This window comes from Anas platyrhynchos, chromosome 3, assembly GCF_047663525.1.
Source record: "Anas platyrhynchos isolate ZD024472 breed Pekin duck chromosome 3, IASCAAS_PekinDuck_T2T, whole genome shotgun sequence".
NCBI classification, from domain to species: domain Eukaryota; kingdom Metazoa; phylum Chordata; class Aves; order Anseriformes; family Anatidae; genus Anas; species Anas platyrhynchos.
In genome coordinates this window covers 114,216,367-114,288,455 of record NC_092589.1, presented here as the reverse complement: position 1 = coordinate 114,288,455, position 72,089 = coordinate 114,216,367, and the positions used below count along the sequence as shown (strand labels likewise).

The following is a 72,089-nucleotide window of genomic DNA, read 5'->3' as shown; positions in this document are numbered from 1 at the left end:
TTGGAGAATTGCTTAGGAAACTGTGAGCACGTCAAGGACTCTGCAACTGTACAGAGAAAGGGGATCCAATGTCCTGCTTGCCTTGTGGCACTGTGATGTTACTGGTACAGGTGCAGCCTGAAAGTCATCTGAAGGACATCTGAAGGACACTTAGATACCTTGAGGAGATCACTTGCTTTGAGTTGGTTTCACTCTTTTTCCTATGGAACTTTAGGTATTTCTCTAAGGTGTCTAATCAACCTATGCTCCCTCTGTAGCCAGAGAGACAAAGAGAGAACAATCCAGCTTGACATTCTGGAGAGCTACAGATGTCTGCCTCCTTCTACTAACTTATGGGGGCTCAGAGAGACAGAGCTCCAAATGTAGACAACACAGTTATGTCGGGTGGGATGAGCCTAGATCTGTGCAAATAAAGATTGAGATTGTCTCAGGAATCTCTTAGGCTTGTTTGGTGAGGTATGAATTTGTACGGAGGCCAAGGAAGAGGCTTGCAAAGCTTGATTTCTACACCATGAGGTGGTCAGGCAGATTGACATATTTTGGCTGTTGTGCTGAGTTTGTTTCTGGGGAGTATTCTGAGACCTTATAAAATATGTGCTTATATGAAATGAAAGCTGTTGTGGTCTTGAGTTATTACTGTATGGAGGTCTGCCATCTCCATACCAACAATAGCTAGAAAAGATGCCCTTGCACAGTAAAGAGAGCAATGTCTAATTAGCAGGGAATAAAACCATGGCATCAGCACATCATACAAATGTTATGGTTGCAAACTGCCAAGAAGCTTGTCATCAAATAATTTTTCTGTAACCCCTTCTGCAGAAAACTCCTCTTTGCCTTTGGCACTAGCTGTACGATGCTGGCAGATTTTATTACTTCTGGAACAGCAGAATGGGCAGTTTGTGTCCAAGCAAACTTGTCAGCAGCCCAGATGAAGGCAGGATGTGCCCATATATCTCCTCTCGGCTTCCTGGGCTTTCATGAACTGTGTAGAACAGAAAATGAAATGTTTCACCATTCTCAGTATTGGTCCCTCTCTCTCTCTCTTTTTTTTTTTTTTTTTCTCTTTTAGCACAGGTGATTGAGAGATCTTTTTCAATTGCTTTTGACAAACAGGTTTGTTTGTCGGGGCATAACTTGCTTTTTCTCCAGTGTCTATTCACTGGGAGAAGGGCTTTCAGTGATGCCTGCCCATTTCCCCTTCAGTGATTCTTGTTACATGGCAGGAAACCCGATTGCAGCCATGCTGTGGATCACAGCAATTCCTCCATTACCCCCCTATTTTAGCCTGAAAAAGAAAAAAAAAAAAACAAAAAACAAACAAACAAACAAAAAAAACACCAAAAAAAAAGAAAACCACAAACAAGCAACAAGAGAAAACAAACAAACAAACAAAAAGGAAACAAACGAAAACAAAACACAAAAACTTTCATGTTGGTTAGTTGGTCCTGAGCTTGCCTTAACAAGAGACAAACCTCATGGGATTCACAAGTTTTTGTTCAGAGGAAGCAAAAGTTTTAAGTTCTTGGGCTAAAAGGGAGAAGCACATATACTATAAAATACAGGTATAGAAGTTACTTAAGGCAAGGATTCTGTTTTGACTATTGTTCGGGCTTGTTAGCTGGGGAACTTGTAATTTACCCTACACACACCATCCCTCGGAGAAGAACCTTGGGGGCATGTTGCAACCTTCACAGACACAGACTTGAATTCCTTCTTGAAGAGGCAACTATTCAAAGTGATCTAGCTGCAAACCTTGTTATTGTAGTTAGAAGTTTTATCACTGCTCTTGGAGTACCCTAACACATCTCAAAAATTCTTCCCATCTGCTTCTTATTTTCTATTAATGAAGAGGAACTACATTGTACTATAGCCTTGTTTGTAAGTATTCAGCTTCCATAAGAGTGTTAACCAAATTGCTTTAGGCTTATTTGAGAACAGATTTGGAACAAATTAGGAATCCTGATAGGAAAACTTTCGATTCTCTTTCTTTGAGGTAACCAACCAAATTGTAGTAATTATATTTACTTCTGTTTTCTATCTTTCTCAACCCCAGTTCTCCTGTTGCCTGGTGATTTGAAGATTGTGGTGTAAGTGGACATTGGTGCTGTCAGGGAACAAACTCTGGATCTGGTAGAGTAAGTGCAGGTGCTCTACCATTTGATCTATTGGCAGGAAGGGGATCATTTGCTAATCATTTGCTTCATCATTTGATAATAATTTGTTTGTTTGTTTGTTTGTTTGCTTTGTTTTGTTTTGCTTTCAAGGGTCTAAAAATGTGCTTTGATTCTGGCTGAATTAAATATTTAATGAAAATGTATTTTTTTTCCATCAGGATTTTGTCAAGAAATGGAAGGAGAGCTAGATGTAAGTCTTTCAGATTGATACTCCCCATCTTAAAACAGAATTTTACAAATCTATCAAGAAATTCTCCTATAGAAAATCCTTCACATGATTTAGAGGACTCTAAAAAGAACCTTGCCATTTCTATAATGCCTTAATAAACACTGACTTTCACATCAGTTTTAGAGATCTTAATATATGTAGTCCTAGACTGACATCTTGAAGGCTTAGCTTATTCACATTCATTTTTCAGCCCATAATTAATTTAAATGGGAAACAACCAGCCTGATGTTCCTTCAGCTCCAACTCCTAGATGTTTTTTCTGCGAGATTGTACATGGTAAACCCTAGTATTTCTCATTTGCTTTTCAAAGACACCAAGTCTAAGTTAGGCACCTGGGTTTCCTCTTGAGACAAAACAAATGATTAATTGAATCTTAAAATAGGTGGATGGATAGTCCTGTGGGGACACCCACCCCACATCACAAACTATTGAGAGAGTCTAGAAATCTAATTTTCAAACTGATAACTTTTGGTGCAATAATATGGAGATTTTAGGCACTCACTACATTAAAAAAGCAATTGAAAATGAATGTAGATTTCCAAACTGACTGACATCTAAGTTATTTTTCCATCTATGTCAAGGGCATTTTTAAAAATCCCTCTACAAGCCTGTCTGCACGTGTAAACATCTAACCATTTTTCACTTTTCCCTTTGAAACTTTTGTAATTTGATTTATGCTCAACTTCACAAATATCACCCTACCAGTTTTCCTGAGAACTATTTTAAACCGAAGGCTGTAAAACTACTGACAATCTATATACTGAGAAAGATGAGTGCACCAAGCTATAGTCCATTTTTTAATATTTATACATCTTTCCAACTGCTGAGTTCTTTCCTGAAAACTTATAATTCATTTCAGGTTCCATGTAATGAAATATTATGATTAGGGGTCCATACTGAAAAGTTCACCATGATAGAAGCAAAAGAAAAAGTTGAACATTGTAGACATTTACACTGCTACATCTTAAGCAGAAAAGGATTAAGAATAAAGCCTTGAGTTTTCAGAAATACTAGTCAATAATTTTTATATTAAATCTTAATTGGACTTTTGGACCTTTATAAACAATTTTTTGAGCGCTCTGCTTTTCACTTTAAAAGGACCTTTGAGTTTAATGTTGTTTCTCTAACTCAGAAAACCTGCTATATCTCTCTTTTACATCAGTGTAGCTTAACTGTGTTTAAGCCAATGGCATTCTGAATTCCAGTGTAAGTATTGGGGAAATAAGGCTGATGGCATCAATGTGGAATGTGGTTAACTGAGAAATATTGACTGAGAAATATACACAGCCGTAGAACTGTGATTCCCTTGGGGAATCCCTCAAGAACATGAATAATTTCTCATGGTAGCAATACTTCTATCACAAATTCTGGCATATATGTTTTCTATCATGTTTGCCAAGGTAGGACAATTACTGCAGAATGCCAATTAATTATGGCATTTTCATAGGAAATGTACCACGCATCAAATAGAGTCATTTGCCATAAGACATAAAAAGCACATGAAGAGAGACCAGGGATCTGTTATGTATGGCAACATGAAAATAAATACAAAAATCACTAAAATAAATCATTTTATGTTCCCTCTTCACATTAAATTTTATGTTTCTACAACTAAAGGAAAAACATCCATGTGTAAGAGCCTGAAATAGGTATTATTTCCAACTTATTTTTAATGTAAACTCTATTTCATCATAATATCTTGAAGAGGTAAGGAAGCCAAACTGCTCACTACTCCACCTAGCTTGCAATCTTCAAATTGTATATAGACACTGTCGAGTCTTTGTGGTAAATCATGAATTAGAATGCTGCCCACAAAGCAATTCTTCTGGGGCCCTACCTCAAATGCACTCTGTTTTCTAACCAGCTGTTTGCCCAACCCACCAAACACAACATTCTAACCTAGGCCATATCCCCCTAGTTTACTTATGTGAATGTTGTTTGGGAAGGTGTGGAGAACCTTACAAAGTCAATGCATATTGCCTGTATTGCTTTCTCTTTTTAGTTACTGCATCATGAAAGAATATCAGAGTGGTTGGATGTGACTTGTTACAAATAAGTACAAATACATTAGCTGTTATCACCTCATTATTCTTCCAGTGTTTGCAAAGTGACTGCTCAGCTATCTTTTCCTTTATCTTTGTGGCTTTCACTGTTAGGTTGCCTGGTCTATAACTTTTTGGATTTTTTTTTTTCCCCTGCTATTCAAAGATAAGTATTATGTCTGCCCTTCTTCCATCCTCTGGTGCCTGTCCTGGCCTACATAAGTTTTGAGGGAATAATTGCTAAATATTACAAGATCATTTCAGATAGTTCCTTGAACTTTTGCAGAATAAACCTTATCAGTCTCTGCTGGCTTGGAGATATTCATCTTACTTAACAGTCAGTATATGGTTACCCAAAATCACTAGGGGCTTAATTCAGTTGTGTAAATGTTGATGTCCACTGCTACAATATACAAGATATACAAAAACAGGATTTATACCTCTAGAAAATTGAATAGTGTCTTGAAAGAGGATTTTGTTGATTCTGACACCAACAGGAAGAGGAGAGAATTCAAATCTAAATTCAAGTACCTAAATTTAGGTATCAGTGTAGGTATGAACCTGTGAAAAGAAGTATAAATAAACTCCTCATGGTTAGTGGAAACCTTAGCCTCTTCATAGCCAGTGAGATTTAGAAAAATATACAGCACATCTTAAAGCAGACAACTGTACTTGATCAGCTGAAAAGCTCTAGTGACTTAGTGACTATGCTTTGTTTACTAGCGATGAAATCTGGTTTCTGAACATAAGTGTCCATTGATGTTTCAGATATATTTCTGTACCTTTTTTTTTTTTTTTTAATTGTAATATAATTCCACTTTAGGTGAAGCTTATCTTTTGCAATACCAGTTGAACTTATGATGATGTTAGGCAAAGCCTGGTGATAATCATCCAGGTTTTGTTTGCTGTTCTCCAGGAAAAAAAGTTGTCTTTTACTCACCTTGGCACACTTTTTGAAAGCCTTTATTTCCACGATTATCTAGATATTTTGTTATCGTTATGGTTGGTGAAATTCTTATTCCACTGATTCACACTGAGATCAGTGTGATTTGTCAGGATATCCCCAAAGTCATACTGGGCTACTTACTGCTCATCTACAAATACACAATTTTATGGAACTCCAGATTTATACTTTTATCGACTTAAAAAATAAGCTGTAATTTTAGCTATACATTGCTGTGATTGCATTGTGTCATTATATACAGTGATCAGAAAGAAACTGTGTAGTCATTTTCTCTTCTTTTGATCTGCTCTGACTTGCCAGTGATCAGTTTAATGTCCATTTCTCATAGACTGTATCTTTTATAGTCATATATTCTGAAGTTACCCAGCAAATATTCCCCTTTATCAGAACCAGCTGTCATTCATTTTCACTGTATTATCACTTTCTGTCTTAGCTTCTAAATCTTTTATATTTTATTGGAAATAGAGACAAGATAACTAGTAACTGGAACCATCATATATTGAATTATGTTTTGTGCTACTGTTTCTGCTAAAGTTTGGTCCAGATACTGAAGCTTAAATTCTTAAAGCTGTGTTACAAATTACAGTGGGTACCTCTGTATTAGTAGATTAAACTGAAATGAACACAGCAAATTTATTTGTAGTATTTCTGATTGTCAGAGATGTCCCTGGCACAGGTTTGGCTGGGGCCAAGTAGCATTCTCACAGATAGCTCCGAGGGACAGTTTAGGATGTATCATGGGCCAGGAACCATTCCCAGCCAGCAATTTGGATATGGCTGCTCTATGCTGAAGGCTAAGAGAATTAAAACATATGGATATTGTCAGTTACTACCAGCAGGCTTCCAGGCCAAAGAACAAACAGTGGCACAGTTTTGATAACTAGCATGGGTACAGATATTGCTTCCAGTGGTTATTAGGTGCATCACTGTGTACAAGAATGGGAACCTAAGCTACAAATTATCTTTCTTCTTTGTTACTTATAGTTTCTACATAGAATAAAACAGACCCTATTTACTTCCTTGGTCTTTCACACAAACATCTGGAGTGCAGTTCATCTTGACAAACTTGACTCTGAGCTAGTTGTTTAGATACTCTTTTTATTCCATCAGAGAATAGTTGTTTTAAGGGCACAGTTCATTTCAGTCTAGGAGAGCTTCTAAAACAAGACAGATGAATTATGGCCTAGCAATGCATATTTCATCCCACACATTGCAAAGGGAATCTATGATGAGTAGCTCGTGGAAGCAGTTCAGACTTCTAGACTTCTAGACTTCATGGCTAACGTTATGACAGATGAAGCATACCCTTTATTTATTTCATCTCACTAAAGGTGTGTGTTTCAGGATTTCAACTTAGCCTTCTAATTTTATTTATTTATATATTTATATTACCAAACTTTTGTGCTCTGCAAGGCTTATGGACATCAGAGTACAGAAACCAAGGGACTTAAACTTATTTAAACAAGTCCTGGATCAGTCTGTTGTTTTTGTTTGTTTGTTTGTTTGTTGTTTCTTTTTGTTTGTTTGTTTTTGTTTTGTTTTTGTGATGTTTTATTCTTTGCAATTCCTTCTTAGTCTGTTTCCTTCTTTTTCCTTCTTTTTTTTTTTTTAAAAAAAAAAAAAAGTTCTTTATTTAGTTACTTTATTTCTTCCCTCTTTGTCTAGTTTACACTTTGCATAAGAATGATGTTCATTTTACATCTTATCTATTCTCCTTCAGGGTTTTCACTCTAACTTTTTACTGTCTGAATAATTTTATGTTTCAGAGTGTGCCTAAAATATCTAAACTCTTTCCAAATTATCCTTTCCTGTAGAAGAAGGCCTAAGAGCAATAACATGCTAATAAACTTCTCCTTGGTTTGGTAAATTCAATCACATATCAATAAAAACTAACTCTCAATTCACTCCTTGCCTTTAAGCTCCTGAATGTTTCTTGCTTATTAGTCAACAGAAACTCACAAACAGTCTCAATTCAATTGCTTGTTCAGACTTTCAGAACAAATAATTAGCACAGTTCAGTAATTCCATGTTATTTTTCTTTCCATAATGGGTTGGTAAATGTGTCTTATGAATAAAAAAGCCTCCAATCATTCTTAGAGAACCAATCTCTACTCTGACATTATAGCAGAAACTACATGTGGAGTCCATTCCACACCAGGTGGAACTTTCCAACTTCCACATTGTATATTCCAATATTTATTGTATTGTCATCAAGAGACTTGGATTGTTTTCAGTCCCAAATTCAGAACACGACTGAATTGTTTCTACTCTCTGGCCCTGAAGAACAATTAAGAGGGTGGAATTTTGTGGCCATCTAAAATCACTCATTGAAATAAGGGTCTTCTTCCTGGCATATCCCACTTGGAGGATTAGATTCCTTATCAGGGTTGTCAGGACCGATCCAACTATTTAGAGTGATTTACATAATCTCCATGAATAAATTTAATACTTAGGGGGAGATAAACAAGATGAATATATTCTAGGAAATTGCAATTGCAGAAATAGATCAAGCAAATATATAGTAAGTTACTAAGGACAACAGTGACAATTAAGTAGGTAATGCAGGTAAGCGTAGTTGTTGTGTCATGCTCTGTTTTATGCCATAATAAAAATAAATAAATAAAAATAGGAAGGCAAGAGTTATTTCTTCTGTTTCCAGAAGTCTGGAATTATCCAAAGGCTCATTGGTTTATGGGGACTAGCTGAACATATTTGGATTTCTGTCTCAAGAGCACTTGCAGATACCAATTTTCATGAATGATATTTCTTTGTCCTTTCCATTCATAGCTAGTGTTCCCACCACTACTTGCTTTTTTCTACTGTTGAAACTTTTCAAAACCAATGGGATTGCAGGAAATATTAGTACATTTGGCCTACTGTTTCCTTAATAGCCAATAAAAAAGTTCTTCCTCCACTTTTTTTTTTTTTTTTTTTTTTTTCCTGGATTTTGCCCTTTGGCTTGTATAATTATTGTTCTTACTGCAATATGTTCTTAGGAAAAAAAAAGGATAAGAATAAGCTCTTAGTGCAAGAAGTTCTTAGTACAATATAACAATCTCCCAAGGTGACAGTTTATTTTTAAGTATTGTATAACATATAATAAAAACAGCCTCTTTCTTAACTGAAATGTCTGGAAGTCAAGTTTTCCAATCAATGTTCAGCAAGCATTTTCTGTGAGGTCATCTATAATTGACAGAGACCTGTACACAACAGGAAGAACAAAAAGAATAAAAATAAATGGAAAAGTTTAATTTAGAAAAGTCAGGCTTTGTTTGATTTGTAACCATTGAAAGGAAGAGATGAAAGAATGTTATTTTTTTTCTCCTTCCTATCTTTCCAAAGATGAGATAAGAGATATCAAAGAATTTTTTTTTCTTACTTCTTTTGTAATCATTTGCTTTGCTCTAATCCTGTAGCTCAGCTTGAGCTTAGAGAAAAAATTACAGCTTCTCCTACTGTTAGTGTGCTTTAAAATGAGTTAAAATCATAAAAGGTCACAAATTTACTAGAGGGGTTGGAACTTGAGAGAGGGAGAGGTGACAAAGGATGTCCTACTAACATCAAGGTACAACCTGCTGTATGCATTGTGTCACATAAGGCAGGCAAAGCTTTGATTTTTTTGGCTTTTCCCAGTCTATTGGATCAGATTGCCAACATTTCTTGTAAAAAAAAAAAAATATATATATATATATATATATATATATGCCTTAAATAATCTATTTTTCAGACAAAGTCAGCAAAATATATTGCAAGATTTAATAAAAAATGGGTTTGGAAAACACTTTGTGTTTAAGCATCTTTGTATTTTACTGTTTCTCTAGCAAAACAGATCTAACACTACCGGATGAGAAGGTATAATATAAAAACTAGATCAGGATATCACTCATAACAATTCATTTTTTCTGTCTGATGAGGTTACATTGCTGCATAGAGAAGTGTTCTACATTCAGAAAAAGCTCAATTTACCATGACATATCATTTTTAACAATGGACCATTAACTTTGAAAAGCTATTTGGTAATAAATATATTTTACTAAAATATTGTCCAGAGACATCCATCAGGATTTGAAATGCAATAGTGTATATCCTTTATAGCCTGAAGAATACAATGTGTGTTATCTGAAGAGTTTTAAATGCAGGGAAAGGAAGAAGTTGTCTTCTATGACATTAATCTAAACAAAAATCTAATTGCAAAAATAGCCAAGATTATTCAGCTCCAGCGTTGTGGTAGTGGAATCAGTAGTGATATCAGAAATGCGAAGGTGTAGAGAACAAAAAAAGCCTGAAGCATGAAGAAATAGCTGCCCACTTTCTTTTCTTATGCAAGATATCTAAAGAGATATAGGTGAACACATTAAATATATTTCCACAAAATTAGCCATACACCCACAGCTAATCTCTTTCAGTATGAGAATGCACAGTATTTTTAAGTAACCGTGTCTATAACGAAGAAAAAAAACAGTTCAGAGTATCAGACTCAGTGAGAAAATAAAGTTATTTTCTATCAGTAAGCTCATTTTTGGTTAAAATTTTCAATGGATATCTTAATTTTTGTACAGTTTCCAGTCTTAGGTAACTGGAACTTGTAACCAGTTTCAGTAAACAGTTTCAGATAACTGAAAACTACTAGGCGACTAGCAGTCAAAATGTGCTGCTTTTTTATCTAAAAACAAATGTTTGCTGAAAAGCGTAGTCAGTGGTTTTCTTTTATTTTTGTCAAGCAAGCATTTCAAGGGGGCAGGTTTTGGAGATAGCGGCGCAGGGGGTGCAGGAGGAACCTGTGCTTTTTATTTAGAAATTCTTTAGCTGAGAATTTCTGAGAATTCTTTAGCTGAGAAATTCTTTAGCTGAGAATGATCTTAACAAGTCTTTTTGTGATTAGCTGTGCTTTAGAAAGAAAAAGAATGGAAATATAAATGCAAAGCCCCACAACATGCTCACATAAATCCCATAATAATGCATGACTTTATGTCATGCATTTTTCATCTACAGCCTTGTGGTCTAAGAGTAATCTAGAACCATCTACAAATGGAGATACCTCTGCTTCAGTAATGGATCATAGTCCATAGCCAAGGTGACACTATAGACACCAATGGTGGCTGGGAGTAATTGTCTCTGTCTTCAGCCTCAAAGAAAGGAGTCCAAAATGGTCACCCCTGCTCCCTCTGTGCTCACTGGAGATAGAAAGTAAACCCTCTAGGTACCTAAAATAGATGTCTCTCTGTCTACTGAGAAATACTAAGAAGTGATTTGATGATCATAGAATCATTAAGCTTGGAAAAGACCTCCAAGATCATCTGGTCCAACCATCATCCTATCACTAATGTCACCCATTAAACCATGACCATGTCCAACCTTTCTTTGAACACCCCCAGGGATGGTGACTACACCACCTCTCTGGACAACTTGTTCCAAGGCCTGACTACTTTTTCTCTGAAATTCCCCATGCTCTTCCCTGTAATGACTGGTCCTCTTAAAGAGATTAATCTGTGAGAAGGATCCAAAGCATAATGGTACTGTAGCTGAAGCTCTCCAGGGGAAAAAAAAAATAGATTTTTTTTTCTGAGTAGAAAAAGAGGTCAAAACAATTCTAAATCCAGAGCCACAAAATGAGTCTGCATAATAAACACTAAGGGTATTTTAAAACATCACTACCATTTTTACCCATTCTTATTGTATGTGAAATGTAACATTACCTAAATATGCTGTGCATCATTAAATGTGAACATCATTTTAGATTGTAAGCTGTCATTCAGGAAAACATCTCATTCAGAAAAATACTTAAGCATGTGCTTAAATGATTGAATTAAACACATGTTTAAAGCTGAGCATGAACAGAGATCGAGTTACGTTTGTACTTAAATACTTCTCTGAATTCTCATCTTAATTATACTGTCATAAAGGCAAATGCATCTGCTAAAATCTCTTAAATTATTTTGGAATCATTCCTGTATGAATAAGCTCCATAGGTACAGCTGCATTTTTTTTTTTTTTTACAGCTCCAATTTTTTTAATTTTTTTTCCCCCTCTAGTCATCTGAGAAGTTACACTAAAAATTAGGTTGCCTTGATGGAAGTTAGGATAGAGGTGATTATTTATTTATTTATTTATTTTGGTCACAGCCCTTAGAAAATATAAATATACTCTCAGTAATTCTCTACAGAATTCTTCAAGCATGCTAATGGTGGAAACCAAATGTAAAACATTTATGAGAAACATCCTAGAGGACACCAAATGATTTTCAATCACATTTAAATTGGTTGGGGTTTGATTTGTTTTAAAGACCCCTGAGAATAAAAAGATCAGTATATAGGTTGGTTATTGAGAAATATATATATATATATATATATATATATATATATATATACATATACTTTAAAAAAACAGATTCAATTTAGCTTGCTTATGAAATGCTTATTGCATTCCCTGTTCTTCTTTTGAGCCCATAGGGATTTTTCAACCTCATTAAAATGTGCCATCTGCTAGAGACATCCGTTATAAAATTACAACAACTTAAATTTATGCACCTGCTTTTTTTTTTTTTTTTAGAGAAACATCAATACATTGACATTTAAAGAAAGTATTATACAATTTATATATATATACACAAGATAACAATTTCCCTTGTGATGAGGACTAGGGTCATATGATTACTCCCAACACATTTTCCAGTCCCCAAAAGTGATCTTTTTGCTTGACCCCTCAAAGCATCCAGTATTGGCATTTGCAGAAACATGGCTTTTACAGGATCACAGATGTGTCATGGTATATTTTATTCTGTTTCATTCATATGGTCTTTCAGGAGAGGAAAATAGTACCATATTCACTACAGGGGGTTAAAGAACTTAATCCTGCAATTAACTGGAAGTATTTCTGTTCATGTTATTCAAATAGCTAATCCATAGATATATTCCTTTTGGCACAGACTGGCAACAAAGAAGAAGATTGAAGTGCTAAATCATGGAATATTCCCTAGTGCTGGTGAATGATGCTGGATGCAATTATCACAGAAGTCTACTGCAAAGTTTAGATGAGATTTTGCTGTCATATTTTAGCCTCCCAGGCTCCAGCTTCATTGCTCACAGTTGTATATATGATTCAGTAATTCAGAAATAGAGCAAATAAAGTTTTTGAGACACTGAAGAATGAGAAATCACTCTCAGTTTACCACGTGATAGTATCTCTGTCTCATTGTAAAGGAGATACCCCTTCTCAACCTGTTTTCCCTTCACTTGCCTCTCAAAAATGACATCAGTGAAACTCCACAGAGTTGTTCTTATGGACAGCATAAATCAAGAGAACAATTTTGAATTAAAATGACAATCTAGTAACAAAAAAGAAGAAAAGATCTAAGTACACATCTTCATGTATCACTGTGTAAATAGTGATGAAGAAAGAAAAGATGTAATGATGAAAAATAGCAGGTCAAGCAGGTATTACATGGTTTCAAAGAAAGGCTCATCCAGTTTAGGACATCAATATCCTAATACAAGGGGAGCATACAATCTTTATTCATATAGCTCCTTTGGAATATGGCATTCAAGTTTAGATGCTACCACCTGGTTTCATCCTGCCTAATTTTGGGAAATTAAGAGACACCTTGTAGTGGGTTTACGTGGCAAGGTTTTGGTAGCAGGGGGCCATAGGGGTGGTTTCTGTGAGAAAGATCTAGAAGCCGCCCCATGTTTGGGAAGGGCCCCGTTGTTTTCCAGATCTGAGCCAATAAGCGATGTTGTTTTGCGCCTCTGTGAGAGCATATTTAAGACAGGGAAAAAAACGCTGTGCCACACAGCAGCCGGGAGAGTGAAGGGAGTGAGAAACAGCCTTGCAGGTGCCAAGGTCAGTGTAGAAGGAGGCGGAGAGTTTCTCCAGGCGCCGGAGCAGAAGTCCCCTGCGGCCTGTGGTGAGGACCATGGTGAAGCAGGATGTCCCCCTGCAGCCCATGGAGTACCACGGTGGAGCAGGGTTTCACGCTGCAGCCCGTGGAGGAGACCACGGTGGAGCAGGTGGCCCTGCACCGACGGAGGCTGCCGCCTGTGGAAGACGCCTGCCGGAGCAGATTCCGGGCCGGACCTGTAGCCCATGGAGAGGAGACCACGCAGGAGCAGGTGATCTGGCAGGAGCTGCTGCCCGTAGGGGAGCCAGGTTGGAGCAGTTTTCTCCTGAGGGATGGACCCCGTGGTACGGACCCATATCTGGAGCAGTTCTGGAAGAGCTGCTGCCTGTGGGAAGCCCACGCCGGATCAGTTCGTCAAGGACTGCATCCCGTGGGTGGGACCCCACAGCACAGGGGATGAGAGTGACCAAGAAGGAGCGGCAGAGAAGAAGTGCTGTAGACTGACCATAACCCCCATTCCCCCGTTCCCTTGCGCCGCTCGGGGGGAGGAGGTGGAAGAGGGTGGATGGGGGGGGAGGTGCTTTTGGTTTCTTTCCTTTGTTTCTCACTTCTCTAGCTTGTTAGTAATGAGCAATAAATCTTACTATCTGTCTTCTTATGCTGAGTCTGGTTTGCCTGTTACACTAATTATTGCGTGATTTTCTCGTCCTTATCTCAATCCTTAAGCCCCTTTCACATATTTTCTCCCCATTCCTCTTTGAGGAGGGGGAGTGAGAGAGCGGCTGTGGTGGAGCTCGGCTGCCCACTCGAGCGGAACCACGACACACCTACAGTAGCAGTGAGTTATGCCAGGATTCCTTAGAATTACTGGAAAGAGGAAAGTTATAGAGATCAGAAACAACTGCTGGAGATCCCTTTTTCCCTTTGGCTATAGAGAGTGCCTTGGGCAAGCAAGCTTCTCAGCCAAGTGCCTGGAATTAGGAGAGAGCAGAGTAAGCCTCAGGGTGCATCAGAGGAAGATGTCAAAAAAATGGTATGGCTGCTTCCAGGAAACTAATCATGTAGGTTGAAGAAGGGGATCTAATTCAGAAGCAGTTCCTGACAATTTTCTGTCTTCAAAACCCAGTCAAGGAAGAAGTTTCCGTATCATCATGTGAGAATAACAAGACATGAGGCAAAGGGAATGCAATAGTAAGTATCAGAAGAGTATATACACCATAGAAAGAGCAATATCTGGTCATACCAACTTAACCCTGGTGAATTTGCCTCTCATTTTTGACCTCTGTGCTAATATGGAGCATTTCCTTTAAGAAATGTTTTTTTGTTGTTGTTGTTGTTGCTGTTTTGCTTATGTGTTTTGTTTTGTTTTCCCCTTGAAAAACCAAGTTTCCTCTGGCTGTCTTTAATTACATAACAAAGAGCTTTAGTATGCACTGTAAGGGGTTTCACCACATAGGTGCAGTATAGCCAAGAGACTGAGCAGGGTCACCTTTTTCATTTGTGAAGGATAAGTCTGTGATTACCCCTGCTAGGGCTGCTGTGTGTTCATGTCCTGTTGGCATCTGTGGATCTGAGGTGTTTTTTTTTTTCTAGGTCTGGTCTCTGTGCTTGAGTCCTTTGCAAGGAGCTGTACTGTTTGTGTGTCCATCACAGATATGACCTTCTCTTTTTGTTTCTTGTAGAAAGAAAGTAAAAAAAATAATAATAAAAAAATACCCCAAGCACTGCTACAGGCTGGGAGATAAGTGGTTAGAAAACTGCCTGGCAGAGAAGGACCTGGGAGTATTGGTTTATAGTCAACTGAGTATAAGCCAGCTGTGTGCTCAGGTGGCCAAGAAGGCCAAAAGCATCCTGGTTTGCATAAGAAACAGTGTGACCAGAGGGGTTAGGGAAGTGATTGTCCCCCTGTACTCAGCTCTGGTGAGCACACCTCAAGTACTGTGTTCAGTTTTGGGCCCCTTCCTACAAGAAGGACATTGAGGTGCTCAAGCACGTCCAGAGAAGGGCAACAAGGCTGGTGAGGTGTCTGGAGAACAAGTCCTACGAGGAGCGGCTGTGGGAGCTGGGATTGTTCATCCTGGAGAAAAGGAGGCTCAGGGGCGACCTTATCGCTCTCTACACGTACCTTAAAGGAGGCTGTAGCAAGGCGGGGGTTGGTCTGTTCTCCCACATGCCTGGTGACAGGACTAGGGGGAATGGGCTAAAGTTGCGCCAGGGGATGTTTAGATGGGATATTAGGAAGAACTTTTGTACTGAAAGGGTTGTTAAGCATTGGAATGGGCTGTCCAGGGAAGTGGTTGAGTCACCATCCTTAGAGGTCTTTAAAAGAAGTTTAGATGTAGAGCTTAGGGTTATGATTTAGTGGTTTAGTGGAGGACTTGTAAGCGTTAGGTCAGAGGTTGGACTGGGTGATGTTGGAGGTCTCTTCCAACCTAGGTGATTCTGTGTGTGAAACAGGTGTCTGGCACATTTTTCAGTGAAGCCAAGTACTTTTTAAAGTTTGTATTTGGAAGTGTTTTTGTCTCTTATGGATTATGGGCAATCAGGTATTAGTGTAGTATTAGTATGCCACACATAAGTATAATAAGTATTAGTGTGGCATGAGAGGGTTATCTTATGAACACGAGAGCTACACAGATTAGACTCAGAGAAGACACCATTAGCAATGGTCTGGTAGGTACCTGGTTATTTATCTCATACTCTGCCAGTAGCTACCAGCATTGAGTCAGAAAAGAAATATAGTTAAAAATATTCAGGGAGGACCTCTTCATTCAAATAAGATGTTATTAAAAGCACTAGGTGCTAGAGTTGGTACTCCTTTGCCCTCACTGTTACCTCTGGGTGAGATGTCCAAGCTCAGGACAGTCTTCTCCTTTGCAACAAACGGACAGCAAGAGACCCATGGCCTCCTAGGGCTATATGTCCCCTATATGAGGGACAATTGTCCTTTGGAGCTGCCTACTCCCCACTGAAGCAAGACTGGCTGAGTAGTTCAGGCATATCCTTAGTATGCTATAACAGCTTTTAATGAGATTGATCATTTCATGGTTTTCCTGTTTTCTAGTGTCATTTTAAATGCCTTACAGCACCATAACTAAATATGTGCTGAACACATTATTCAGGAGTTCTTTACTTTTGTCGTATTGAACATCAGTATTAAACACTTTCTTAAACAGAAATGTTTCCTTGAATCATGGCTATACTGACACAAATACTCACTGAAGTTAATAGGCTTTCTCCTGGCTTCCATTGGTATTGAACTATGTTTTTTGTAAACTCTCACGTTGATACTATCTTCTGGCATTTATGTTTAATGTCCAACAAGCTAGAAATTTCAGTGTCTTGGAAACTTGTGTTTCCATAATCCCCCTTCAGCTTTTGCTCAAGTAAATCACCCCTCTGGCTTTGCATGGAAAGCTGTAGAACATCAAGTGTAAATATCTCTTTTGCCTGCCCTTGCCACAATGTATTTTTAAATTTAGGAGTGCACAAATAATCTGGTGCACAGGTGAGATTCTGCTCACTAATTTGAGCAATCTGAAAGTTATGCACCTAGTCTACACTAGTTGTCACAGTCCATCTAAAACCAGTACAGAGAGACAGGAACTTGACCATACCACAGAGTAGGTAAAATAGATAGAATTAATTATTATTATTTTTTTGGGGGTAGCTGCTTGTCACCAGCAACTAAAATAGTCTAGAATATGAATTTAGGCTATGTGCCTGATTTCTGAATAGCTATGGTACACAAGATGAGCTCTTATGTAGGTATCTACCTCTCTCTACTAGGTCCAGAGAGCCGTGGTCTTTCTGCCCTGGATAATAAAGAGCTTGAATTGCTTTTGAGCTTCAATGTCACATTAGTGATTTATATTCATCTTAAGCACAAAGGTAAATCACCTGAATAAAACTCCAAATATATAAACAAAAAGGGGGATTAAAATCAAGCGTAATTGTATTGATTAGATCAAAAGCCAGTATGGTTTTATGTATCTTATTCACAGTGATGGCTTTAAAAACAAACTGCAGACTTCACAATTTTGTTTTATAGCAGAAAGTTTTTCCTCAGCACTGTTGGTGACTCAGCACTCAAATTACCATATTTCAATATATGACCAAATGTAATTAGGACAATATTTTTTTTTAGCTGGTTGTTACTTTTATGTTGTAGCTGAGCCTCCAGAACAAGTAATTTATTTCCAGTGATGAGAATCTGCCCTCTTTTTGGTACTAAACAGCTCATATGTTGTAGCTGTTACTTGAAGCAACAGATATTGGGAGACTGTGGACTGATCTTCAGAGAGCTCTTTCCTGCCAAATTTCTGCATTTCTGCAATGGCAGATGCTTGCATTTTAAGACCTAGTTTATTTCATGAATTTTTGTATTTAATGGCACTTTTTCTGTGCTTGCATAGAGCACATGGGAGTTCTCCAGAAGACCTTAATGATGAAATTAATCTCTCCTAACTTCAATCATGTACAGCTTTGTGTATAATCTCAATTTGTTGTCCTTGGCTCCCTCTCTCATCAACACAGAAACAGGAGAACATGAAGGAGAGATTTCAAAATCTATTTCCAACTCCCACCTCAGGGTGGGAGGAAGCACTCCCTGGACTCTGAGGTTCAGCCTGGACACGTCTTAGCTTGGATGCCTTGTTTTTAAATAGCTAATGTTAGGAATGGTGCATACTTGCACACATCATCTTTACACAGCAAATCAGACTGGCTACTGAATAGGACTTGGGAAATACAGAAAATTGTATAGTTATTTTCTTTCCTTTAGGGAGTTATATCTTGACTCTCTCCTGATAGATACATGGGGTGCAGAAATATCAAGCACACACTGACAGAAAGATAAGTGGTTCAGAAAAGACACCCCTACATGAAGGGGAGAAAAGGGTGGCAGAGGAGGAGTGGAAAGAAATACCATGGAGCACAAAAACTGCAATGTAAAAAGGAGGGAAAACCAGCTGCAGACCTACCACTTTCTGCCTGGTTATTAGACTCAGCTTTGGCTGGCAGTTTTGGGAGCTATATCCTGTCTCAGAGTAATGGTGCACTGGAGCAGTGTAGGAAAGCTACAAGCTACAATGTCCTCCTCACTGCCTCTACTGAAGGCCATGGGACAATAATATGGGACCTCAAGCAGGTTAGGATCCCAATGGTGATGCACAGCTCTGATACAGCTCAGGTCTGCTGCAGGACCTTGGCAGTGTGAGGCTTGAGTACTGCTTTTCACAAGTCACAGACTGTTTGATCTATACCTTGATTTTCAAATTTTCAGTCCAACAGGAAAAACACCTGATAATTTCATCTGCGGAGTCAGCCCAGGCAATTCCATTGCCTTATTAAAAATGGTTTGATGTAAAACCGCTCCTCAATGCTTGTACCAGTTTCTATGTGGATGCAAAATATCATGCAAATTAGGTAATTAACTAGGTTTTGCTTCATTAATAGATAAATCAGTGCAATAAGAGTCTTCCTAAATACTAGCTATGCATTTTTCCAGAAATAGGACATCTAACGCAATTATTTTTATTAGATCTTTTGTATGTGATCACAGAGCATAAAAAGGAATTAGAGATCCATGTTTACAATTATTAAAGAATCCCTCTAGCCTCTTTATTTCATTTGGCTCAAAATAGAAAGCAATGCTGCTATTGTAATTCATTATCAGACACATTTTAATTCATATACCATTTTGTTCCTACCTTCAGTTTGTTCCTATTTATACTGGAGTTAAGGATATGCTGGAAGGACAAAGTCAAGGATGAAAATTATGTTAAAATGCTCAGGTGAGCTATGAATCCATATACTGTATATTAATCTGTATTTTTTGAATATTCTATTTAAAACAAGGATGAGTGAATTGCAGATTTGAGTATAGACCCTTCCATGGAACTGATATTCCTTCTGAAAGAAAACTCACTACTATTTTTAACTCATATATGTTCCATCCACTGCCAAAATATCTGACGACTTCCAAAGTTACCAATTATACATATTTTGTACATTACATTGTACAAAAACTGCTTGTAGAGGGTAATAGTATTTCAATTATGCTATAATTGTTAAGTGGTTTCTGCAAACTTATATTTTAGGCTCAACTGCTTTTTTTATTAGTTCTATGCCAAAAAATTGTGCTTATTAAACACAAAGGAAGAACTCCATCACATAGATGACTGTCAGTTATGTGAAAAATGGGAAAGAAAAGTATCTCAAACTTAACAGCAATATAGCTATGTTATCCTCTCATCATAACTATGGTGTAATTACAGTAGCTGTTTCTGAGAATATATCACTTATGCTTTCTCATCAGAGTAGAAATTGATTGTGTAGGAAGATATTAAAAATATTTTAACTAACACAAAGAAGTAACTTAAGTCATTAAAACTTCACCAGAACAGATAGAAGATTCAGAGTATGTGGTTATTTCTTTTTGGGTGTTTTTTCTTTATTTTTTTCTTCTATCCTGAAACTCATGAGCTCACTTCAATAGCAGAGCTTTTCTATTGAAGGATTCCTTTTCACCTAGCTTATTTCTTCCCACATTTTCTCCACATTATATAAATCTTCCATTCTTGTCCAAGAAGGTGTTATTGGTGGAAGGTGCTCACATTTTCTTGTTTTATTCCAGGCTCACTTCTCAGATCAAAAACCTCATGTTCAGCAATTTTCTAAGGTTAACCTTCTTAGCTACTCATTCAAACATGTTTAAAGGAGAAAATTTGGTTTTAAGTAATCCATTTTTATGTGGTAATTTCGGAGCTTCTGCTTACCTAAAAAATACATTACATTGCAGTGCTAGAGGGCCAAACAGGATAAAGCTTCACCAACAGTCTTGCAAACATGGCTGCTCTTTGCCAGTCCCAGATATAAAATATGGGGCTTTTCACAAAATAACTACACAACTCAGGAGCAGCCTGTAAAACAGCCTGCTGGGCTTTTCTGGCAGTTAGCATCTTTTCTGGTGTAAAGTACATGATAGCTGAACTGTCTGTTAAAAATATTCCAAATCAATAGCACTTTGGTAACTATGCAAGTGCGTAGCTGAGCCTCATCTTGCTTGTGGCTTTGGATGCACTTCTGAGATGCAAAAGTTCTCTTACAGAGTGATGCTGAGGCCTGATATCTTACTTTAAACAAATTTTATTCCTGTAACACAACATTTCTGGTAAGAATGTAATATATTTTCCTACTCACAGGTTTGATAGTATATATTCTTTTAGTGTAAGTCTCCTCAGGACATTGATCTTACATCTCAGTCAAGGTTAATTATGCTGTGACTTCAGCTAGATTCTTCAAGAGAAGGATGCTGATTTCAGCTAGGGTTTACTGTTGTTATTTGCTACTGCTGTTGATACTTTTCTGGTAAAGCTGCCAGCAATTCTGCTGGCACCATGGCTGACATATAGCCTGTTCCCGTATCTCTTCACTGAGCAATAGACATTTTCCTCTTTTTTCCTTTAAGAGGTATTTCTAGTAAGTCTCTGATCTTCCTAAAAGTAGAGAAACTCTTTCTTTAGGACATCACACATTTTTTTTTCTCACTACAAAACCAACAATATATGTATAATATAAATAGTATATTTATATATAAAAATATATATTTCTAGCAGTAAAATACAAGCATGTTCTAGTCAAGCATTCAGAAGTGTGTGCTACAAGGAGATGTCTTGTTTCATGGTGTACTTCTCTGCTTACTCTGGGACCATACCAGTAAGCCCCTCCTGGCCCAAACATCACAGAGCAGGAAGGGCAGAGACAGGTTCTGAAAAGCCACCCAAAGTGGACATCTACAGAGGTCCCTCCTGTCAATGGAGTTTTCTACAGCAAACATTGACTGCCTGTGTCAGGAGAAGAGGGGGTCTGAGGGACAAATAAAAATATGAACTACATGGACCACAGGAAGCATGGAATATTGGAGGCAAAATCAGAATGGCAGAAAAATCTATGATTAGGTGAATGTGAGGAAGTGGTCAAGTGATATGGCAATATTTCAACACCAAATAAAACTGCACATATGGAGGGGGGAAGGGAGGGGGAGGGGAGGAAAAAGCAATAGAACAGTTTTATTTCCATTTTCCTTAAAAATCACTGCCTTCTGTTAACATTTCTAAACACAGATTGTATAAAGAAGAACTTCCTGATTTCCAGAAAGTGCTAGGTACCCAAATGATTTAGTATTGCTTTAGTCTGTAAAGCTGCAAATTAAGTATCCAGAAATGATTTAAGTAATGCAACCTACCAAGGAAAGCCAAAAATGTGTAGCCGTTATGAGATAAAGCTTTAAGAGATCTGTCTCTTCCTTATGTTACCATCTGAGAAACTGGATATGGCCTTTATGCTTTATGAAATTCAGATCACGATTATCAGAAAAGCAGTGAATGTGTTAAGAAGCAAGAGCTACAACCCAGATCAAGAACTTGAATTTTAGCTCTTACCATGACTTCTTACTTCACTGTATTCCATAGCACCAAAATTCTCATCCTTGTCATCTACCATAGCAGTGTGAAAGGAATTACAGTCATGACCAGCTTTACTGAATTGCTGCCAGTTTGTATCGGAAAGACACAAAAAAAAGGTGTCAAAGAACCAAGGAGGTGAAAAACTAATCATGATGTTCATCTGAAGAGACAGAGTACAGCAATTACTAACCACTGAAACTAGCTTTCTTGTCTAGACAAAGGGAAAGATAAGTATTAAAGAGGAATATCATTATCAAGGTACCAGATAAGGGAACTAGATGAAATTAATCTCTTTGCTGAGAGGCAACACATGATTCAAAAGATGTATGAACACTTCACTGGTTCTCTGCTGCAACTCCACCCTAGCCGCAAGGTAGTAAACACTGGATGGATTTATAGAAGAGACATACTAAGAGACATGTGTGGATGGAAGTAACTGGAGAACAGAAGCTAGGGGAAGAGATGTGTTGTCTTGATTTGAGAAAATTCCTTTGATCTCCTACCTAGACAGTCCCACCATTATGTCAGTTCAAGGAAAACTTGATCAAAAGTCAGTGAGTCATATGAATAGTTATAGATTTCCAGAACTTTTGAGGGCATTGGACCTGTTTGAATAAAAAGACATGTAGGCCTATAAGAGTTTTCCAGATGACTCACAGCTGCACCTAAATGACTAAAAACTAGACATGTTCTAGGAAAAACAAACAAACAAACAAACAAAAAGTTTAGAAACCTCTATGTATATCAAATAGGTAAGTGGAGCTCGAACACTTATTAAAATGTCTGTATTGAGCAGAAAGGTTTTAGAAGTGATTTTGGATTTAACATATTCCTTGTAAGGTGATGGTTCTCCAAGAGAACAAAGAAATAGTGCATAGCACACAAAAAGACACAATATACAGTAAACTTGAGTGTAGTGTAAAGCTGCAGACCACTGAAGAAAGCACAAAGGTGTAAAAGCGTGTTATCAAAGACATAAAAACAAGTCTAAAAGGCTCATAGAATTAAGAAGAAATCTTCAGTACAAACATTGTATTTCTTCCAGTGAGCAACTCCAGTTTACTGGTCTATTTTTAGTATTTAAGAAAGGGCTAAACAGTGCCATCCAAACTACTTCTCACCATTGACTAAAGGAGTCTGTGGAGACCAGCTCAGCTATGGATATTGCTTACATTACAGAAATCTACATCTGATCAGGTGAATCAATTCAAAATGCTAATTAGCATCTTACTAATGCTGTTCACTGAACTACTGTCACCTTACTGTTCCTTCTCTAACACATTTTCAATTTAATTCTCCCATGTTAACAACAACAGCACTCTGGGAATTCATGTTCAGTGCGGGATCTGCAGTGATATCATTGTTCTTGTTTTCAGGATGCAGTTCCTCATCTTTCAAATGTGAATAGTTTCTTTGTTTCTAGATGCATAATCTAACACTCATCTGTAATGAAGCACGTGTTGACGAAAAGAAGCCTGCCTGATGTTGTGGGATGCATTCTTATTATTTTTATCTGCTAAACTTTGCATTATCTGAGAGTTTTGCTAGTATTGATTTCTTTTTCACACCAGAACACAGAGAAAGAAATTCCTTTTGGCCTGATAATAATGTCTTCCCAGGAGGAAGAGTGTACAATTGCAAATTAATATTTCATGATTACATTTAATAGAAGCTACCATGATTTAATATAGTACAAATACATGCATGTATCAAAATGTTGTGCAGAAGTAAATCAAATTGCCATTATCTCAATATGCTACAGCAGCATAGTTTCTTTTCATGTGCAAATTTGTAGATTCATTTTTAAAAAATCAAGTGTGTCTGATAAGGTTTATTTTCTGTGATATCAAGGGAACTATTACTGCACCATTTAAAAGCCCATTTTATGGCATAATATTTAATGATTATTCCAGATAAATCTTTGATCTAAGGTGTTAAAACATTTGTTGTCATCCTATTCAATATTAAGATTTTTAGGAGACAATTTATTATTATTATTATTTTACTTAAGTCTTTTATATATTCCTGTAATTCTACAATTTAAAAAGAAAAAGGAATTCCTGGAAGTTTTTGATTTTTCATTTCCTCATACAGTGATTTTTTTTCCAATTTGTTTTATTTTACTCTTTTCAATGGGTGGGAAAAGATGTTTTAGAATGGAAAAAAGCACTTAAACATTATGATAACTGGAAACAGCTATCTTTTAGATATCTTTTTTTTCTTTCTTTCTCAAGGAAAAATATTTCTTAAACTTGGAACAGCTACTTTTTCTACTATCTCTTCTTCTACTGTCTCTACTATCTCTTTTCAAAGGAGTTTTTGAGAAATAACAGTCTAAATTTGCTGACTTTCGGTGAACCTGAATCCTCAGATCTCTGAGGACTCTTTGAAACATAAATCCAAGCGCTTGTGATAAATGATAAAGGAATATTTTTAAATTGTTTGTTGGCCTTGAAGCAATCCATATGTGTAGATAAAGCTCATATAACCCTGAGTACCTTTGTACTAATCCAGATAACAGATAACAAGGGTCAGTTTGGATTTAGTGACTACACAGATTAATCAGGGGCTTCAGAATTCTGCTAAGGTCTTAGAGAGGCTTGAGCAATTACCTTGTGATGTTGCTCCATGATACCTGTGGCTACCTATCTATTCTCAACTAAATTTTGAGTTAGCCATAAATGTTTAAGTTACACGTAAGTTTCTAGATTACAGTGATGGTTTGTCTATTGTTCTGTGTTTTTTGGGGGGAGTAGCCTGGCCTGGCAGAGTCATTCTTAAATTTGTTGTCCTTATGACAGGAGAAATGACCCTTGAGTTCATATCAGATACCCAAATTTTAGAAACATCATCTGGGATGATACTCATCCACTGTGTTTCAGATCTAAGACATTGTAACATCGAGACTTTGCAGTCACAAGAAGTTGGATTCAATTATCTAAAGCTCCCTTTGAATTTTACCCATTATGTCATATACCAAACTCAGTAGAGGGACGTTAGGTTAAAATTTATCATCCTCAGACATGTCATCATTACTTTTTCATACAAAGTTAAATCAAGTCATCTTCATGGGAAAATAAAGATGATCCCTAACAAAATCAGACTACCTTGGTTGATAAGGGACCTCCAGTACCACCATATAATCCACTTCCCATTCAAGTGATCAGTGGATCAGTGACCCTGTCATGGACACCATTTACACAAAAATCATGCAAGAACCTCATCTGCAAGTATTGCTCTCTGTTTTTCAACAGTTTTGCTTCACTGCCAGGTCCCAGTGAAGTGGTACACAAATGTGACAGGGTTGGGTAAAAGAGGTCACAAAAGACAAGCAAAGGTCTCCTGAAGCACTGGAAATATTCTAAAAGCTGACAAAATGTCTTTTCCAGCTTGTGAATGAGTGTCTCAAGTGGATGAGGTTTAATGATTTCATTGCTGTAAAAGCTGAATCATGACTGTTTACTGCATATATATATATTACTTTCGCTTACACTATATAAGAGGATCGATATTATTATTTTTTTTTTTTTTGCATTTGTAGCTTGTTTTTTTGTCCTTGAATACCTATTATTTTTGTACCTCCTGACCAATTTCAAAAATTACAGCAGGGCAGAAAAGATCTTAATTATAAAAACTTTCTATATTTTGGGGAGAAATAGCCTGTAAAGAAATTTTATTACTTTCCCCCCAGGGAAAGAATATTAGAGGTCACAATCCACATAAGATCTTTTGAGACTTCCTTCTTTAGCTGCATTGTTTAGGTTTTGATATCAAATAACCTAAGAAAGAGGTAGAACGTCTGTATCTATGATTATAATGCTACTCTCCCTGATACCAAAGTTATTCATTTAAAAGCTGCCTAACTGTTCTGTTTCTTAGCTCTGATGGAAGAGATGTTGAAAGCCCACATAAGGGATTACAAAAGGCACTGAGCTGTACTCTTGCACAGAGATGAGGACTATGTTAGTCCAGAACCTCTCTCGCTTTTAAAAGTGGTGCATTGAAGTTGAGTAGCAGTGCGAAACAAGGGGCATTTGTATTGTTTTTGACTAGCATAATCAGTTCTTGTTAGCCCCAACATCCCAATTTCTGGTAATGCTTTCAGCAGTGTGGCTAGCAGCTCTGCTTTAGAGTCTTCCCTTACTGCTGCTCCCATGAGAAAGTTACGCATTAGAAGAATTTTGGTTTTGCTCTTTGTCTACTTTCTCTTTGCCATGCTATCTACTCCATGCACTTTTTATTTATTTATTTATTTATTGTTCCCAGGCCTCTCAGTCTAGCTTCAAAATGTTTACAATGCCTTAACCAAAAACTTTATGCTAGACTGTTCTAAAAGTCATTGCAGAAGGACAAAAGCTTTGGTGCTCTGCACCTGATATACACAACACCTCTCTGCATTTTTCTCCTGCAACTCTGTATCCTCCCTTGAGGATAATAATTTCTCCAAAATAATAGTAAAAATATCAACTAGAAATGTAAATAAACAGAAAATTTCATCAGCTAAAATCTCACAGGGTGTGAGGTAATCTGCTGTTTGGTTCTCTTCATAAAGCAATGCACGTGCCCACTCTAGTAGGTTATACCTGCTTATGAAGTTATGTAAAGTTTGCCAGTTGGCATAGTATTGATTGGTCTCATGGCTGTGCTAGCATAAGAAGGAGGTTAGAATGCAAGAGGGTCTATCCTGATCCTCCTGACTCAATGGGAGGGTCTCCTGGAAAAGTGTATTTAACCTTATCCCTTGTGTAGCAGATAACCAGGTTACCTCGCCATTGATCCTTGTTAAGTCACCGTCTTATTTATAATCAAACTTTGTTAAATCACTATATTATATCAGTAAAACATATCACTGCTTCTCTCTTATGAGGAAGTTCATTACTCCTTCCACAACAGCTTCACCATGGCTGTGCTAGCAAAATGGTTTCCTTCATAAGCAAGATATCAACAGCAATTGAGTTTAAACACCAGGAAAGGCTACAGCATTTAAAATCTCTGTTGCAGAGTTGTATTTGAATATGGGTAAGAAATGTATAGGATAGACAAGTCTGAGTGGCATATTAGGCTGTAAAGAAATTCTTCTCTTCCTTGGACTTTAGGTGTAAAGTATGAGCATAAAATTCCAAACTGCTGAAATACTGCAGCTGACTGCAGGGAAATGTGATGAGAACATGCCAGGATGCAGTTATGGATTCTCAGGGAAGACAATGATTTATAGACTGCCAAGCCATGTAACATGGTCATTGCATTCACCAGTCAAATACAGCCACATCTGAGTAAAAACCAGCAGCTGCTTAACAGTGCTGCACAGAGCTACACCTGCACAGTGCTCCTAGGGTGGAGAATCTGAAGATGATAGATATGAAATTATCCATGCTGAAATTCAACCAAGGTACTGAGTATGGTATCCTCACTCTGGCAGAACAAAAATGAAAGTGCATCTCTAGTGATCCAAAGCTGCAAAGGCCTGAGTTTTTGTCTCACTCACTTGGTATCACATGCAGCCCTGTGTTGACTCCCATCACTGGTATAACCATCGGCACCACTGTAAGCATCCAAAATAGCATGTTCTTCCTCATCTTGCAGTTAGCCAAGCGTGGATGAAACATTGCCTGCTTCACCACATCCTACAGCATTTACACAAGGAAAGTCACAGCTGCAGGAGCTGTGTATACCTTTGTCTGAAGGCCAGTAACACTGAGTTATGCCAATGATACAGCAGATACTTGTTGAACAAGCAGGCTGCTGCTATTATTTGTTACCACTCATGGAAGAATGAGCCTGGAGCCAGTGTGGCTTCAGCATGCAGTATGTAACTGCAGGTAGTTATCCCACTGGAGACGAGAAGTTGTTTCATGGGGAAAAGAATGGACTACAGAAAAGGGTCAGAAATGGAAGAAAAAATGAATTATTAAAACCTTGACTGTCTAGTGGTTGTACAATGGAGATCATATAAATGATAAAATATCAAAGTCTTTCTAGCTGGTTTTGTATTTGCAACAGATTTTTCAATCTTTTAGTTCTGTACAAAGTTTTCATATCTCAATGAATGTAGCAGATAAATAATGATTTAAAATGTTTGTCAAATGGTCCATTCAGTTCTGTATCCTGTTCCTGATTCTTCAGGGGAAAATTATCAGACAGAAAGAGGGCAGCTATGGGAAAATTTCCTCACAAGTGAAATTTCCTTGTGACCATTTTTGAACTGGGCTTTTGAACTTGTTCATTAATTTTTATACTTCCTCCCTACAATTACTTTTTAGTGCTGCAATATTATTCAAAAACAAATTTTAACTGGCTGTGTAACAATCCAACCTTTTCCAAATCAGGATGAATTTTTGACTGTGACAATTTTGCAGTGGTGAGTTCCAGGGGCTGATTGCACATAAGATGTACTCCAGGAAAAAGTAAATGCATTTGTTCCCTTTCATTTTCAATTAAAAAATGGAAGCTCAACTTCGTGTATTCCTATAAAGGAACAAGGTATCCATGGAGAGCAGACAGTGTGCTTGACAGAGCACAGAATCACTCACTCCGTGCTGCCTCAGGCAGCAGAGCCCACCTTTCCCGCCCAGCTTGAAATAAAGGACAATTCAAGATTGCATTTTTCCTCCACGCACAAAAAGCACAGAGCATATCCTTCTGAAGCTTAGCCTATCCCACTTCTCTTTTCTCCCATGGATCCACAATGTGCCAACAAGAACTAGAAGCCACCATGGATGGATGGAGTTCACAAGAAAGTATGAGCCACAGTAAAATATCCAGGAAAAAATATCTGGTAGGAAATTATATCCATGCTAAAGTATGCACAGCGCTACATATAAAATATTCTGAAAGTATTTGCAAATACATATATGCTGTGAAAAATTACTCTCCATGGTCAGGCCAGACAGACTCTGAAGTTATAAGCATAAACTACAGCAAGGAAAATATTAAGAAATAGCTTTATAACTGTATGGCTATTTAAGCACTGGAACAAGCTGTCAAGGCAGGTTATGGAGCTGCTAGCAATGGTGCTATTCAAGGCTGGATTTGACATTGGCCTATTAGGGATGATATATGTAGAGCTAAAATATTTCTGCCATGATGCAGCTCCTTTCCATCCCGAATGAACCAAATGTAAATGTGATGTGCATCGATACACACTAAGTACAAGGAATGAAACTCCTGTTAAATGAGATCAATGGGCAGAAAAGGTGTAACCAATAAAGAACCTTAAATAACCCAGTGGTAGGAATGAGCATTGATATGAAAAGGTAGAAAATGAAAGCAAGAGGTGCTCAGACAAATGCATGAGGCACCTGAAAAGGAAACATCCTTTACTATTTGAACAGAATTTGTGTATTAAGAGTACTAAACATACATTTTCAAGTGCAAAAGGAAACCATTCCTTTCAGCCTTTGACTTTTTCACTCAGAACATGTTCTCTTCTTTTATCAAACTATTTTTTCAAAGGACTTACAGAAATGTTTGCAGCAAATTGGAAGCAGCTCAAATGACAGCTACTAGTCTGTTAGCTGCAGATGGAGAGCTGAGAAAGCTGTTTTAACAAAAGAGAGAGAAAAAGTGAAAAGGGGAAGGGGGAAGACTTTGGAGAATTTACCTTGGACACGTGGATTCACATTGAAATCAGTAGCAGGAAGAGTTTAGCTGTCTGCTCTCAGGAAAAAAAAAAAAAAAAAAGGAAAAAAAAAAGTCTTCTCTATTTTCTCTGTCATTATGGGGGACCTGGTAGTGATGTTCTGTGTTTGGGCAATGGTCCAAGAACAAAAGCTTCAACCTGAGCTGAGCCTCAGTTGCTGATCAGAAGACCCGCAGACCCAGCTCTTGGGGTGGGGCAACTGCCCTAAGGGACGATGAGATTTGAGTTGATAAGAGGAAGAGACTTACCCTTAAGTCTCTCCAGGAAAAGAGGTAGTCTGCAGTCTGTAAAGGATTCATGTCAGATTACTCATATGTATGCTATACATATACACGTATATATATGCACAGCTTACAACTTGTGTGTACAACTTCGGTGGTCTAAAGTCTAAGCAGTCAACCTAGCTTTTGTAGAGATGCATAAGACCCTCTAGAGATTAACTCAGCTCATCCAAATGACTTTGGAGTCACCTACTTCTCTCCACTGTATAGGAAATAAATTGAGATTCTGTCACTGTAGTTAAGGAAGGAACATTTGAGACAGCTGGAATTAGGTGCTACAAGCCCTGTTGTTAGGACTGAGGCCAGCTGTGTTCCTGCATCCCTTTCTGCAGGGCTTAAGAAGGTCCAAAGGGCCTGTGAGGAGATATCATCATTTGGCCAGTGTTTGAGGGTATGAGGGACAGCCCTAGTCCCGTCATCTCTCTCTAAGCAAGTCTCCAGGACATTGCTGCAAGGCCAGACTGTATGGTACAAGTGTAGCAGAGGATCCCAGACAGGCCTTGGTCTTCTACTCATAATCCAGGAAAGACTGATGTTCTAGGTGGAAAAGGGGAAAATATCATTCATTTCCTATAGATATGTAAAAACAAAAATGAAAACAAAACAACAACAACAATAAAAACACCATCTCTAGAATTGTAACTTACTAGGGAGTATAAGAGGTTATTGGAAAATCATGTTTGTAAAGAAGGATTATGTCTAAAGCCATTAATTTTAATTACCTATGTTATATGGCCATCCAAACAGGCTATTTTAAATATTGTTTTTGTCTTTCTGTTGTTTTCTTCCCACTTCCTTGTGGTTTTGTTGTTATTCTCATTTCCTACTGTAAGAGTCAAGGTCGGAAATTTTTTAATAAAGGACGGGGTATTTCAAAATCCTTAATGATTTTCTAAGTGGATGGGGATATGAGCTACTGTAACAAATAAAATTACAGATTCATTGTATTTCTAAGGTTAGAAATACTATGATATGTCAAGTACAGGTAAACTAGAGATAACATACACTTTAGCCCTCACATTTGTCTTCTGAGATTTAAAAACAAAATACATTTCCCATTTGTACCATGACATTTTTCTGTAATTTTCTATGATTTTACCACTAATTGTAATGCTGTAACATCTCAAATTTACTTAAAGATGATCACCAGTCATGACTTTAACAACTGCTATATTTGTCCTCTGAAAGAGGTTAGATGGCTTCTGCCTGAAATATTAATAACTGGCTGGAGTTTTGTCTGATTTCGCTTTGCCTCCTCTTTCCATTTGAATAACTCAGCCAAGGGAAGGAATATCTGGGAATTTAAACAGAAAAGTTTGCACTGTAGGCACAATCTCTACCTTGCTATTTAGTATTTTCACATTAGGCATAGGCTTACTGATAGAAACAGGTAGTCTCTAGCTTCCTATAGATTTTTTACCTCTTTACTGCACTACTACTACCGATATCATTGTTAGTACTAGGAATAATACAATGTGTTGTAGGGCATCCTTTGAGCTTAGTGTTGCCTTAAGACTCAGAGAGAAGTGGCATTTCCCATAAAGATCCTAGAATCTTTCCTGAAGATCTTCAAATCTTCAGGATTACCAAAGAAAGGAAATAACCTGTCAGTGAATCCATCTGTCTAAAGAACACATATATTTTATAATACAAAAAGCATAATTACGCTCCAGTACCTTGTAGTTACTTTTTTTTTTTTTTTTTTTTACATAAGATTTCCATTATATAATGAAGTACTTCACTGACTGTCCAAAAATAATTATGGTGTAAAATTACATAACTAATATACCTGTACTTAAAAATATAGTCATATTCTCATCTGAGTTAAATTATTGTCTCTCTGATGATATCAGTCTGGTTCCTGTGCATTAAAACACAAATCATGGGAGCAATAATATCTCAATTATGTAGTTAACCTTCTGGTTATATTAATTAGTGATGATTAGACACGGGGAACCATAATTATATCACGTACGTAACATCTCTTTGAAATTGTGTTGTGAATCCAAACAAAAAAAGTCAGATGGATTATCTAACTAGGTACATTTCTCAGGTCTAGAACTAATCCAAAACCCAGAGACTCTCTATCTCCTAAGAGTCTCCAGTGATGATAGATCTGCTAGTGTCAAACTTGCAGAAGAAATATCAGTTTCTATTTGTCCTAGAAGATAAATCTTTGTTAGATGCAAGGCCAAACTGTCCCATATTCTGATTTCACATAACAATTAATTAAAACACACTTAAAAACAAACAAACAAAAAATAGAAAACAAAACAAAATGGAGCATCTAAGTCCAGTTCAGTTCTTAAAGGAGCAAGCCCTGAAGCTAAAGAAATACCTCTTCACTACCTTATTATATTTAAACATTTGACTGGAATATAAAGAGCTAAAACTCAGCACCTGCTTGAATGAGATTCTAGCACTCGGAGCAGTAGCTGCATAGGGTCTTTCTTAACAGTTTCTCCTCATGACCCAAACAAAGCAGAGTAGATACTGTATTGGGGAAAATGGATTTCCTGAGGCAGCTGAAAAGACCAGGGTTTTAGAAAAAGGGACTCAGAGCAAGTAGGGTTCTCTGCCATTGTCCTCTTGCCTTATTAAGGCTGAAGATTCTCTCTCTGAAGAATAAAGAAAAGCCAGTCTAAGCTAATGTTCTTTCCCTAATAGTCAGAGACATGCTTTATCCCAGCAGACCATTCCCTTACAGGTAGGACTGCCATAAATAATTCATGTGTAGGTAATTCCGTTTAAATTTATAAAAAAATATTAAACATTTAACTTTTAGGCAGTCTTCTATCAGACGCTGAAACTCACAGAAGCTCTGCACTAGGATAGGAATTATGGACTTAAATATTTGTAAAAGGTCAGGCATTATTCTAATGTGACAAATGATAGGACATGAGGAAATGGTCTCAGGTTGTGCCATGGGAGGTTTAGATTGGATGTAAGGAAGAATTTCTTCATGAAGAGGGTGGTCAAACATTGGAATAGGCTGTTTAGGGAATTGGTGGAGTCCCCATCTCTGGAGGTATTAGTGACATGTAGACGTGGTACTAGGGGAGGTGGTTTACTGATGGGACTTGATAGGTCAGGGTGATGATTGGGTTTCATGATCTGGAAGATCCTTCCCAACCTAGATGATTCCATTAGTCATTCACATGACAGCATCTTGCTATTCATGAAAAGAACAAGTGCAGATGAACAACACAGAATTTCATTAAAAATAATCCTTTGGAAGTGAATGTCAGAATAAACAGTGTATTTCTGAATAAACACATATACTTTAAATTAAGATTTTGCAAATGTCAGGTTGAATCATTCCAAAGCTGCCAGAATTCAGACTGTGCATGTATTTTGGGTAGCAATGCACTGCCAGGCACTTGGTGGTTTTACCCATGTAAATGCCTTATTTTATTTTCTTCCTCATCTTCCTCTTCTTCCTCTTCTTCTTCTTCTTCTTCAATTTAAGTAGCTTGACTTTGAAAGCCTGAATTGTAAATCTGTATTTGTAATTCTGGGAAACTTTGTTTTGTAGACTTTTATTTACGTTCACAGAATTATTATTTGATGCATTATTTGCTTCTGCTGTTTTACCAGCAAGGGTCACTGGTACAACATGCACCATTGTTATGCATTGCCCTGCAGAATTGGGGTTGGGGTCTTCAGTGGATCTATTCTAATGATTAGATCACTTCACAGTAAACAAGGTTCTACAGAAATCTCTGCCCTGTGAAGATCCTATTTCCATGAGGCCCTGGGCATATCATGGGCAGTGCAAGATGTCATTAGCTGGCACCATCATTCATGGCATTAAAGGCATCGGGCTCTTTGCAGGAGTAACCCTGTATGGCTTTGTAAAGTCAGGCTTCCCATCTCTTAGTTGATCAAATCATAAAACTGTTCCCAAATATTTTCCAAAAACTGTTGGTAACATCTCTTCCCTATATATTTCCAATTCAGTTTGGGATTCCTGAATGAAATTTTTGTAAAAGGTTACTTAAGTGTATTATTTTTCAACATGAAGTTTATTTGATATAATGTTACAGAAGCAATCCTTGGAGAGTTTAGTTGTTGGATTTTTTTTTATTATTATTATTTTTTTGTTGTTGTTGTTGTTCTTTTGCTCTTGGCAGTGGCTGTGACAAAAGTGACAGTGCAAAACACAACAGAAAGTTATAAATCTTACTATTCCTTAGACAGTAGAACTCTTAAATTTCCACCATCCTAAATGGGAAACTGAGACACCCTGCTTTTAGAAACTCCTACCCTTGTCTAATACTGGGGCTGCAGGATATGTATGAATTAAGCACAATGCTACTGTTATTACAATTGGGATGTATGGATGCTGATGTTTTTCAGGTCAGCCTGAAGATGCATTTCTACAAATAGTGTTTGCTGTTCCTTGGGTGTGAAAACTCAGGGATCCATCAAGCAAAGAGCATGTGCCCTGATCTCTACAGCTGTCTGAAAAGGGATGCCAGCAGAGAAATAAACAATTAATGGAAGTTGCTTTTCACCACCTTAGGTTGTATACATATACATACATGTATACGTATACGTATACATATACATATACATATACATATACATATACATATACATATACATATACATATATGTATACATTTGGCCCTCACTTCAGCTTGCTGCACAAAGCAAGGCAGTGCATTTTAGATGATACACACCTCCTGACACCCAACAAAAAAGGTTGCCATAATCTGATAACAAGCATGAGTCTTCCCTTTGATACTGTCTATCTTTTCTCCATCCTGTTACACAGATCCCTCAAACAAAGCAGTTTCAGGTCCTCTTCTCTTGTCCTGGAGCTAATAGGAATGATCCAACCCTGGGCCATACAGCTAAATTTTATTTTTCCCAAAAATAAATGCTGTGTCCAAACCACGCCATTTCAGCAAGCCACTAAAACATGCCTAGGATATGCATAGAAGAGTGAAAATTGGCACAGATCAAACTTTCTGGGGCCATTGTTGGGATTCAACAGTGCTGATGATTGAATTAGAGGCTTTGGGATGGCTTTGTTTATCTGCATTAATGAAGCTGAACGAATTTTGCAAATCCATGTTTTTTTTTTTTGTTTTTTTTTTTTTTTTTGTTTTTTTTTTTGTTTTTTTTTTTTGTTTTTTTTTAACGTCACTTTTCCCTTTTGCAGCTGGATTCTCGACCATTCACTCCAATCCACTCCTTCCTACCCTGGCCAGATGCTGTTGATGGGTGCAAGACCAAGAAGGAAGCAGCCTGCCTCCTTGGTTAGGGACATGGATGCATGGGCAGGGGACAGATGAAATAGAACGCAGAGAGCTGGAAGATGCGAGCTGGAAGATGCATATGTCTATGGGAATTTTCTTGAGAGAAGGAGCAAGTAAAACTTGTTTTTTTTTGATGGTGTGAGTTTTTAAAGAAAAATACAAGACCTGCTCCAAATCTTAACTCTACCTTGTGCCTTTGCGTACTTAGTTATCTTTTACTATACCAGAGGGCTAAACTTGAGTACTACAAGCATTAAGTTTAAGAAATTAACTGTAAAGACGCAGAGATATGTCCACAGATGAGGTTTTCTGACCTCAAAAAGTGAGCATGGGGATCTGGGCTGCTTCTGTTGAGACTTTGCATAGAGTCATAAGTGAGGTTCACACTAGTGATATGGCAAACCTCTGACAGATGTAAATGTGATGGCACCAAACACCACTGCCTCAGCATGCCATTTTGGACATGTTTCCCTCTTCCTTTCCAGCATACCTTCCAAACAAAATAATTAAATACACAGAAGAGCTAAATGTGCTGGAACAGAATGAGTGTGGAAATAATGAAAACAATTCAGCTAGAAGAACTGTTTTTATGTCCATTCATTGGCTGCACCTTCCCCTGCCAGGGTACAACACAAAGGAAATCTCTGCAGCTGATCTTGGACTTCACAAACTGAGGGATTATGCACTACAGATACTGACAGCCCCTTTGCTTACAGCCTGGCAAACACCACAGCTGTAATCTCCTCTCTGCGATAAAGTCCATCAATCTTATTCTTACACCAACCCATTCCCCTCTGCCCCTCAGACAGAGCTGGAAGAGAAGCCCTCCTTAGGAAGGCCGCTAAAATCTTTCCTTCTACGTTGTCCTCCTTTTTTAACTCACTCTTTTGGCTGGCCTCCCATCCAAGTCAGGTCAACACATATCCATTTTCTGTGCTGAGCTGACTAGTTTTCAATAACAATTTCTCCTTTGTTTTGTAACAGAAATCAATAAAACTGCCCCCCTCTCATATTGGCCAAGATTCCAGCAACGTCATTCACTCTTTATTGTTGCTACTGCTTTGTTTTGTTTTCCTTTTCCTTTTTTTTTTGGCAAGGCACAGATCAATTTAACAAGATGAAAACAACTTAGACTTTCACTCAAGGTAAAATCTGCACTTTATAACCCAGGATGTAATTTACAATCCTGTCATTAAGCTCTGTTAATCCTATTATTATGAAGATAAATAATTACCCATAGCGAAGAAAGGGATTCCCAACAGAGTAGAATTATATTTTCCATCAGTAATGAAAAATATCCCTGCCGCAGTGACACTGGAAATACAGATAGTGAGTACTCCCAAGAGTCCCAGGAAAGGTTTGCTACGCAGGCAGTCCTTCATGGAGCTCGAGAGGGTAGCAGTCAGGAGGATCAGCATCAGGCTCACCAAAATCTTGCCCCTGGCCAAGAGACTGGTCTGGTGGAAGTCCTTCCAGAGGCTGAAGGACGCTAGTGAGTAGAGCTGCAGATCTTGGTGATCCAGCTGCATCTTGTGCATCAGTTTACAGAATTCACTCTCCCACTTCTCCCCAATGAGGTCCTGGGTGACAGAGCCATACGTTTGGAGGTAGTAAGTGATTTGGATGGCTCTGGCTGATTTGACTCTCTGGTCCTTGCTGTTGGGCACTTCCATGACCCCTCCGAGCTGGTGGCCAATAAAACTGCTCCTTCCATCCTGGGAGGGAAAGTAAAAAGATGAGCATGTGGTTATCCTGTGTAAGATGTGTCACAGCGATACTGATTGAATCTGCGCTTCTTTCACAGACAGGCTGAGAGCTTGACTCAAAGGCCACTGCAGTCAATAGGAGTCGTGACGTTCACTTCAGTGGGCTTTGGGTCACATCCCTGGTCCATGCCACACTTCTCTCTGTTCCTTATTCATTATAGACTTATTTGCAATTCTGTGTCGCAGCTCAGGGACTGCCCAGATACTGCAGTCCCAAATGTTCAGGGACAGAAATGTTGCATGCAAGCTCCTCATGCCAGGGGAGAAGAGCCCTTTTCCACATTTTAACTTGACAGACAACAACAAAATTCCAATTACTGAAGTATGAAAAGTTGGAAGCTGGAAGATTTGCAATTTTCTAACACTCAGAAAATGGTTTTAAAGAGTTGGAAATGTATAGAAAAATGGGGTTCTGGGTCCTAAGTACAAAGAGTAGCTTAATGTAGATAGATCTGCAAAGTTTAATAGCTACTCGTGTTCTAGAACAATATAAATAAAATCAGACTCTTTCAATTGCTTATTTGAGATTTCATGGATTTGATGGAACAGAAATAAGAATATACCTTAGCCCTTGATTCAGCTACGATTATATATGTATATTTCACGAACATAAACCTTACCTGGTATCTCTTATTTCAGTATATGCTAGAACATAGAGAGTCCACAAAAACAAGTGAAGGAGACACCAGGTACACTCTTCCCCTGTCTCCCCTTTCCCCCCCATCCCCTCCCTTTTTTTCTTTCTTATTTTTAGTAGAGTTATCTGCTCACAATTAGATGGTTGTTGTTGGTTGTTTGCTTTCTTTTTTTTTTTTTGTCTTTTTGTTTTTGTTTTTTTTTTAAAAATATTTTTATTTATTTATATTTTTTTAGGAACAATTAATAAAACTTTTAAGCCACAGGTTATGCTAGTTCTCTAGAATAACTGTGATCTGCCCCTTTCACATCAGGGTGAGCTTGTGTGGATTTAGAAGATCAAACCCCTGTTGCAAAATAAGGAAGAAGACTCAGTAGATTGGATAAAAATGCCCTAGCACAAGTAATCTCTTTGAAAAAAATAACTCTAAAATGAGGGATTAAATGTCTGCAGAACACCAAATAACAACATTTCACTTTTTTTTTTTTTTTCTGTAAATGGGATTAAAAGTTCTCAGATTTCTTTCCTTTTGTATTTAATGAAAACATAAAATTCTCAAGCCATTTAATATATAAAACATCTTGCAGCAGTGAGGTCACATGAGATAATACTCTTTGCCTAGATGTGCTATAGGAACAAGCTGACTGACAGCTTAAATCTGGGAGATGCTCTGCCCTACACACACATGGAGCCATCATCTGAAAAAAAAGCCAGAAGCATTTGGGAAGGTGTTTTTATCATCTATTATGCCAAACATTAACTATTTCTAGAAATACCTGTGCTGCACTAAGGTTGCTACCTGAATTTGCCAGACCTGTGCAGGAGGTTACTCCTGATGTTCCTCATGATTCCCATCCTAAGGAAATATGAATGAAGCAAGATACCAGGCTTTATGAAACATAGATGTCTTCTGGGACATCTGCTCATACAACTAATAAATATCAGAAATTGAGAGATAGTGCTGAAAATATTTTATATACTCACCTTGTCTTGTCTCTTGGTATGCAAAGGAGGCAATCCTCCCACTGAGAAATTTCTCACTACGCTTGCTTTCATGGCAAGAGCTCATACTGTTTCTAGCATTTGCCCAGGGAATGTGACAAAGTGCTTTTCAGAAGTTCATTTTTTCCCTATTCCCAGTTGTTATTTCCCATTGAAATAATGGCTTCTGGCGAAGTATCCTGGCACTAGCTGACACAAAAGGTGATTTGCAGTCTAATGCCAGCTTCTGAAATCACCTGAAGACTCATTACAAATGTCATATAAGCAGAAGGAGCTAGCACAGAGGGGCAGCGGGTGCTGTTTGGACTCCAAAAATCTTTCTCCCTGGCATTTCATGCTAGAAACCCATTTTGATTCAGTATTTCTACTATTTCTATTTTTATTTTTTTTTTTTTAAGAAGGGTCATATCTAACACTCATACACTCACAAAAGGAATGTTTCCAAGCTGATAATTAAATCTTGAGCAATGCAGTCCCTGCTCACATCAGATGCAACTCTGCAGTTAAAAATCCCCTTTGGCACCGCTTTGAAATTTTGCGAAGAAATGTCATATTTCCTCAGCATATATGCAGTATTGACATTCAAACATTTTCAGTCACTGCAGGATACTTAGCAGCACAGCTCCCATTTCAGACAATGGACTGTAATTCAGATTTCATTGATTCACTATGCAGCATGCACCACAAGGTTACGGGAAACTTTGCGATGACCATCTGCCTTCCCCTCTGTGAAAAGTGCACTGAACGATGGCAACATTTCAAAAGAGGCAGCAGAGCAGGCACAAATAAATCATGTTCTGCCGTATCTCCCATGAAACGGAAGATAACGGCTATTTGTTACACTGATGTACAATAGAGCACCCAGCTCGTATGTCAGCAAAATAGAGAGAGAGCTTTCAGAGGGAATCAAGGAAATCACAGATGGTGAATTTCTTTGAGGTCGTTTTGTTCGTCCCCTTCCTACCAAAGACTTTCTAGCTATGCAGGTGTTTTGCCTTTGATGTTTTTATAGCATGTAAATATAAATCTGCCACTATGGCATTTGGGAAAATGGGGAACTGTTATAATACAGCTCAAATGCTCCAAGAGAGAGAAAGGTCCTAGGCAGGGCTAACACATCAATGGTTACAACCTCAGCCAGAAAGAAAGGTGTGAAAAATTATTGCCATTCATCCCATTTTATGGATGTAGACTGAAGTGTAGAAAAACAGAGACCAAGGATAGCCACCTTAACCTTTAGCATTTCCTAGTGGCTTCCAATCCAGGGACCTAACTAGCCCTCCGTGACTTGTAAGCACTTCAGGAGAGTTATTCAGCAGCCCAAGTTCTTAGTTGTCCTCCGGGACCACTTTGAAGGAGACATGAATTGCTAAGCTTGTGGACTGAGCCTAAGGCTTGGGAAAAAAAATGAGGTCAAAGTGACTTCTATAGATGAGGCCTGAAGACCAAAGGGCTATTGAACAGGATCTCTAATTTGGCCTAGTTCCTCAATGGAAAAACAAATTAAAAAAAATATACATATCCCTTTTTTCATTATTTGGCACTTTCTTCATGGTATATGTTGATATGATGCTGGTTTTAAAATTTCATAATAATAGTTTTTTGTTTCAGACTACAGGTTCCTTCTGTGATTTACCTGCAGATGTTGCTCCTCTCTGATCTTGTACAAAGGAAAGCAGACACCCAAAATAGAGTATTAACAATACTTATTCGTTGTACAGCCTTTAACACCCATGTTTCTCCAAGGCACACAAGATGATAACTTTCTTTTTCCTGAATTTCAGATTCCCAGACTGTAACTTTGTGTTTTCTTTCTCTTTCTTTCTCTCTCTTTCTCTTTCTTTCTTTTTCCTTTCTTCTTTCTTTTTTTCTTTCTTACTGTCTAGCCTAATCAAAGCTTCATGGTCTCTGTTCTACTAGGGCACAAAAAGGCCCATTGTCCATTCTGATGGCAGACAATTCTTTTCAGAACTGATCATGTTTAAAAATAGTATGAAATATAAATGACTTGTTGGGTAATGTGATATTTGATTTTTAACAGAGGCCAAGTAAAAAATCTTTGCTTCAGTGGAGACTGTTGTATTGTTTTTTGCTCACTTCTCTCTTTTCCTAGATACCCCAAAGCCATCCAACAGAACATCACAGGCTGAAACCAGCTGCTACTACTGAGCTAAACATCTTTTACTGGTGCTAATGTAGTCATAGATCCTCTGTGCATTTAGCCCAAAGAGATACCTGAAATGCTCCCCTACTATTAAATTACACTGGGACCTTTATCCCCAACTTGCTGTTTTTGCACCCTACTGCTTGCTATACCACTCCCATTCTAAGCGTCTTTGCAGGGTCTTTGTCATCCAATTTCTCTTTATTTTTATTTTTATTTTTATTTAACTGATAGCTCTTATCAACTGGAGTGATATAAAATTATCAATCTACATTATAGTGGACATGGTATTAAGGGACATGGTTTATAGGTGGACTCGGTTGTGTTGGGTTGATGGTTGGACTTGATGATCTTAAAGGCCTTTTTCAACAAAAACGGTTCCATGTTTCTATAGCAATGCACATACAATGCATGAACTCCTAGTTAAACTCTGTTTTATCTTAAAAGCTAAAAAATGTTCAGCAGAGGGTAACCAGGGATGTCTGTTGAAATATATTCTGTGATAAACATCTTAATGAGATCAATGCAGCTGTTTCTTGCCTTGATAAGGACATCCCTATTCTACCAAATGCAGGTCATAGATAGTATTACACTAAAATCCACATAAATTAGGATGAATTTTGTTGCTTTAGTTCACAAAAGGTTTTCAGGGTAGAAACAAAACAAAACAAACAACAACAACAAAAAAGCGTACTTCCTTATTACCTTAACATTAGTTAAGGTTTAACATATTGGGTTGCTCTTGCCTCCTTCTAGACTTAATGTAAACCTTTGGAGGGAGTTCTCCCTCACCAGATATATTTCTCTGTCTCTGCCCCTAATATATCCATGAAGATTTTACACCAGTTGATCCCAATTGCAAAGCGACCAATTACCAATCATTCCTGAAGCATCCCTTTGAAACAGTCACGTGTAACGCCGATCTATGTCAGTAGAGCAGTTTACCTGCCCTCATTGCTGTGTTGGTGCTCTTGCACACACACCAGTCTGCTTGCTGCGCTTGTCCCTGTATGCTTCAGGAAAATCTACAACTCTTCTGAACTGCTCAGCTATGGGTAAACAGTTCAGAACAAGTGATCCCCAAGGGCAACACATTCAAGGTAAATTTGCACCTCAGCTGACTGGGAACAGGAATGCAGCAATAGCCATGTTTGCTCAACAAAAAATGAAATGTATGAAAATGGTCATAAGAAGCTGTCTAGGAAATAGTACCCTAGGTCTCTGCTGCAATAAAGAACAATTAAGTTATTTCCAGCTATTTGGCAATGGTGATGTTCAGTTCACCAGCTACTCAACTAAACAAATTTTATAAGCATCGGGAAGAGGCAGGCACATCCAGAGGATGATCTGCCCCATCATAAGGTATGAGCTGAGAACAGACTTGCCCAATGCAGGTTTCTCTCCGTTTACAGCACAGCCACAAGAGTACTTGGACTTGATCCTAAATTTTATCAGGTTAAGAAGTCAGGAGAGATTAACCCACACCCAGCGAAGGATGGAAGAACAAAGCTAGAAGAACTGGCTAGCTGCCAGTGTTGACATCCCTGGCTTTTGTTAACCCCTTCACTGGCATGTCCCACAGGTTAATAAACATACAGAGCTTGAACACCCTACTAGGGATATTAAGGACATCTAGAGTGATTTTTAAGTGCAGGACAAGGGTACCCAGAACTCCCAAAAGACAACCAGAAATGTCTGCATTTCTTTCTGATGAGTGTGGGTTTGTGATCCTTTCTCTTACTGTTTTGGGTTTTCTAGTTTTCATTCAGATAATTTGAAAAGAGACAAAAACAGGAGAAAAATATTTCAAGAGATTTATATATCCTAGGATTAATAACAGAGAATGCAAATCATTCCTAGCCCAGATCCACTTCTTCCAAGTAAATCAAATTGTGGAGGAATTCATAAGGGTGGAATAGCAAAGTGTGATTCTATCAGAGATCTCTTCTCTGCAGAAGAGATTCAATATTCCAGGTGCTAGACATACAGCATTTCTGAGTTGTCTTCCCCACTTTGTTCCTCTGGTATCACCACTGGGTTTTTAAACTAGTCAGCTCTGTCAAGTGAAACCTTTTGAAAGGGGGAGGCTGGAGGAAAACCTGAAAAGGGTGTCCCTTCTCTTTCTGCTTCCCATGTACATACATGTACATCCATGTACGTATAAGATAAGTAATCTCAGTGACCAACTCACTCTGCACCAAACCTTCCCTCCTAGGCTGTTTCTCACCTTCATGTGCTTTTCAAGTCCATGTATTCTTTGTCCTATCTTCAAGCTCTTCCTTGCTAAACTGACTCGTTCACTATCAAGGTCAAACTCTTGCTTTGTCCATCTCAGAGCCCAGACCAGTTCCTCTGGGAAAAGAGGGATGGATTTATTGCTCAGCTCAATCCTGGAGCAGCTTTGCCACTGCTTGGCCTAACCTGCACACAGTGGCATCCTTGAAGCTGCTGGGTAGTACCCATGTTGGCTGAGACTACACCCCCCCCCCGGTGTGTGGAAGGGAATTGCTGGAGGATAGGGGTTACAGGCAGCACAGAAAGGACTGCAAACACTGAGAAGTAATTCTGGGGCACAGCTGATCTATCTGCCCTTTAATACTCTCTCCACCAGCAGCAGGATTTCAGGCACAGCAGTGAAATAGCTTTGTACTGATGGTGCAGGCAGCGGGAGGTGGGTGCACCCCAGCCCTGTGGGGTGGATATAAGATGGATAAAGGGCACAGCTGGCTTTGGGTGCCCAAGCTGGAGACTGGTGACATGGTTTACTCGACAGGAGAGGAAGAGCCCTGCAGTGGCTGGCTCAGCACAACTGGCTGTCAGTGACACTGGTTTGCCTTCCCCAGGGAAGTCGTGTCGGCAGGACCTCTCAAATTGTGCCTAAGCCTGGGTGTGTAAATCTAGCAAGTCAGTCTTAAAATACTGCCGTCTTCTTGTTTCCAGCAGGCACAGAGCCACAGCTCCCTCCCCACTGCTCTATTGTCCTCTGAGCTTGTGCTCTGTCCTGTCCAGAACATGGAAAGCCTTGAAAACAGTCACCTTGAGCTCAGCACTCTGCTTTTCACAGCTTTTTCCTGTGAGTGGAGCTTCCGTGTTAGCACAGAGTCAGGCTGCATCCCAGTACCCCAGCTCCTAAATACCCCAAGATGAAGGATGACAGCAAAAATAATCAACGCAGACCAGTAGTTGGCCCAGCCCACCCATGAATGGATTCATGTTAGAGGGATGGCTATGGGCAGTCTGACAGAATGGGGAGTGTGCATTGTAGGGTACATAGAAAGAAAGTGGGCAAAGGTACTAAAGAAGTAGATTTTGTAGCAAATGCAAAATAAAAGTGGGGCTATGGAGCAGGGTTTCTTAAAGAGCCTGATAAAAGGGAGCTGGGATGGAAAAAATACAATGTGAGAGGTAATGAAGGCAGCAGTTGTATCCTGTGAGCAGCTGAGCAGCCTAACCATGCTGTGCCACTAGCAGCTGTTCAGTGCAGCCCTGCCTGAGAGCAGCACTGTGGGCTGTCACCTCCCTGCATCTCCTCGATCTTTCCCACCTCCCCGGGCTGCTAAGCAGAGAGCAGAGTGCTTCCAGACAGCTTCAGCTACCCTAAGCTCAACACCACAGAAGAAAAAGTTTCAAGTATTTCCACCCCCAAAATTATAGAATCATAAAATATCCTTTGTTGGAAGGGAATCACAAGGGTCACAGAGTCCAACTCCTGGCTCTGCACAGCACCACCCAAAATCAGATCCTGTGTCTGAAAACGTTGTCCAAATCTTTCTTGGCAGTTACCCTGGAGAGCCTGTCCCAGTGCCTGACCACCCTCTGGGTGCAGAACCTTTCCCTAACACCCAGCCTGACCCTCCCCTGTCCCAGCTCCATGCTGTTCCCCCAGGTTGTGCTTCACACCATGCCTGCTCCCAAGCAATGGGAGTTTGCAAGCTCTGTGCAGCTGTACCATGCCACTCTAGACTTACGTGTGGACCTGTGAGGGGTGTTTCAAGCCCCATCTCCATTTCTGGGGGTCTCACCACTGTTCTGGAACAAGTCGATATGCAAAGGGTGTGCAGTGTGGGAGAGGGATGAGGTGGCATGAATAACTCCAGCACTGTCTCTGGTCTGGAAAGCAGCCGGGACTGTGACTGCAGATGAGTGTTTTACCTTTACTGTGCACAGGAGCCATGGCCTGATTACTGGAAATTTTTGAGCAGGGACATATTCCCCCACCTGCCCTATTTTCAGCCCAGATTGATAGCAGTGGGATGGAGGGCAACAAACCAGGAACTTCATATTAAGGTGCAGCGATTTGCCCCCAGACTGTTTTTCTGCCCCAGGATCCCCATGTTTCCTCACATCAACAAGCTGGACAGAGTTCATATTTTTCATATTTTCAAATCCTGCTTTTTGACTGACTTACAAAATGAGACGCCACATGGCTTTAGGAGTACTGCATTGGATGGTACAGTTGTGGCCCTCCGGCTGTGCAATCTGGGACCACTTCTATGCCTCTGGCAGGTGCTAAGCCATGAATTCAGCTATTCTGGTCCAATTTGAAGAGTTGAGCTTTTCTCCCTTGTCTTGTGCACAGCTATTGTTCATCCCCAAGGATTTTCTTTGTGCCAAGGAGAAAAGTAGGAATGAATTTCTAAGGAGGGAGCACTGGCTCAAGGGAGATGTGCAAAACAGAAGTGTTTAGTTATAGACCATTAACCCATCACGCTTACATATGCAGGCATGTCAAGGAAGAACACATTTGCCAACTTTCATATTTGGCAAGCTCTCGAAATCTAGAGCATGGATATTTTATATTAAAGAACAGTTCATATTAACTCCTATTTCATATACAGCTCAAACTCGATGCTAAAAATGTTCAAATGAAGGCAAGAAAATTATAGTTATCATAAATATATATATATATATATATATTTTTTTTTTTTTGGTGCAGACCAATGGTCCATGTAGTCCAGTTTTCATGTCTAAGGCATGACACACCACCAAGATAGTTGGTTCCATAATACAGCTAGAAAATGCTTTGGGGGGTTCCATAGGTCTTGTGGGCCTTCCTGCTCTTTAACAAAAGAAAGACTGAAATGAGCTGCTGGAAAGAGGGAGAAAGAACACACCTGTCCAATTTTTAACAAAGAAATCTTTCTCCCAGATGCAGGGATTTGAATGAAATTGGCAGAAAAGTATAAGCAAGGTTAATGAATTAAAGCTGTGTTGCCCCAGTGACATCCAAGAGCATTTTATTATTTCAAGAATGCCATGGCTTTCTTCACATGGGTGTAAATAGGATAATATTCCACCAGATTATTTTTTTTCTATTGGATTAATCTTAAAGCTTCCCTGATGCCTATGCAGTTATAGGTAAAACAAGAACTTAATTTCTAAAGTAAAAAAAATAAAAATAAATGACAGTAGAAAACACCAAAAATAAATAAAACCTCCGTTTCTGCCTTCTTTCTGTCTTTTTATATCAACAAAAGCAAAAAGGAACAAAACAGTAAAACTTTACCATGCACTCACATAGCCAAGCTGAAGAGTTCCTGAGGGGACAAAAATTGTCCCTAAAATGGGTCACAGGTTTTTGCTGACAGGTTCATAAATCCTCTGGCTTTGTGTGCATCCCACTGTGTACCTCTTTTAATTGTTTTCTCTACATTGTTTTGTCCAACACACACAAGAAGTAGGAAGAGAACCTGACAAGAAGCAAAAGGAATTGGACTTGCCTTTGTTTTATTACTTCATATGATAGAAATGTTAAATAATAAACAGCAGAGAATAAGAAATGAGGAGTATAGCAGATCCACAGGAGTCAGTTAATCTCTTACAATCTGAAGTTTCAATAATGACACAGAAAAGAGTGCTCTTCTTTTTTTTTTTTTTTTAATTATGTTTTATGTTGGCAAACATCTCTTTAATTTTCTCTTGTCTCTGCTCTTCCCAGTTTCTCTGGGGACCAGCAGCCAAAGTACTGAAAGGCTGCGATAATGTTTTATCAAAGGCAAGGAATAAAGAAACGCTGGAAATCACAGAGCCAAGCGTGATGTGGCAAGATTTTGGGGCTAGGGTGGTTTTGAGGTTAACTTCCAGCTAAGCAGTTTGCAGGCTTAGTTAAGCCCAGGCTTTGAATGCAGGGTGCTGCTTGTTCTCACCCCAGGTCTTGCTCAGAAGAACTCCATTCATGCAGCACTCCATGAGGTATAACAAGGTACTGTAGAAAGCAGCTACACTTAAGAACACTTTATGCTTCTTGCTGAAAATTTCTTATTTCTTATGAGAGAATTATTAATTTTTTTTTCCCCTCTCTCTTAAAAAATAAATAAATCTCAAACTTGGCATTGTGAAGCCATTTCTCTACTCTAAAGCACCCCCCTCCTCCTCTCCAGCGCACACTGTTTTTTAATGAGCTTGGCCATTTGGTAGATGGAGAGAGCCAAAAAAATGTCAAGTTTCAGATGTTTTTGAGTTTTTTCATTTCCTAAAGTTGGTCCTGAGTCTAGAAGGGGATAGTGGAAATGAAGCATTTAAGTACACCGGTATTCATACACTAAAATATAACTTTTTGTGTGATGCTGGATCTGCATAAGAGATAGCTGACTTGGATTCAAAACATTCAAGGAGATTTTTCACTCCCACACATGAATATAAGCAGGTAGTTTTCTATTTGCAAAATATGTCTTGAGATCACCCTGTAAAGCATAACCTTATTGATTTTTGTTCATAGTTGCCCATAAACTTTAAGGTGGTATTTGGTGATCATTTAACATGTATTCTTTAATTCTTATTCCAATCTAACAAATAAATAAATAAATAAGCAAAAAGTTTATAAAAGTTCATCTTATCATCTCCACTTTGGGCTTCTCATTGCCTCCCATCACTGCAAAGGTCTACCACGGGAAGACTGCTGACATTACAGGCCCCACATTTATTTATTTTTTCAACCATACCCTGTGGGAGACGGTACTTATGCTGTCTCAAACAGCACAGAGCACATTTGCAATGATAAACAAGTGTTAAACAACAGTATGCAACAACCTGAACATTTTGCATCAGCCCGAAACCTTCATCTAGAGATTGCAGGAGTTGGTAACAATTGCCGTTATCAAGCTCCACATGCTGGGAGCAATTCATTTTGATGTAGCATTAGCGCTGCTGAGACCAGAGAGGAACCACAAGAGGTACAGAGAATGCTGAGATCATTTCAGACTGTAGTCTCTGGTCATCATGAGGTTCTAGCATGGCCCGAGACCCTGCTGTGCAAGGTCCTGTACAAACACACAACTAGAGAAGCTGCCCATGCTCCAAAGTTGCTGGAGTGTCTCTAGTTGCTGTATTTCATGGAATAACCTGGTGATGCTGCCAAAAGAAGCATCCCTTCCCTCTCCTTCTTGAGCCTGCACCTCATCCCCGTCAAGCTCAGGAGCAGCAATTTTTGTGGAATGAGGTAAACTGAACTGGAAAACTAATCCAGGTTTATGCAAAACACAATGAGAAGGTAAAGAAAAAAGTCATAAAAAATAATTCCCTCCTTGCTGCCAGCTGGCTCAGGGTTTCTCTAATTCTTGAGCTCAAGGCTTGTAGTTCAGTGGCGGTGTCAGCTCTGCAACACCTGAATAATTTCATCCTCAAGGTGGCTGTATTTCACGGCTGAGTATTTGTCCTTTCGTGTGAGTACACAGCTGCTATTAACTTCAAGCAGAGTTTCTGATTTGGATGTGTCTCTTCAACCAGAACAAGACTCAAAACATGAAAAGTCAAAATTTATTCTCTGAAACCCTGACTCACGCTGCCTAACAGAGCCTGCCTGTTTAGAAATGCCTGGACCACCTGGCTGCCTGCTGAGGTGAATGAGAAAAATGGGGCTCCTCCAGAGGCTGATTTTGGTCTTAGATATTTCTTTGATCTTAGGGTCTCATTCTTGGGAGTATTAATCCTCTTAAAACCAATAATTTCTGAAATCCCGATTTAAATACCTGTATTAAATGCTTAAAGTTGAGTTATACATGTTCCTAGATTTATATGTTAATGTAGTTCCATTGTTAAGAGTGACTTTAAGATACCAAGTAGGAAGAATATTCAGCTACAGTATATAAATATACACTTATAATAATGTATATTTGTTGTATATAATAATAGTAATAATACCTTTATAGCCTTTATATCTAGGATATTTCCTTGCGAGACATCAAAAGTTTTTCCTCACATAGACATTTTAAAGTTACTTTAATTTAATATATGTTAAAAATAAAATTAAAAAAAAAAAAAAAGTATTTTCAATATCTCCTGGAGTGCAAAGTGATTTTGTAATTCATATTAGAATAATCTATTTGGAAATATTTTGAGTGTAGGAGAAAAGGTAGTGACTGGCCTTTAATTTAAAAGAAAAACGCTGCAGATGATGGGGTTTTGTGGTAATCTAGACACCTTTGGATTTTAAAGAAATAAATATTTAGGGAAAAATCTGATAAAATAAGCCAAAGAGTAAACACATGGCAAAGTATTGCCAGAGGATAGAATCTCAATATTTGTCTTCTGAACACACTACAAAATCTCTGTCTCACTTATGCAATAAACTGCTAGTACCTGGAAATCTACTTTAGAGGAGGATGGCATTTAATTCTGGATCCTCCAGTGAAAGCTAAATCCTTATTCAGATTAATATATTTTAGATCCTTTGCAACTGTCCTATAATAATTTCCATAAAAGTCTTCCAAAACCTTGACAGAGATTTGGTGTGAAACTAAGCTGCAATGAGCTTGGGAAGGAACCTCAAATTTCCCCATGAAAAGATGCTGGGAAATTTCCTCTCAAGTCAATGCAAATATAGATTATTCCTTTGGTCATTCAGAAACACTTTACCTGACATAAGTCTTTGCTGTAATGGTCTCCAGATTTAGTATATTCCCATGCTTATGGAAATTTGATGTGATTTTTCTTTTCTTTTTCCAAATGAATGTGTAGTGGAATTCAGCTGCCTAATTTTAAACAACTGAAAGGTAAATGCATAATCAAAGCATTTTTTCTCATCTGTGATGTCTCCAAAGAGCAAGTTCATTTCCTCCTGATGTAGATGTTTAGAAAAAGAGAAATGAATTGCTTCTGAAGGTTTGCCATTCCCTTCTCTGGCTACTCACTGGGCCCTGTTTAGATTAGACTGTGAACATAAAAGGGCTCAAATAGAAGAAATGTATCCCATCTTGGGCATTTAGGATAAGTTTTCCTACAGTGACTCCCGCTATGGGTGGTAGGGCAGGATCTGACTCTCCAGACCTGACCAAGTACCACTCACTGTAGCAAGTGTCCTGCTGTTGTGGGCATTTGTGAAGAGAAAGAGAAGTGGCCCGACTCCAAAATCCATTACACAAACATCACCAATGTATTCCTGAAGACTTGTGCAGCTTTTGGTCTGCAAATGCACTCAGCTGGGACCAAAATACAGCAGAACGGATCCAGCTGAATATTTTTAAGTGTCCTGCTCAATAGGGCTTTTACACTGTCTGCTTCAAGAATTTTTCTCTGGCACAACCAGAACCTCATTAGTGAATGACAAAATTCAACAGGGACAACATGGAGCCAATTTGTGACATCATGTTTATGAGGGTTTTTCAATTTAAAGTACTGGGGTATTTAGCACAAAATGGCAAAACCACTACAAGCCCAGTACATTAAAAATCCACAGTCAGCACAAAAAAATCAGAAGAAAACTGATTTTATTCTAGAAAGTTAAAAAAAGGACAAAGACAAAAGGAAAATCTATCAAGGCTTCCATGATTATTACAGGCCTGTCAGTCTCACGTCAGTGCCTGGTAAAATCATGGAGAAGATGGTTCTCAAACGTATTGAGGCGCACCTGGGGGACAATGCAGTCATTGGTCCCAGCCAGCATGGGTTTGTGAAGGGTAGGTCCTGCCTAACTAACCTGATTTCCTTTTATGATAAGATCACCCGTATGGTGGACCAAGGGAAACCAGCTGATGTGATTTTTTTGGACTTCAGCAAGGCTTTTGACACGGTTTCCCATAGGATCCTACTGGACAAAATGTCCACCATACAGCTAAATAAAAACATCATATGATGGGTGAGCAATTGGCTAACGGGCAGGGGGTTATGGTGAATGGCGCTGCGTCAGGCTGGCGGGCGGTCACCAGTGGGGTCCCTCAAGGCTCCATTTTAGGGCCGGTACTTTTCAATATTTTTATAAACGATCTGGATGTAGGAATAGAAGGTATTTTGAGCAAGTTTGCCGATGACACCAAACTTGGAGGAGTTGTGGACTCGAATGAGGGTGGAAAGGCCTTGCAGAGGGATCTGGATAGGTTGGAGAGCTGGGCGATCGCCAACCGCATGAAGTTCAATAAGAGCAAGTGCCGGGTCCTGCACCTGGGACGGGGAAACCCTGGCTGCACGTACAGACTGGGCGATGAGACGCTGGAGAGCAGCCTAGAAGAGAGGGATCTGGGGGTCGTGGTAGACAGCAAGTTGAATATGAGCCGGCAGTGTGCCCTGGCAGCCAGGAGGGCCAACCGTGTCCTGGGGTGCATCAAGCACGGCATCGCTAGTAGGTCGAGGGAGGTGATTGTCCCGCTCTACTCTGCGCTGGTGCGGCCTCACCTCGAGTACTGTGTGCAGTTCTGGGCACCACAGTATAAAAAGGACATGAAACTGTTGGAGAGTGTCCAGAGGAGGGCTACGAAGATGGTGAAAGGCCTGGAGGGGAAGACGTACGAGGAACGGCTGAGGGCACTGGGCCTGTTCAGCCTGGAGAAGAGGAGGCTGAGGGGAGACCTCATCGCAGTCTACAACTTCCTCGTAAGGAGGTGTCGAGAGGCAGGAGACCTTTTCTCCATTAACACCAGCGACAGGACCCGCGGGAACGGGGTTAAGCTGAGGCAGGGGAAGTTTAGGCTTGACATAAGGAGGGGGTTCTTCACAGAGAGAGTGGTTGCACACTGGAACAGGCTCCCCAGGGAAGTGGTCACTGCACCGAGCCTGTCTGAATTTAAGAAGAGATTGGACTGTGCACTTAGTCACATGGTCTGAACTTTTGGGTAGACCTGTGCGGTGTCAAGAGTTGGACTTGATGATCCTTAAGGGTCCCTTCCAACTCAGGATATTCTATGATTCTATGATTCTATGATTTAACACATCAGTTACAACATCTGAAGCACTGTTCAAATTCAGTGTATGGAGTGATATTTGTCCTGCAGAACTTGGTCTCTAATAAGATGAAGGATGAAGGACAGCACTAAGCAGTGAAATATCCATACTTGCCAAGCAGTGTCAGAGTCAGAATTAAAACCAAATGCTCTTTCCATGGGGGCTATAAAATCCTGACTTTCACATCAACTTTGTCTTTGACCTTGGTCATACCATTTAAGCACTGTATCTTCAATACAACATTTGCAATACTCAGCTAATAGGAATCTGTTTTGAGGGGCAAACCCAGATTGGCCTGTGGGGACCAGAATGCAACCAAAACTCTGCAGAAACTTGTTTTATTTTCTGCTCAGGTTCCTAACTGTTGTGTCTGTGTAAATTCTCTGACTCAGCTGGTGCTGACAACTCCTCCTTGTTTAATACTATCCGTGAATTCCATTTCTGCACAGTTCAATTCCACTTTCTGATAATTAATAGAGATGTTAGACGAGACCAGACCTAATGCAAATTCTCAAGATACCGTGAAAGATACCTTCCATAAACTTGTTACATTATCATTTATCATGATTCTTTATTTACAGTCTTTCAGCCAGTTTCCAACCCACATAACTGATTTAGTTTTTCTATTAGGATTTCCCTTACTAGCCAGAAAATGGGTTAGACTGACCTTATAAACCTTTTACATCTTTGACCTCTTAATGTTACACAGAAGCATGAGATTGCCCATAAAACTCCAACACCTCTTTGACTGAATTTCTCCAGCTGCACCATAGCACTCTGATGGAAAAATCAATGTGATGAGGAAGATCTGAGTTGCAGCAGAATATGAATTCTTGAAGATGTGGTCCTGCACCAAAATCACCATCCCACTGTGAAAAAGCATTCCTTTATATAACAGCTGTCCTTCCTGCCCTGTTTTCTGCTTGAAGAGGCTATAAGAAAGACCCAGTTCAAACTGGTCCGGTGCTTTAAGGATGTGCTTGATTCTTTGAGTTTCATCTTGGGCTATTCTCTGTCTTGGTTACTTTTTACTTAGCTGCTTTAAAGAAAGTGGGGGAAAAAAAAATCCGTTTTCTGCTTTTATTTTTTCCCTGTCATTTTTGCTACTTCAAAGATTAGTTGTGTTTTCCAACAAAAAAGTATCGGAATCATTCCAAAGGGATCTTTGTACACATCTGTTAAGTAGTGACAAATTACCTGTTTTAACTATCTTTTTGAGATGAATATTCTGATGAAAAGATCATTGAACATGTGCTATTACAGCATTTGGCATTTATATAACACATTTTCCCTTCAAGGATGCACTCCTTTTCCTCCCACCTCTGAAATCTTACACTAGAACCAAGAAAATGGCAAAAGTTGCATTAATAAAAGCTTGATTCTGTTAGGAGGTAAATATATATATATATATATTCTTTAAAATTAATTTATTCTAAAAATAAAAATAAAAATAAAAAAATATAAAAATAAAAATAAAAATAAAAATAAAAATAATAAAAATAAAATAAAAATAAAAATCAAGCAAAACTTCAGAAGGGCTGGGAGCTGTTAAGCTTGTCAAGCTTGTGAATTTATTTTTGAGTATATACCTAAAGCCTAATAATACTTTTGCTAATCTTGAAGCCTGGGGAAAGAATTCTTTGGAGAGACATCTGAAAATATTCAGCAATGCTCATGTTTCTTTGCCTGTGCCTCAACTTCCTATGCAATTTACAATGATAATTGTGTGTACATCAACAGGGTGACTAGCAGGTTTTACTTGCAGATAGAAAATAAGTTATGGAGAGGACAATTAATGTTTGTTAATGAAGAAACATCATTGGTAGAGCATATAATACCAGACTTTCCAACTGCTCCTGAAGAAAAGAAGTGTGTTTGCCATTTGGATCCAGAACAGTTTGTGGTGAGGTCTCTTCTGGGGGTAGTCTTGCACTTCTCTGAGTAGAACAAGAGTCAAGAAAGTGAGCAAAGTGAGTGTGGATTTTAAGGAGAAAAAGAATATTTTCATGTTGCATCTGCTCATCTTTGAAATTGTTAATGCATTTAGTTCATGAATCAAGATCTATTCTAAGAATCTATCCTGGAAAATGTCTAGGAAAAAGGCGATTTGTATTTAAGTCTCAGGCCATGTCAAACAGATTGCATTGCATAATGAAGTACTGTTAACAGCATCTTTCTTCTTAACGAACTACATAATGCTTTATGAACTAAACCCTTTTGGAGATCTGGGGGTGAGGATCACTTGTCCCATTAATACAGTGCCTTGGTCTCCAATGAAATATGGTGTTCACAAGAGCCAGGGCATCCTGATGGGGGCAAACTCATGTCCCTCGCGACTGGGTTGTGTCCCCTGCCATGCAGCAAACCTGTTAGGCAGAGTTTGAAGACCTCTTTTCTCTGCACTATTTAAAAAGGAGCAATCTCCACTTCCCCAGAGTTTGAAATTTGACATGAAAAAGTTCTGAGAGTTATTCCAGTTCAAAATGTGGAAAAACACTTCATTTTTAATCTGTAGAATAATATGAGAACAAATTATCTTTCAATAATTTTAAAATAACACTTTGAAAGAACTATTGAAATGTGAAAAATATAAATATTTAACTGGGGGCATGTCCAAGTGAAATTATTGGACCCTGCCCTTCACTTTTCTCCCCCCAAGACAAAAACTAAGGGCAAAGTAGGCATTATTTCACAGAAGCTTTTATTTTCAGGAGTACTGTAACTACTCAGAGAAAAGGATTCAGCTGAAATGTTATGGGCCTGCCCTATAAGCATCACAGATAATGTGTGATTTAGCACAGAAGTAGCAGAAGTCTGTGGTCACTTCTGAATTATAGTACCCTTTACGTAGCTGTTCGCACACATGCAAAACCACACCACATATATGGAAAGAATGACACTTCCCCACCAGAATGACAGCACTTGTGTAACAGTGCTGGGAACAGCTGCACAAGGTGCAAGAAAAGTGAGACCCTCTCTTACACATGTGGGAAAATTTTTAGGTGCCCTCTGAACCAGTGCTATAGGTGATCACTATATTCCCAGTATATTGTGGAAGGATATAGATTAATCATTCAGGCTTTCCTGTGGTGATATTCAGTGGCATCTCCTACGTCTCCCACCAGATGCACAAGGAAATTAATTGAGGTGGACTGATTTATTAGGTGTTTAATCTTTAAACCCAAATTGCTTACTTTAGGTAGGTGGGCTTCATTGTACTTTAATCCTCTGGGAGGTGGCATTGCCTTCAAAGGCATGGGACAGGCAGGCAAAACAGTCCTTTGCCTTCTCAGATGCTCTCAGAGCAGACAAGCAATCTGGTTTTGGGCCTGGTGCAATAGGTATTTTTAAAGAAAAAATATCCTGGGAGATGCCAGAACATCTGCCTTCATAAGAATTGAAGAAACTTTACACACCTATGACTTTTTCCATCTTAATTGTAGCCTATTACCAGAGTAAAACCTTTCTGCACTAAAAACCAAGTAGTGATGTGCCAGTCCCACAATCTGCCATCCCATGTCATCTCCCTGGCTGCAGAATGCACTGGAAGAGGGAACATTTGGGGCCAGAAATGCAAAACTAAGGAGAAAGGCTGACCTCATGGCTGTGAGAGGGCTGACCAATGTCTCACAGAGCCACTGCTGGACCTGCAGAGCTGGCCTTGCCTGAGCAGGGTCAAGGAGAATAAAATCACCAGCAAAATCTCTGTGCCATACCAGAGTTGCCTACTGACAAATTATTCCGTTTGTCCTTGAGCTGGTTCCACAGTAATTCCGTATAGCTAGAAATCTTCCTGCTGCCACCAGATCACACTTACTAGTGTCATCAAAGACCACCTCCAAGCATTTCACCCTAATCTCCTGCTCCCCAGTAGCCTGACCAGTGTAAAAGTGAGACTAAAACATGTGCGCTGCATGTGAGCATCCCTGCAGTACAGCAGAGCACTTCCATTGCTCTCTCCCTTTGCAGGATGCCTCACAGCCCCTCTATCAGGCAGTTCCTTTACTATCTATTCTCCACATGAGCCTCCTGCACCTTGGTAGGTATGAAATCAGAGATCAGGACTAAAACAGTAAGCAACAGAGGTATAAAGACTTTATCGCTTGTACTTTCTGTCTTCCTTTCTCTTTACCATCACACACAGTACTTGCTTTCCTAAGTTGTAGACTTTGTTTCACAGGTATTTAAAGCTGCTTATCAGCTCAAGTCTCAGCCACACACAGCATGCCTTGCTGGTTGCACCAGAAGTGTGCAATGGATGTGGGGTCTGCAAAATTAAAAGCTTTCATAGAAATGTATGATCATGGTTTTAAACACTTACTTCATTCCTCTCAGAAAACCTGTCAACGTTTTTTTCACCTTACTTCTGTAATGATAACTGTGCAGACCTCTGCATAGGGCTCTTTTATCTCCTAATATCTGATGAGGTTTAATATAGTTTTTGTTTTAGATTAGTATTTTCAAAATATTCAGCACAACCTTACCCACATAATTTTTAATTTACTAAGAATGACATGTATGCAGCATGTATACACACGTATACATATAGCATGTTAAATATAAGAACTTCTTTGGATGTCTTGTCCTTAAGAGTGTTCCTCCAACTTTTAAGGGTCTCCTCCTCTCCTCTCCTCTCCTCTCCTCTCCTCTCCTCTCCTCTCCTCTCCTCTCCTCTCCTCTCCTCTCCTCTCCTCTCCTCTCCTCTCCTCTCCTCTCCTCTCCTCTCCTCTCCTCTCCTCTCCTCTCCTCTCCTCTCCTCTCCTCTCCTCTCCTCTCCTCTCCTCTCCTCTCCTCTCCTCTCCTCTCCTCTCCTCTCCTCTCCTCTCCTCTCCTCTCTCTGAACATATTTTGGAAAGAAAGACATTGGGAATGGCTGAGTTTAGAAGATGCTATGTCAGCATAAAAACACCGTTTGAGGATGTCTAGAGAAAATGAGGCATTTTTAGTGTCCAGTACGTTACAGGATGAAGCTATGAGTTTAACTCTGAATATTTAACAAATAAATATATATATATGATTATATATATATACATTTTTTTTTCTCTCCACAGAAGAACAGCTATTGTAGAAAGACACCGAAGTGTTACTGGACTTTTCACCTTTGGCTACTGGTTGACATTCAGCCCAGATCCAAAGTGGCGACCGGTTGTTACTGACCACAGGGACTTGGAATTGCATCTTCCTTTTCTCTCAACCCAAACAACCTTCCAATTGCTCCTTTATTATTATTCACATCACGGCAAGGTCTCCAAATGGCCTGGCATTGCATAAAAGGCTGTCCCTCCCCGCAAGTGCTGACAAAACTAAAGAGCGGAATAGCTGGGAAGGAAAGGCATAAAGCAGCTGACCAGGGTCATCCGTGAGGTCAAGGGCAAAGCCAAAATTAAAACCAGCATCTGCCATGTTAGAGGAGACCATGTCCTCTCTCTGACACCAGACAGCTCTGACTCTGTGGTACTATACCCTGCCTGCAGTACAGTATGTCTCACAGCTGCCTGATTCTTAGACTTTGCCTCTTTACACATCTGCATTGTATGTAGCATGCTTGAAAAGTAATAATAAGGTTCAGACAACATAAAATTAGCTCCTGTGAGTAATCCCTAGTTAGCAGGACTAAGTGAGTTTAAAAGCTCTTGTCAGTGGTCAGTGGTCAGACCTCTGAGTATGAGTTATCCACACAAGCTTTGCACTGCTGAATCCCGGAGCAGTTGGAGAATATTTTCTTTGCATTCATCGTCATGGCCATTAAACTCAACTGTTAGAGGGGAAGGAATGAGACCCCAACACAAGGAACCCACTGTCCACAGCCCTGCTAGGGTGAAGGTGGAATTTACCCCAGAGACCAATGAGGAAATTTATGGCTGTGATGTGTTACCCTGAAGAATGGCAGTGCAAAAAGAGCACTGTAAAATTTAACATTGCTTTGAGAGATTTCTGCTCTGTTCCTGCACTTTTATTTTTATTTTATTTTTATTTTATTTTTATTTATTTATTTTTTTAACTTTAGGACAGCTTGTCCTGGTACAGATTAATTCTGTTACTTGTCCCTGGCCCAGGCAGGGCTGATGGTCTGACCTTCATTTTAGACAAGAGCCCAGTCCAGCAGAGCTATGGAAGAGAACTTTCTTAATGTATTGAGTACATGAAGGAGTGGAAAAATTTCCTAAACATGCAAGAAATGCTTCATTTCTTGCCCACACTGAGGAAGCAGGCTGTCTGACCACAAGAGCTGCAGGGACATCTTGTGTCAAGGGCACAGCTAAATCCACTGCAGACACCAGCTCCACCAGCCCCTCCAGCAAGGTGGGTCTGAAGCCCTGCCTAGTTCTGCTGGAGAGTACAGAAATGCATCTGGAAGACCAACAGAGTCATTTTATTTTTGTTTTGTTTTGAAATAAGTTTCCTAGCCTGTGAGCAAGAAGAAGCCACTTGCTTTCAAACATATTATGCCTTGCTTTCATGCTACTGAGCAGCTGCTCCAAGCTCAGCCTGCCCAATCGTGTCTTGATCCGAGAGGCTGAGATGAAAACTATCTGCTGCTTCCAGACTTCCTCCTCTGATCCTCTCCCTGCTCACATTTTATTGTTTTGATTTGACTTAGCAGCTTTTGCCAGCCAAAAAGCACTTCACAGGATCCTGAGCCACAGGCTTGGCTTGGGGCGGGTGGGACCATGAATGGGTACAGAACTGCACTGCTGCCAAGGAAGCATCTGGAGAACACTTGTCCTTGCTGTCAGAGTGATCTCATGCCTGAAACAACTTTGCAGAAGCAATAATAAGTTTGTGGCTACTGCTGATATGCTGATGCCTGCTCTTGTGTGGATGGGCTCTGGTCTTATATCCCCTCTGTCCCATGACACTCTGCCAGGGCTATCTAAGGAGAGATTAATCTTAGAGCAGCAAAAACTCCACAAATGCAAATGGAGCAAGACTCATTAAGAACTACAGCTGCTAGAGTGAGAAAAAAAGAGAGAATCTGGCCAGTAACAAATCTGCAATTACAGGTTTCAAGATGTTAAGTGAATGCAAGTAACTTTTCTACTTGAGCAATAAAGGATTCAATACCCTGTTGATGTGCTTATCACAATTGTGGAAATAGAGATGTCTGTTTTATTGGCTGCTGTTTAGTGTAGTGTTCATAAATGACTGATACCTAAATAATTGAAGGCAGTATTACGAAAACCAATCTGCTCTCAAAGGCTCCTTCTAACCAGCAGTTGTATTTGTTCTGATCTCAGAGAAATAAGTTCCAAGTTACTATCTTTTCTCAGACAATAAACATGAAAAGAAACAGTAAAAGTGAAATACTTGGAAAAAATGCTTCCATGTACGTATTTTTTTCCAGGTTAGAACTGTGTTTTGAAATAATTTTCATTCTTTGCAGTGTTGGTTTTAAATTATTGTCCCCTGCTAAAGACAGCAAATTTGCTGGGGTTGCTGACAAATCAGGGTTAAACACAGTTTCCTTCCTCATATATGACAGTACACAAGAAGCAATCCCCATGTAATCGATAAACCTGTCCATACTAATAAATAAAATGTGCCTCAGACGATACTGCCATGTGGCAGGGGCAACACATACCCAAGCAGATACACACTATTATCCTCAGAACAGAGTAGATATGGATACTGAAAATGGACCCTCACTCCTACTATCTCCCAGGACATTCCCTGGCACTGTCTGGGATGATTACCAGACAAACATCATACCTGCGAATACACTTGTGAGTAAACGGTTTATGAGGGTCAGTGCTCAGTGTAGATTTGCCAGGTTTAGGTGATAAGAGCACAAGCCAGACCCCAAGCACAGGAACACCTGGGATGGGGAAAGCACGAGCGATCTTGCCCCACAACATATCTCAGAAGTCTCCATCCAGGCTTCATACATCCAGCTATGGTTTCCTGCTTGCCACGGTCTATCTGCATGACCTTGGGCAAGGCATTTTTCTGGCTGGGCTGCAGACTGCAGCATCGTGTAGCAATGGCTGTAACGGTGCTGGCCGGAGTCCCCAAAGCAACGGGAGCTGGGATTTCCATACAGCTTTGTTCACCTGGCCTCTTGGAAGAGTAAACCTGTCTACATTGACCCCTGCTTTGCCAGAGTGGGTTTTAAACCTACCTTAGGCTTTTGAAACCGTGCTGCAATCTGCACTGTGGATATTAATTGCCATCTTTCTGCTCCTCCTCTATCAAACAGAAAGACCAGGACATCCCTCCTAATGGAGGGGCAGGGAAGATAGATGTATTCAAGGCTATTAAGCCCTTCCAATACTTCAGCAAGTAATGAATGATCATTACCCTACAAAGACAGATTTTCTCAGGAAAAGCCAAGCAGTTTCATTACACTTTGCCCCAAACCAGCTGTTTCAAAACCAGAACAGTTTGCTGAAATCTGGCGTACAGGGAAGGAAAAGAGTACAAGAGATTTTTCAGGTCCCAGACAGAGCAGGAGAGGGGCTGGAACACCTCAAGATTGTACTGCAGTTCCTAAACAAGCCCGGGTCGATGCTTGCCCCCTGTCAGATGCAGATTAACCACACAGATGGGATATCTTCATGGTTTGTAAACCCACAGGATTGTTCTTAGAAGAATTTTATTCAATCTGAGGTTGTTCTTAAAAGAACAATACAGCAAAATTTACTGGTATTAACCAAAAAGTGAGGAAACCCTAGAAGATCCTGGTGGGTCCTTACGGCTTGCAGGGAAGTTTAGCTGAGATAGCTCCCAAGGACGTGGATTGGTCAGTGTGATGAACCAGGTAAGGTCAGGAAGATTTGACTCTCTGGTTTGTATTTTCATTAGATCTGGCCACAACCACACTTTCATGTTGTGATTCAAGTAAAAAGAAATTAGAAATCTCATAGCTACAGCTACAGTGGTTGTTCCCTTTGCTGGACATACAGACACTGATCTAACTCAGTGGGTGTAGCATCCAAGGTGGTCCTGGTTAAACACACCCATAAAACCCTGGAGCAAGTGACACAGGCCTAGGTCTCCACAGCCTTTTCTCAGAGGTGCAGAGACAGGGGAGGCAGTAAATAAATCCAGGAGCCTGGATTAAACTGGGATTTTCAAGCCATGGCTTGAAGGAGAGCAAGAAATGATTCCCCACAACTTCCTAACTCTGTAGCTTCGTAGGTGGGGCACTGAGATGACAGAATGGGAGCACCTGGATAATTAATCTGTGCAAAGCAATAATTTATCCCCAGCAGCTGGAGTCAAGGTGAATCTCTGAGGACACGGGATAGTTAAAGGCCAGCCCAGATTCAGGGCTGACCATAGTACCACAAACAAGTCCCTCCTGTACCAGAGAAGGAAAAACCTGTGTCAAAGTGTGTCTCTTTCCCAGCAGCATCAGGGACTCTGCCTTTCTGCAGACACGGGTTGTATTTTTAAGTTTTTCTCTAAAGTGTACCCACAGGTTTTGGTGGTTTACCTTCCTTTACTGAGAGGTGGGTAGGAAGATCCCAGCTTTCTTCCACTCTAAAGCTAGACACTTAAGGACATCTACTCCTTACACAACAACTAGTAGGAGGATTGGAGGTGCCATGCTTTGGGAAAACATTTGCCTGTGTGAATTACCTACCAATCACTCTTATTCCATGAAATCTCTAATTCATGCCACTTTTTTTTTTTTTTTAAATTTGTTTTTATCTATAAAAAAGGACAAGCTGTAGGCACACTCTTGGTAAAAAACACATCGCAAGTGATCCCATCCCAGTTGTGGCAGGCTCAGTTAGGGTTTCTCTACATGAGGAAATTAATCTGGATTAAGAGTAGAATGACTATTTCTGTGCGAGGCTGGGTGATAGCAATATTAATCCAGATTATCCATGTCTCCATCAAATTAGCTTTATCTCAACTTTAAAAATAAATTAAAAAAAAAAAAAAAGAAAGAAGACACTTTTATTCTGTAATAGAACTGTCTTCATAACGAACTAAATGACAAAAATTATTCGGGGTATTTAATCTAGAGTAACTCAGTGTTTCTAGCACTCCTTGCACTCAGGACTTTCTGACAGCAGCAAGGACACCTTTCCATTTCCACATGCTCAAACAGCTACAACTCTGCACAAAGCAATTACTGTAACATATCCAGCAGTGGGACCAAATCCCACGTGTCCCAACCAGCCCTTTTACTGAAGGAAAAAGACCAATAAAATCAATCTATATTTCTGGTTTAGTTTTTGGGGCAGGGACTTAACTTTTTGTTTGTTTGTTTTGTTTTTTCTTTTTCTTTTTTTTTTTTCCTAGTAAACAAACAGTAAGAAACAAATGATAACTTCAGGACGTGGCTGGTATTTGCAAGAGCACTATCTCCCCTATCCTTGTGAGGCTACGGAAAGGACCATGTCTTCTTCCCTATGTCCTGAGCATGAGTATCTAGCATCTTAAGGATTTTGTTAAACTCTGTTAAGCAAATCCTGCAATGGTTGGGGAAGCATATGCTGTAATTTGCAGAAACTTCTTCCACCATCCATCTGCAAACTTTACACCTTATTTGCTCATAGCAGGTTAGTGAGCCTGATTGCTCCCTTTGAGAAGGAAAGAGGTGCTTGTGTGCCAGGGGAATATTCCTGAGATAGCTGTGCTGAATTATTTATTATTTTAGGACTGAAAGACTGAAACTTCTTTCACCTTTTACCTCATTTCGCCTCTGCTGGAAGCCTCTAGCTGATGGGATCTGTCCCAAAACTCCAGCCCATCCATCAGCACCAGATCAAATTATTTTCACACAGAGAGCAAAAATTCCACCTCCCTTCCCCTTCTTTGCATGCAGGTAAAGAAACAGAAAAAGGCAGGACACCTTTTTTTTTTTTTTTCTGGCCATATTAAAGATAAATTACCCTGCTTCACAGTGAGGCTGTAATAAGTGACAGTGAACCCCCTCTAAGCCCCCCACCCCCAAGTTCGCGACCTCCTGTCCCTTTTCCCGATGCATTAACCCCTCAAGGCATTGCAAGGTCTCCCGGTCCCGAGGCTGTTCTTCACTCCCTGCTGCTCCTGGTTCCTTAGCGTACCGTGTCCCCCTCCCTCCCTCCTCGTACAGAACAATAGCAAGGCACCAGTTTCAGCTGCTTCCCGAGGAAAGCCCAGATCACACATATTTAGAGAGAAAGAGATAGATATGATTATATTTCTCCTGCTGTTTAGGACAAGAAATGAAGTGCTGCCTCTTTAATTGGCAAAAGCATGCAGTAAGAGCATACCTTTAATTTAGTGTTGGGATAGCTCACTTGCACCCTGGCTGTTGTCTTATTGGAGAGGGCAGCCTGCCTCAGATCCTCTAGTACTGAAATAATATCATCCAGCACGCATTTCTTATCCTGATTTCTCAATACACACAGATGGGAAAAAGTATAATTATAGCCTTTGTAGTTCACCTTCATTTCCAGCACGGCTCGGTGGATCTGCAGGATCACATCAGCCTGATGCAAAATATTGCCTCCGGGTTTGGAGAGGAGAATCACCCTGCCATACCTCCCCGGGGTGTGCAAGTCCGAATACAGCTGGCTTTTGGATTGATCGAGGGAGAAAAGGCTGCTGGCTAAGCTCCTCTCGATCTTGGCCAGGCTGTGGCTGGGGGCTACCAGGCTCTCCAGGTCAGTGTCAGGCTGGAAGCGGTTGAGCAGGCTGAAGCCGAAGATGATGGTCAGGACTGCGGGCACAGTGAGGAAAAACACCGGATGCCTGCTCACGAATAAGCCCAGCTTGTAGAAAAACGACTGGAGCCCTCTGTGTATCACCTGCCGCAGCATCCTCCACCAGATCCAGCCTGCAGATGCTCCTGGCCGTCTTAGAAAGCACATGTGACATGTGTAGCTCCTTACCCCTTCCTGTCAGTTTCCCTTTCTCTCTCCCTCTCTCGCTCTACTACTCCTTTAAAAGACTGCAGCAAGTTGCAGCAAGACAGCCAAATATTGATCAATGGGGTGTGTGTGTGTGTGTGGTGTGTGTGTGTCGGGGTGGAAGGGACCGGGCAGAGAAAGGAGGAGGGGGGGTCCTTGCCTTTTTTTTTTTCCTTACTTGCTTTTTTTTTTTTTCTTGCTTTTTTTTTTTTTTTCCTCGCTCTTTTTTTTCTCTTCCTCCCTCCCCCCGAGCGAGTAGCATCCCCCTCCACCACCCCCCTTTCCCGGGTGCCCCCCTTTCGCCTCCGAGGCTCGGGCATTGCACCGGGAGCGCTGCCGGCTCTGCAGTGCCCGCTCCGCGCAGCCCCGCTTCTCCGGGCGGTGCAGCCAGAGTCGGCTGCGGACCCCCCCTCCCCGACCCCCACCCTTCCCCGGCTCCAAAACACCCCTTTGCACCCCTCTTTCCTCCCCCCTCACACACAAGCGTGGGGAATTTGCCGGGGCGAGAGGATGATGCTGCATTTTAACATCCCCCGACCCCGCGGTGCCCCCCCCCCCCCGTCCCTATCAGCCCGCCCCATCCCCGCCCGACCCCCGGAGTCCCCCAGCTCTCCTCCAGCTGCCGGAGGAGGGCTTTGCCCGGACACTTTCCGAAGCTCTTTCCACAGCAGCAGCCACGCTCTGCTCCCCGTGTCCCGGTCCCAAGGCTGCTGCATCCGCCCTCCCCGACCACCCCCCCGAGGCACTCAGCCCTGCCCCAGCCTCCCCCAGGGCTCAAGGAGGGGACACACGAACCGCTCCGGGCAAAGCCCCCCAGCCCAAATTTGCCCCCACTCCGTTTTCCCTCGTTTGCAGCCCCAGGTCGCCCGGGAGAAGCTGCCCCACGCTGCTACGAGGGAAAAAAAGTGGCTCCGGGAGATGCTTGGGGCAAAGGGGAGAAGCTGCCCCGGTGCTCCCTTCTGCAGCCCTTCTGCCTGGCATCTCTGTCCCCACGGCCAGCAGCTCTGTGAGCAGTGACCCAGCAGAGGTAGGACAGGGCTCCTGACCCCCTCCAGCTGTGAAAAAAAAAAGGAGGTTTTCCAAGCAAAGCCACCGGCAGTCCATTACATAAGAGCAGAGAAATTCTGCAGCTCCCAGGACTGAGGGAGAGCAGCAGAGAAATGCACGCGTTTGCAGCAGGAGGGCTGCCCACCAACTCTCCAGGAAGGAAGCTCTGCTCCTCCAGGAGCTTTGCTCAGGACTGCTTGGGACAGCAGATCCATCCCTGGCAGTCCTGACAGCCCCTCGCAGGCAAGGCAGGAGAAAAGGCAGGATTTGCATTGCAGGAGGCTTATATTTAAATCATAAGTCTAAGTCACAGGAATATAATTAAAACCAACCCCCCAAGAACTGGATCTCTGCTTGGTGCATCCCTACCATCAAATTCCTGTTATACTTTAGCTAGTTTTGTCAAGCAGTAATTGGATTGTTTTTGGGATGGGACCAAGAGCACTGTGCAAAGCCTGAGAGAGCAAGGTTCTGCTGTAATAAACCCTTCCTGAAACAAGGAGAGAGAGAGTGGAAACTGGGGAGCTTGAGACTCTCAGCACACTCTGCCCAAGATGAGCAGCAGGCTGTGCTCAGCTTGAGGTAATTACCAGTGTTTTGGAGAAAACCCATTTATTTCATCAATCCCTTCCACACTGACCCCCTTACCCACTTCTGTGTGGATGGACAGGACATACGCAGGAACACCCCATCTTTGAGGGCTTTGTAGGGCTTGCATTCAGTCAGAGCCAGTGATTCATTCAAACTGGAAGCCTAAGGTCTTGCAGAAGTGTGGAAAGATGAACATCTTCTAAGTGATGCAACAGGGAGTCCGGACACATCAGTTTGGTAACCTACCTCACTAAAATCTGTGGTTAGATTCACAGCTGCTTTGGTAAAACTGGCTTATTTTTAAAAATATTTAAATGGTTGCTGCAAGCACATCATGACTTTCAAATTCTGGCTGTTTTTATTTAGTGGCCTAGATACAGATGATCTGGAGGTGCTTGTAAATGTGGGCTGGTGTTCGTACAGAGAACAAGAAGGAGCGGGTGAAGGTGGGAAATACCATACAAAAGACCATACCAGCTTCCCATTTGCTCAGCTTAAAGCATTCCCCAGGATGGAAATCTGCCTCAACAACCCTAGGAAATGCTAAGCTCCATTGGTACAAATTACAGCTCTTTGTCTATTTTATGATGCACTTATGCCAATGGTTGAGTGCTCCCAGTGAATAAAGTTTAAATGTAAAGGCTTTATTGAGCCTTTGTACTTACACACATGAGCGAGACCTTGAGTGGGAAGTCAGAACCTGATTCCTCATTGCTACACAGGCGGGCTTATAACAGCCTTTGACAAAGTATGTCATAATATCTAACCGTGGGTGCTACTGGCAGGGAAACCTTCACGTTGAGGGTTTCAGCACACGATGAAGGATCCCTGCCTGGAGCTTTTGGATACTTGATATTCTTTGACTCTGTGGCTTTTGCGGTGCTGCTGCCTGGTCCAGCATGGAGAAAGCTGCAGTCACATCTCTTGGATGCCACAGCCTTGCCCAGGAAGCTCTCCACAGAGTTCATCATTGCTCAGGAAGTTGGCCAGATCTTCCTGGTGACCAGTGGAAGAGTTCAGGAACCCAGCACAAGTAATCCAGATCACCCCAGCAGCAGCAGGTGCTTCTAGTGTCTAAATAAGGTAACGTAATGGCTGTTTTTTCTCTGTAGCTTCTCTGGGCCTTCTCCAACTTCTGTCTGCACAGATGCTGTCAGCCAGGAGTGCTCAGACATGGCACTGTTGAAACACTGATCATGCAAAGAGAGAATAAAGAAACATATGGTGAAAAGTGTTAAGGCTGAGCACGTGCTGCTTCCTTTCTGGGCAGGAAGATGACAGGGTATTTCCAAACAACACTGGTGGCCGGTCTTGCCTGTCCTTTGGAGTACACCACAACGAAGTGCGATCTGGCATTAGTACTTCACAGGTAACTTAGATGATGAAGCGACCAGTGCATTTCGCTGGTCACCTCAAACAGCAAAATCAAAGTCAGTTTGAAGTATGCCTCAGAAACAAGCATTGCATCAACACCTATTCTGAAAACAGCTTTGGGATATGTTGATATTTATACACCCCTGGTGTCCTCATATGAATCCTCTTTAAAGAGGAACAGCAAACACATTAGGGATGTTAGCTAGGGGAGCTGAATGATGGTTCACAGGGTCTAGAGCCTAGAGAAACAACAAACCACAAAGAGATTCAAAATACTCTCAGGAATATTTGAAACCAGACTGCTTGGAAAAATTATCCCCAGCAATTATAAATGGGGAAAATAAATTTGAGATACCTGCTCCCCAGAAGGGACACAAAATGGGGAAAAAATCATTCTGTACAAAAAAAAAAAAAAAAAAGATGTTACAGGACATAGGAAGTTAGACACAAGTTTGGAAAAACATCATGTCTCAGACAGACAAAGCAATACAAATTTACTTGCAGAGATATCCTAAGTCACAGGTGCACTGCTTAGGTACGGAAGAAGGAAGAGCTGGTTGCCCAAGAGCCAGATTGCCATACACTTATTCACAAGCAAGCACATTTATTTACAAAGAAGTAAATACACATAGAGTCCTATTGACATAGTGATTTTAAGTTGTTGTGGTTTAATAGTGGGGTGGGTATAGTAGCAGTTAAAGGTACTGAAAGACAATAAATAGTGTCATTAATTAGAGTGGCCACAGAGGCTATGTATATAAGCGTAGATAAAAGGCTTGACACAGACAGGCAGTCTGTGTCTATACACTTAAATGATTTTCTGACCTCAGAGTGGGAAAATCTCTAGTGTGACTGTGAATTTAGTTTTAGGGGTGTGGATCTTAAGAGGAAATCCTTTGTTCACAATTCTCAGTTAAGTTCTGACCTTCCTTGCATTGCAGGACCTGCTCTAGGCAGGAGCTGGGCAAGGAGGCAGGGGTAAGTAAGGGGAGAGAATAGAGGAGGGGAATAAGGGAATTGGAGGAAGGATGTAATAGCTAGGGCAAGCTCCAGAAAATGAATAAACAAATGAAAACAGACAGGCACACACATACACACACAAACCAGAAAAAAAACACCTGTGTTTGTTTGCTGTTTCATCCTTTGACAACAGTTGAGAAAAACCTGCTGATTGCTGAAACAGAGGGTACAAAACACTGAGGTGACTGTTGTCTTTTGGGGAGGTTGTTAGACACTTTAGGACCCATAAACCTTCACTCATAAATTGTGGAGGTGTTATACAGAAACAACCAAGATTAACAAAAGCCATGGTCAGTCAGTATGTGAGTAAGGACACATGGCTGTAATAGTAGAAGCAAAAGTAGGTGCATAAAGAGTCTTTGAAATTCTTGTATAGGAGGAAGCAGGTATCAGATCCTTCATGTTTTGATATTTTTTCAAATGTTCAGCTTTAGTATAAAAGTTTTAAATCACCAATTAGGTGTTATTTCCTTGGGTAACTACAAGGCAGTTGGCGACATTGCTCAAATGAGTAACAGAGTACTCCTGTAAGTAAAGATTGCCAAGCCAGGGATATCTAAAGGTTAATATTTGTTGAATAAAATTTGTCACATATGAAATGTTTTCATATATGAAAAAGAGGTTCTGAAAAATATTGTGCATAAAACTACCGCTTCACTCTGCATTTACTCAATTGTTTTGCCTCTCCTACAACAAACACTATCTTTTAGTTTTAAAAAGTAAAATCTGCCAGTTCAAAGATCAAGATTTTGGGAATAGGCTTTAAATATATATATATATATATATTTATTTTTTTTTCCGAATAATTTTCTAAATACTTTTTGTTTTCATTTTTTTTCCAGAAATTGGAAATTTGTTGGAAATGTACTAGAAAGAAATAAATGTGCTTTGCTCCTGCTTAGTTTCTGCTTAGTTTTTGTTGTTGCTGGCGTTTTTTTTTTTTTGTTTTGTTTTTGTTTTGGTTTTGGTTTTGGTTGTAAAAATATGATTGCCATTTTCCAAGCAGCTACGGTTAATTCACACTGTTACCTGATAAAAGCCTCTACTGTTAGCAAAGACCTGAGAGATATGTAGCAAATAAGAGCTTCACAAAACGCATAATATCAATGTATTACATTTCTTGAGAGGACTGAAAAATTAAAATGCTAACAGAAGACAGCTTGCAAAGATAGCTGGGAGCAGCAGACAGTTAAGTAATATGTTTTGTGTGGGTGGGGAGGTTAAGTTGTGGTTTTGTTTTCTTTTGTGAGAGAGAAAATATTGATTCAGCTAGAGAAAATGGAAATGACTGAGAAAGCTACCTCAGATGAGTGAAAAAATCAAACAAAGACATTCCCACATGTGTCTTTCCTTATCATTTCTGCAAAAATTAAAACTCATATTTTCAGCTCTTGTTACTGTGCTTCCTACAATCATAAAAGACTAACAATGAATATTCATTTCTTCTGGCACCATATGTCTTTATTTTCATGTCCCTGCCTATTTGGAAAAGTACTTTGAAAACAAAGATGTCTGTTAAAATCCATCTCTAGATGGAGATCTATGGAAGTGTAAATTATACCTGCTATCAGTGTCCTCCTTGAGGACTTTATAAAGAGACTCTATCTATCCTGTGGGTTTTCAAGCTGACCTGGTAATACTATTGCAATGTATTTTTAATGCTACAGATCCCAAGAAGCTGGAAAAGAAACTCATAAGTACAGGAATCCCAGTAAGAAAATGGGTGGTATTAATCCTCAGTCTGACAACGTCTTGGATACTTACCTTGCATTATTTCAATTCCTCCTTGTAAATTGAGGATAGTGTTGTTATTTAGCCCAAGTCAGAAGTTGGTGCCAGGTGTCAGTGTCATTTTCTGCTTACAAAGCTGGGTTCAAAATGAAAAGGCGATACGATTGGTCTTATAGAAGAGACCATCATCATAAAACCTCCCCCTAAGAGACTTCCTGATGCTCCTCTCTTACAGACTAGCTCTGCTAATTTTGCCAGCCTGATTCTGCCTTTCTGAGATGGCCTGAGATGGCCTTTGCTGTGAGTCTTCTGAGGACAGGGCTGAATGCAGTTAGAGAAGCTGTTATCAAAAGTGATGGGAAGGAGCAAAGGTATCATTTAATTGCAGTCAGTGTAAGGATCTTATTTCTTTAGACTGACATGAAATCAGAATATATCCAATAAATCTGATCTAGTGTTGTTGGCTGTTAGGAGGTATGAAGGGGCATGGCACTTTCACCAAAGGGTAAAAAGAATTACGAGGATTAATGAATGCATTACATAAGAAAAGAATCTCAAGATTAAACGCTTAATTATTACTAGAAGTTGCATTGCCTTAATCTATTTTTAATAGGGGACCAGCAGAACAGGGTTCATGAAGAGCAATCATCCATGTAGGTACATGTCAATCATCCAAAATGATCCATGTAGGTACATGCCAAACGTACAAGTACAGCTTCTTTCTTTCTGTCTGTTTTTATTAAGAGTAATGTGGAATTCAAAAAACAACACAACATGGCACTGAAGTAGGCTGAAGGAATGTGTAGCAGTTGAATGTGGTTTGGAGGAGATCTGGTCCTATTCCTGCCACATAGTTCCTATAAGATGTTACTCAAATAGCTTAGATCCATTGGGGCTGTAAGTGTATTACCAGCTTGGGATCACTGGGTCTATTTCATCAAACTGCCGAATGTTTCCAGCCACAGTTATGATGGATGTTGAGCTGTGGATATGACTATCCTAATAAGTTAAGTGGTGCCAGGGCCCATTTTCTAGCCCTGGGGCCAGCTGGCACAGCCTGGCTGTGTCTACAGCATTAAAGTTTCTCAGCTTCTGCAATAGGGTAGCTGCATCCAAACTCACAGCTCAGAATGGTCCCTGGTCATTGCTGGATCTTGAACCACACTCAAGACTGGGTTGGGAAAGCTCTGGTTGTCCTGGGCCAAAATCATTCCAGGGACCATTCTACAAACTGAAGAAATTAGATGATTGCGTTCTACTGCTTGGGAATGTTCCCTGGCACTGTTTAATTTCCTGACAGAGGGAATCGTAAGATGGGATTTGCTTAAACAAATATAGATGATCACATGTGAGACAGTTGTCTGGGCCTACCTTGTTGTCAATGGAGAGAAACACTTGGGCATAATTTCTGTCATCACACAAAATCTACTTATTGTAAAGTGGATGCTAGTTATGGCCACATGGATTGCACCATAAAAAACGTGCATTAAATAACAAAGATGGTAAGAGTAGTCCAGAAACACTAGGTCACCACCTTAAGATCAATGTATATCTTAAGATCTCTTGTAGATGCTCCAAATCTAGGTATCATAGTCAATCACAGGAACAAAACTGGGCAATAATCTGTGGCAGAGCAAAGGATTCAGTCTTAAACTAGTAAACAATCCTAGAATCATCCTTTCTTACACTTCATTAAACTTCTGTTTTCCTAGCTCTACCTCAGCTTTTATCTTCTGACTGCTTTCACAAGGTGTGACTAAGTCTGTGTATCTCTGAATATAGGAGGGCCTGATTCTGTTTGCAGGTCCCTTGGCAGCAGTGTAACAGCAATCGTAACAATTTGCATTTATACACTTCCTTCCATCTGATAGCCTCGGAGTGCTTTACAAACACTGATTGATTATGTTTCACATTACTCCTGCGGGATAACTATAAAATAGAAAAATAGAAGAGTGGATTATGAATGGCTGGAACTGATAGATAGACAAGAAAAGCATGCCGTTAGGAAAAAGAAGGACCATTACTTCTCCATAAAACCAGGAACTCAGTGATCTTCTCCACATTTACACCAGCTGAAATTCTTTTAGGACCCAAATTCCTGGCAAAGTAAGAATTTAACCTCGGTTGCATTTTGACTTTAAAGAAAACTCTGGATGCTCATAATTTTTGACACAGTATACACACTATATGCACTGGTGAACCAATTCTGAGTTGGAGTATGATATTTTTGTTGCACTGGACTAATTTAATGGATTTAATAGTGAGAAAAACTGCTTAGCCAATACCTGTGAGTGAACAATGACAAATCCTCTATCAATAGAGACAATATATTTTTATAAAGGTCAATAGGAATGAAGAGGAGCAAAAACAACAGGTGTTTCTTGAAGAGTCAATCCAAGCAAATTGGATTTGTTCCAAGGAAAAGCTATACTGGAAAAATCACATGTGAACAGTGGGGTGGCAGAGAGAGGGAAAAAGTGTGTCCTTGAGCAAAGACTCACCTCCCTGCCCTATTTGCTAGTCTGTTCTCTACAGAAGTTGCAGACCCTTTTCTGACACATCACAGCTCATGTAGAGTGGTTCACTTGCTAAGCCCTGAGAATCCTCCTTGCCATTCCTCCTCACTGCTAGCTATATAACCTTGTCTGGGATCAACTCGCTGAGTGATGGGTATTGCTGTGCGCTGTTGCTCCGTTCTCTGCATTATTTAGCATGCTGACAGTCTTTTTGTTATCTGCAAATATTACCAATGGTGACTGCAAACTGCCTTTCAGAAATATGGGATAGCAACAGACCTAGCAACAGTCTATGCAGAACCCTACTAAAAGCATCCTCTCCCTGTCACAATTACCCATT

At 39.9% G+C, this 72,089-nt stretch overlaps 1 protein-coding gene across 1 annotated transcript; it reads right to left on the bottom strand.

Annotated features, from left to right (window-relative positions):
• Positions 1 to 35,942: 35,942 nt before the first annotated feature.
• Positions 35,943 to 63,630, bottom strand: LOC101803547 (patched domain-containing protein 4). The gene is made up of 2 exons (XM_072036523.1): positions 63,006 to 63,630; positions 35,943 to 36,616 (listed from the first exon to the last, which is right to left on the bottom strand). Exons 1-2 carry the CDS (start codon positions 63,429 to 63,431, stop codon positions 36,116 to 36,118), a joined length of 927 nt encoding a protein of 308 aa, XP_071892624.1. The 5' UTR covers positions 63,432 to 63,630; the 3' UTR covers positions 35,943 to 36,115.
• Between the last annotated feature and the right edge of the window lie 8,459 nt (positions 63,631 to 72,089).

Bases quoted from the DNA above. Each gene is read 5' to 3' on its own strand.
- LOC101803547 (XM_072036523.1), bottom strand. From the start codon at position 63,431: ATGTGCTTTCTAAGACGGCCAGGAGCATCTGCAGGCTGGATCTGGTGG. The intron at 36,617-63,005 runs GTGAACTACAAA...TTTCCCTCCCAG, and splicing joins GAGCCGTGCTGGAAATGAAG to GATGGAAGGAGCAGTTTTAT.